Source organism: Hemiscyllium ocellatum, chromosome 4, assembly GCF_020745735.1.
Source record: "Hemiscyllium ocellatum isolate sHemOce1 chromosome 4, sHemOce1.pat.X.cur, whole genome shotgun sequence".
NCBI classification, from domain to species: domain Eukaryota; kingdom Metazoa; phylum Chordata; class Chondrichthyes; order Orectolobiformes; family Hemiscylliidae; genus Hemiscyllium; species Hemiscyllium ocellatum.
The window spans coordinates 121,746,531-121,818,619 of NC_083404.1; positions in this window are offsets into that span (position 1 = coordinate 121,746,531).

Sequence of the window (72,089 nt, forward strand, 5' to 3'; positions counted from 1 at the left end):
AAGCTCAAGAAAAGGGGTCAGTGGAGCAAAGTATTCAAACCATAGCGATTGGTATCACAACATATATAATTCCACACCAAGCAAAGGAGCTGGGTGATGTCTCTGTGGAAAGTTGATATCCACATTGATAAAGAGAAGTGGAAACTGGGTTCAAAACAACATCTGGCTTATGGGAAATGCAGATAGCACTTAATGGTAGGACCCTGGGGAGAGTTACCCGAACAAAGAGACCTTGAGGTGCAGGTTCCTAGTTCCTTAAAGTTGCAGTCCCAGGTAGACAGGGTAGTGAAGAAAGCTGAAAACAACCAATGCTGGAGATCACAGTGGTTAGACAGCATCCATAGAGAGAGCAAGCTAACATTTCAAGTCTAGATGGCATTTTTTTGAAATGTTAAATGCTGTAAGCACCAACATTTGTTGTTATCAGCACAGATTTCAATATCTGCAGTAATTTGCTCCTACATATTGGTGAGGCCACTTTTGGAATGATACATTCATTTCTGGTCTCCTTGCTACAGGAAAGATTTTGTTAAACTTGACAGGGTTCAGAAAAGATTTACAAGGATGTGGCCAGGATTGGATGTTTTGTGCTATTTGGAGAGGATGAATAAGCTGGAGTTATTTTCCCTGGAGCATCTGAGGCTGAAAAGTGACCTTATAGAGGTTTATAAAATCATGAGAGGCATGGATAGGATAACTAACAAGTTCTTTTTTCCCAGGGTTGGGGAATTCAAAACTGGAGGACATAGGTTTAAATTGAGAGGGGAAGAGGTTTAAAAGAGATCTAAGGGGCAACATTTTCACACAGAGAGTGGTGAGTGTGTGGAATGAGCTGTCAGAGGAAGTGGTGGAGGCTGATACAATTACAACATTTAAAAGGCTTCTGGATGGGTCTAAGAATAGGGAGGGTTTAGAGGGATTTGGTCCAAATGCTGATAAATAAGAGCAGATTCATTTAGGATATCTGGTTGGCATGGACAAATCTGTTTCCACACTGTACTTCTCTATCAAGCCTAATTTTAGATTAGATTCCCTACACTGTGGAAACAGGCCCTTTGGCTCTACAAGTCAACACTGACCCCGCAAAGAGCAACTCACCTCCCTCTGAATAATGCAACTAACACTGCGGGCAATTTAGCACAACCACTTCATCTGGCTTGTACATCTTTAGACTATGGGAGGAAACCAGGCACCTGGAGAAAATCCACAGACACAGGGAGAACGTGAAAACTCTACACAGAGAACTCTACACTTGCCCGAGGCTGGAATCAAACCTAGGCCCCTGACACTGTAAGGCAGTAGTACTGACCACTGAGCTACCATGCCATCCCTTTATTTTATCACTCAAACCCTCCATTCCTGGCAACATTCTGATAAAACCTTTTTGAACCGTCTCCAAATTACGAACATCCTACATTTAGCAACTCTATGATTCTTTGAAATTTACCTTCCTGCTTATAACATCACTCAGCCACATCAAATATGAATTTTATCTGAAAATTGGGAAATGCATCAACATAACTGCAGCACTTAAGAAGCAAATGCTCTGCCTTTAATGCTCATATTGTGCTCTTGGAAAGGTATAAATCTGTCACTTAAAACCTGACTGTAGTGCACTTTTTCTGGTGAATGTTAGGTTTACCTGCAGTTTAATTCACAAAATGCCAATGTTGAATTGCATTTCTAGTGGAAGTAATTGTTTGTTGTACACCATGGTCTAGATTTTGCCACCTTAAAAGAGACCCGGTTTTGGGATTTCTGTTTCTAGCCGTTTTTACAAGCGCAAGATAAAGGTGTAGGATGGCCTGCTTACTCACAGTGCTCCTGCCTGTGTCAGCTCAACTGCGGGAGTTGGAAATCTAATATACACTCCCACCTCTCCCACAGTTTTTTTCTGAGGACAGGTCAGAAGATTGACAACTTGAGGAAATTACATCTTTCATAACTTATTTTTTGATATGGTGACAGCTCTGAATGATTAATAGAATGTGTATTTTAATGTGCATTTGGAAGACACCCTGAGGTCTACTCAGAGTAGATGCTGTGTGACTGGCTATGGAGGATTAAAGGTTGGGCTGTTGAAGAGCGGATGGGAGGGGTCATGGAGGAAACACAGGGGCATGAACAAACATGCAGGAGTGTGAGGATATGGGGGGGGGGGCCATGGGGAGTAAGAAAGTGAATGGAGTGGAATGAAGGGGATAAAGGCTGAAGGCTTGATGATCTGACATTTATGAGATTAGATTAGATTCCTTACAATGTGGAAGCAGGCCCTTCCACCCAACAAATCTACACTGACCCTCTGAAGAGCAATCCACCCAGAGCCATTCCCCTACATTCACCCCTGACTAATGCACCTAACACTATGGGCAATTTAGCATGGCCAATTCACCTAACCTGTACATCTTTGAACTGTGGGAAGAAAGCCACGCAGACATGGGGAGAACGTACAAATTCCACAGAGACAGTTGCCCAAGGCAGGAATTGAACCCGGGTCCCTGGCGCTGTGAGGCAGCAGTGCTAACCACTGCACTACCATGAGTCAAAAAGGCAGCTCACAATTGTTATATAAGGTAGTTAGAATCTGAATGATTCACTGGTACCGTGCAATTAGACTTACTGCATCATGATATAAGCAGGTCTTGCTGGGAGAAGCTTATCAGAGTTTTTAGAGAGCTGTGCGAGCTCTGTGCTTGTGAGAATGTTTTGTTAGCTACAATCTGAATTAATACTCTTAAGCTGAGCCTGATATCTCATGAGAGTCAATCACGCATCTTAGATGTGATGGAGCTAGCTATTAAGTAATTTGTAACAAACCTATTAACTATTCAAGATTGAGCCTAACTTCTACCTAAGGCATTGTGTGGGAATCCTTCCCCACTTGGTATCAGTAGCCTTGATAAATACTAACAAGAAGGATTGTTGGTAGCGCATATACCCAATGCTTTTGTCAGAAACCAATATAAATGAAAACCAAAACCAGAAATTGCGGGAGAAACTCAGCAGGTCTGGAAACATCGGTGGAGGGAAAACAGGGTTAGATTTGAGTCCAGTGACCCTTCACGAACAGGCCTGTTGACTTTCTCCAGCAATTTCTAGCTTTGTTTCCGATTTCAAACAGATGCAGTTCTTTAAGTTATTTTTGTATATGAGAGCCACCTTTCCACAGGCAATTAGGAATGGACAGCAGAACGTGACCATACCAGCAGAACCAGCATGTCAAGTTTTTCTTAAAATATTCATATCACAGAATCATGAAGAACTGAAGAAAGTGAATTGGTGCATTATGCGTGTGTTGGTCTTACAAACCATCTGGTGGTCATCCATTATCATGAAGTATCTCAGTCGCTTGGTCCAAAAGTGATGAGGCCCCACTGCGCTACCTGTTCAAAAGAAGGACCGCTGTATATTCCTCTGATAGATGCAAACACTGAGCCTTCCTCTGAAATAAGGTCCCATGAGTGGAAGTTACACCCAACCAGTCAGAGGCTGGCAGCTCTTGCACTTGTTAATGTCATGGACAAGGTCACAGCTTCTGTGTCAGGATGTAGGAGTGATTGTGAGAGGAGCATCAGAATTAAGGTGAGGAAGTTAACTATCTGGCATTATTTTCATGGCTTCAATTGTGTAAATGTTAGTGCTGATCCAGGACAACCAACTCCTTAACTGACAAGCAGCCCACTCTGGCTTACCAGTCAGGTGGAGTGCATTTTATTTGTCTCACTGGGAGCTGAGATGATTGAATACCAAGGCCCTTAAGTGTTTTTTTTAACTTGCTGTAAGATCACCCATGGCACTAATAGAACAGGACAGCCCAAAAGGGACAGTGCTGGACCATAAAGTGTTACCCAGAATTGTCACAGGTTGATCAAAATTGACTACTCAAGGGCCTCAATTGGTGGCAGGGCAAGAAGGTCACGTTTGGGTTTCCCACCAAAAACTTAATTCCCCAGTGGAGGTAGAAAGATAGTAGGATTCTTGAAGACAATCATCTAGCCTGATTAAGCTGACACTAACAATTAAATGAAGACATTACTATGATTGTCTTTGTTCATGGTTTGGAATCCATAAGAATAGACATTAGAAACTTTTTTAAAAAGTTCTGAACCATAAAACAAACCAAACATTAAAATGATTGTACACTCGTTATGCTTAATTTGTTTAACAAATTGTTGCTATCTGCCTGCAGATATCTGTTAGAGCTGATATAAGGCCATGGTGTAGATTAGTACAGCTCTGAATTAGATTAAGCTAAACAATACGTCAGTGCTCAGGAAACAGCATGATAAAAGAATGCAATTCTCTGAATGCATTGATCATTAAAATCTTCCCAGTGCAGTTGCTGTAACAGGCAGCCAACTATTCCATTTATACTTCCAGCATTTTGAGTTTATAATGATTGCTGCAACAGAGTCAGAACAAACACAGAGAAATATTAAAAGGTTCCATTTTGTTGCATTCATTGACTTCTGCTTTTAGTTGGCAGATTTTTAATCTATACTGAATATTCTTCTGCATACATTTGACAGCTTAATTGAACTTTAATGGATAATTTAAAACTGCAGAGCTTTGTGTTTAATCACAATTCTCTGGTGAAGTATTCAAAATGATCTAATTGTTGTGCAATTTTTTCATGAATGGAATGATTATTGTCTCTCTCCAATAGTGCTTTTTGGGAATTATAATTTCATTACACACACTGTGCCTTTAATAATAAATGCTAATTTTGTTGGAAATTACATTGCTTGAGATATTTAAGGAATAAATGATTCAAAACGTCAGTTTCTTGTCAAAACACGCTAATTTCCTTTGAAAATGAAAGCCAAAAGTTAAATGCTTCTTAACCTCGAGGTCATAAGCAAAGACAATTCTCCATTTCTCATTGGTTTAGGAGCTTTGGCATTCTCATCCTTTCGTGATGATATTTAAATAGCAGTGGAAGTCAAGAAACAAGAAGGAAAACATCAGTATTCTGTAAAAGAAATCTCAAAATTCTGAAAAAAGCTAGAAAACATTAGCAAACAAGTTATATTAATAAGTGTGCTATTAACCAACTGAAGCAAGATAACCTCCAGAATTCTGAATAAATCTATTTTAAATGAATGAGCTGAGAAATCATAGAAACTTATTGAACAGAAGGAGGCCATTCAACCTTCAACATTCCCATGCTATCCAATGGAAGATTGCAGAATCAGCCAGAGACAGGAAAGTTTACATGGGGACCTGATGATGTTGAATCCTTATGTATTCAAATTAAATAAATCTATGTAATTTTCCAGTGACAAAATGGAAATGCATGTTCGGGACCCAAAATCATCTAATCTACAGACACTGCCGTAAGGTTTGTAAAAGTTGAACTTCTAAGTACAATAGATGATATCAGTGTTATAATGAGTTAATGTTCTAGTCATTTGGCATTGTTTACTGCTTTGTACTTGCATGAATCAATATTATTTGGCATAAAATGTTAAAGTAGATAAGGCAGGAATTTAGTAAGCTATTACCAGAGAATCATAGAGTTTGAACATTATATTGACATGTTCTTTTGATATTGAGGCTATAGAGCTTCCATATAGCTCTTCCCAATTTCCCATGATAATTTCTGTAAAAGGTTGATATAAATCCCAGTTAAAAAAGGTGTAGGTGGCAGAAGCTGAGCTTGGTGTAATAGTAGTGACATGGTACACAACAAGGAACAGGCGTACCAGCCCATCTATCTTGGCAGATTGACATCTATGATATGGCCCGAGCCAGAAAATTTTGGCAGCTATGATTTGGTTCCTTACCTATTTTTCTAATCAACCCATTCAGAGGTGTTATTTGCATACCTCTTGTGCTGGTGGAACGTAACCTGGGCCTCTTCGTCCAGGATTTGGGACATTGCCACTGCACAACAAGGCTTAGATGGCAATTCTATTAACTTGCTTGTTCATAGAGTATCTCCTGCAAACTCTCCACCTGATATAGGTAGTTGACATAGAAGCATTCCTCCTCCCTTTTCCACCACCCTGAATTTAATGTTGTTGTTGCCTTTCAATGTTATGCAACAACAATGTTTTTAATGCATTTCAAATGTAGTTGTGAGGAGCTTGTCTAGGATTTATTGTCCTTCTCCAGCTTCCCTTGAGAAAATAGTGTGTTTTAATGCAATGGAATGGCTTGCTAAACCAATTCAGGTTTGATTGCATTTGTCTGGGACTGAGTCACATATAAATCAAAGTAGGTAAGGATAGATTCCTTAAAGCATTAGTGAATGTGATGATCCCACAGTTTCTTGCTCACCTCTGCTCACAGCAGCATTTCAACATGAATTCAAGTCTTAAGATTACGATGGCGAAGTTTAATTTCAATTTCCCTCAATTTCTAAGTGAGTAGCGTAAACGTGATGCGATCCTGTTCATACATCTTCCCCCAATAATACTAACTTTGACAGCAATAGTGTCAGAATTCATTGGCACTATTTGCTGCCCTTTTCACCAAGTGCAAAGCTCTGCAGCCTTCATTCCGTCTCTTTATAATGTCTTTAATTTTTAAAAGGCTTTCATTGGAATGTCCTTGGACTCAAGTTTTCACAGCAATGTCATACCCAGATTTCATTCTCATGCCTTTTTTCCCCTCTCTAACACAGTCAATTTTCTGATTGTTTATGACTCCATTTGTGGCTTTCTCGTTACCCTCAAATGTTGAGGATTTGTACAGAAACAACTGACTGTGATCAAGGTGGCTTTACTCAAAATGAATTATCTGACATCTGACCCGTATTATCATGCATCACTGCCTGCATCTCCAACACTGGTAAGCAGCAGCACTGTTATCTCAAATAGTCTTAAACATGTTTTATTAATAACAGAGTCATTCACATGGCATAAATAAGATGCATAACTCAGGAGTGGAGGTTTATCTGAAAAAGGATGTAGGTATTTCCACATTAAAGAGCCAGCTATTAAAATGCAATGTTATCCAAGGACATCTTTTGACTGTACACTGCTCTGCAGGTCCCTGAAAAGACCTTGATACAACTCTAGTACAGGCACACTGCCACTCTTTCTCTCTCAACTTGTGACATTTTTATAAATGTTAACTCACCTTAACTCTGCAGTGAAAGTATAACTGAAGAGCACATTGTGATTTTGTGTCAAGAAATAATTCTGTAACCTCACTCCGAAGCATATTAATGGGAATTAACTTTTCACCATGGCCCTGGAAAGGGCTTCTGCGACAGGAAAACCTGAAATTGCCTCTCATTATGGAAACAGGTCGACGACAAGTTACAGACCTGCAAATATAAACTCCACCGTAGAGAAAGCAAATCTGTGGAGGATTCTAATAAAGAAGCTAGGGAGATGATTGGGAGACTCATTTTAACCAATCTAGGACTGAAGTGGTCAAATAAGCCCACACTTCCATTAGATAGATTCCCTGATTTTGCTTTCTAGTAATTTTAATGGAAAATAAACTTGCAAATTCTGATTGTGGCCAGTGGATTAGATTAAAGTGATCCTTGAATGCTACCACGTTGTATATATTGGCACTCTTGCCTCTTGCGCTCCACCTAGTTACTGCAGTCGTCTCTGCTGGGAAAGCTTGAATACATTTATCATACTGAGACTTCTAACATCTGATGGAACCATTCAAATCAAAGAGTCTTTAAACTAGGAGAGAATGTTAAGATAGCCCATCATTTGTCACATAAGGCTAACCCCAAAGATTTGTCTATTAGAAGAGCAACACAAAGACGCATAGAATCTATTTTTGACTGGTAAATGCAAGCATCAGCAGTAGAGAATTTCACTGAATACATTGCAAGATGATATTCCGATGGAGTCAAAAGACCTGGTCTAAACAGATAGAAGTGAAAGAAATTGCTGCCATTAGACTCGAAACAACTAAATATTTTATGAGGACCCATATTCTCAGTTAGTCTGGGATTTAAGGGAGTAGGTGAGAACATCCGATCACCCTAACTATTATCCACCGGATTTCTCTGGATTCCTCAAACATTCATTTCGGTTGAGAAATTGTGTATTACGCTTTATTATTTCAGAAATCTGAGACAGAAATGAATATAGACCAATCAATCTAACATCTACTGCCAGGAACATACTAGAGGTTATCAATAAAGATTGGATGACTTTACAAATATTCAACTGATTAGAGACAGCCTGTGTAGATTTGCAGATGGTTTATTTTTATGTGGTTTCTTATTATCTTCATGCAAACTCAACAGACTTCCAGGTATCTTTTAATCAGTGTTTATTAACAATATATACACATGACAATAATGCAGCAGATCTCATTATATTGAGCTTCACTAGTTCCAACCTTTCAGCCGAGTCCTATCACGTAACTCCTGAGTTTGGAGTTACATCACGGCACACCTCAGAGATGCATCTACATATTCATTCAACTCTATCTATCAATGTAGGGCATATCTGATTGAATAAGTTATAACTAGTAATATTTAAGGAATTGATTTATCAAATATCTTCCGGTACATAGAACATAGAACATAGAAGGATACAGCGCAGTACAGGCCCTTCGGCCCTCGATGTTGCGCCGACCGAATCCTACCTAACCTATACTAGCCCAATAACTTCCAAATGCCTATCCAATGCCCGCTTAAATGACCATAAAGAAGGAGAGTTCACCACTGATACGGGCAGGGCATTCCATGAACTCACAACCCGCTGTGTGAAGAATCTACCCCTAACATCTGTCCTATACCTACCACCCCTTAATTTAAAGCTATGTCCCCTAGTAACACCTGACTCCATTAGCGGTAAAAGGTTCTTAGTATCTACCCTATCTAAACCCCTAATCATCTTATACACTTCTATCAGATCTCCCCTAAACCTTCTCTTCTCCAATGAGAACAGCCCCAAGTGCCTCAGCCTTTCCTCATAAGATTTTCCTACCATTCCAGGCAACATCCTGGTAAACCTCCTCTGCACTCGTTCTAAAGCTTCCACATCCTTCCTATAGTATGGCGACCAAAACTGCACACAATACCCCAGATGAGGCCTCACCAGAGTCTTATACAACTGCAACATGACCTCAGGACTCCGGAACTCAATTCCTCTGCCAATAAAGCCCAGTACACCATATGCCTTCCTCACAGCACTATTTACCTGGGTGGCAACTTTCAGAGATCTGTGTACATGGACACCAAGATCCCTCTGCTCATCCACACTACCAAGTAGCCTACCATTAGCCCAGTAATCCATCATCTTGTTATTCCTACCAAAGTGAACGACTTCGCACTTAGCTACATTGAATTCCATTTGCCACATTTCCGCCCAGCTCTGCAACTTATCTATATCCCGCTGTAACCTACCACTTCCTTCCTCACTATCCACAACTCCACCGACTTTTGTGTCATCCGCAAACTTGCTTACCCAGCTTTCAAGTCCTTCCTCTAGATCATTTATAAAGATAACAAAAAGCAATGGTCCCAAAACAGATCCTTGTGGTACACCGCTAGTAACTGCGCTCAAAGATGAACATAATCCATCAACTACTACCCTCTGTCTCCTTCCAGCCAGCCAATTCCTAATCCAAACCTCTAATGTATCCTCAATGCCATACCTCCGAAGTTTTAGCATTAGCCTACCATGGGGAACCTTATCGAACGCCTTACTAAAATCCATATACACAACATCTACTGCTTTACCCTCATCCACTTCCTTGGTCACCTTCTCAAAGAACTCAATAAGGTTTGTGAGGCACGACCTGCCCTTCACAAAACCATGCTGGCTATCCCTGATCACGTTATTCCTACCCAGATGTTCATAAATCTTATCCCTTACCATTCTCTCTAAGACTTTGCCCACCACTGAAGTCAGACTCACTGGCCTATAGTTACTAGGGCTATCCCTACTCCCTTTCTTGAACAATGGGACCACATTCGCTATCCTCCAGTCCTCTGGTACTATTCCCGTTGACAACGACGACATAAAAATCCAGGCCAATGGCTCTGCTATCTCCTCCCTAGCTTCCCATAGGATCCTGGGGTAAATGCCATCAGGCCCAGGAGACTTATCTATATTCATCCTTTCCAATATTCCCAAAACCTCTTCCCTGCATATTTCCAGGGCATCCATTCTAATTATTTGTGATTCCATATTCACATCAGCAACAGTGTCCTGTTCCTGAGTCTACATAAAATCCCTTATTAGATACTTACAGGTGAAAATCAACTAGGAGAAAGTGAGAACTGCAGATGCTGGAGATCAGAGCTGAAAAATGTGTTGCTGGAAAAGATCAGCAGGTCAGGCAGCATCCAAGGAGCAGGAGAATCGACATTTCGGGTGTAAGCCCTTCTTCAGGAATGAGGAAGGTGTGCCAAGCAGGCTAAAATAAAAGGTAGGGAGAAGGGACTTGGGGGAGGGGCGTTGGGAATGCGATAGGTGGAAGGAGGTTAAGGTGAGGGTGATAGGCCGGAGTGGGGTGGGGCAGAGAGGTCAGGAAGAAGATTGCAGGTCAAGAAGGCGGTGCTGAGGCCGAAGGTTGGGACTGAGATAAGGTGGGGGTAGGGGAAATGAGGAAGCTGGAGAAATCTGCATTCATCCCTTGTGGTTGGAGGGATCCTGCGGGAAGATGAGGGGCTCTTCCTCCAGGCGTCGTGTTGCCATAGTCTGGTGATGGAGGAGGCCAAGGACCTGCTTGTCCTTGGTGGAGTGGGAGGGGGAGTTAAAGTGTTCAGCCACAGGGCGGTTGAGTTTGTTGGTGCAGGTGCCCCAGAGGTGTTCTCTGAAACGCTCCGCAAGTAGGCAGCTTGTCTCCCCAAACTAGGCTTATTCAATTCTCCTGCTCCTGGGAAGCTGCCTGCCTGCTGTGCTTTTCCAGCAACACATGTTACACCTACAGATGAAATCAAAGTCATGGAGTTGAAGGAAAACTCTGGATCTGGTTAGGAAATTGATTGACTAGTGGGAGTCACGGACTAGGAATAATGGGCAGTTACTCTAATTGGCAGATGTGACTCACAGTGTATAACAGTCATTAAATGACAGAATAATTTCAGTAAAAAAGGAACAAACTTCAATATGAGCTAAACTGTACTTGGCACTGAAAATCCTAAAGAAACCTGGTAATGAAGAATGATTAGGAATGCACCAAGTAAATAGAAATAACAAATTCAATCATATACAATTATAACATATCCTAAACTCACATCTATGTCTATTGATACAGTGACTTCATGTTCCATATTTGTGCTTAAAGGATTGTGGAAACCCAGACTTATTAAAGAGGTCAATGAAAAGGCAAAGTCCATTTTATTTAACAGGGTATTTCATGGTAGTCACATACCTTGTGATAACTCTGTTTGCTACGCACCACTGCCTGGGTTTACAACTGTCAGGTTGTAGCTTCTACTTCGGTGATTGCTTGGGTTTTCCGGCTGGTGGCCAGCTCAGAGAAAAAAAAGGGCTTCCTAACCCAGCTCTCCTGTTTCTGAAAACACTCTCGCAGCAGGTCCAGTCTGAACCCTGTTTGTACTCTTTAAGGCATCTAAAAGGATTGTGTATTGTATCCAAGCTACAGTGGCAAAGATTTCACAGGTACATTTTTATTCATTCATAAGATGAAGGCATCTCTTGCTAGGTCAGCCCATCTCAGAAGGCAGCTAAGAGTGAACCAAATTGATGTGTGTCTGACCAGTTAATGATGGCAGTTTCATTCCTTAAAGGGTATTAGTGAAACAAATGGTTCAAAGGTCATCAATAGACTCTTAATTTTAGTATTTTATTGAATTCAAATTTCACTGTCTGCTATGGCAGGATTTGAAGCCAGATTCCCAGAACATTACCCAAATCAGTGGACTAACAGTTCATCAATAATATCACAGAGCCTACTTTTGAGTATCACGCACTCTGCTGTGATCTGAAGGTTAGACAGGGCAAGATTAGTATATTTCACTCCTGATGTACATTAATGAACCAATTTTTATCATAACCAGATGCAGCTGTCATTAGACTAGCTTTGATACCTGACTTATTACTTGAATTCACATTTTACTAGATGCCAGAATGGAATTTAAACACATGTATCCAAAGTATTAAACTTCACCTCTGGATTATTCATTCTTTGATATTGCCACTAGGCTGCTGTTTCTTTACTGACATTGATTTTTGTGTATCAGAATGTCAGACCCACAGCCATTTGAATATTCTACACTGCATCTATTTTGCTTTCTTCAAGACCAGGAGTTTTTTTTTGGCTAAAGCTTTTTTTTCTTTCCCTAGCATGGAACTTTGCAAAGAGAAATCAATGTTTTCCCATTACACGGCAGGTGTGTTTATTTTTATGTGTGCTTCACATTATTTAAAGGATAAATATCTATGTTATCATATAACAAAGTTTTGCAATGTTATTGAATACATTTTGTTTTGTAAACAAAAAGCTATTACTTTATCACACAAAAGAAACTCAGTTGATAGAGAATCCAAAACTAAAGGGCATAGGCTTAAACTGAGAGGGGAGAGATTTAAAAGGGACCTAAGGAGGGTGGTGCATGTCTGGAATGAGCTGCCACAGGACGTGGTGGAAGCTGGTACAATTACAACAGTTAATGATGGTTACATGAATAGGAAAGGTGTAGAAGGCTATGGGCCAAATGCTGGCAAATGAGATTAGATCAATATAGGATATCTGGTCAATGCAGACAAGTTGGACTGAAAGCTCTGTTTCCGCGATATATCTCTCTATGACTCTGTGATAGAGTTTTAAATTTCTTAATATATAGAGAAAGCTACAATTGGTCATATCAGGACCAGATAAAATGCTTGCATTTATGTTGTGATGCATAGAGTGATGGACTAGAAAGAGGCAGTGTACTCCTCAGTCATAGCATTAGACACAATGTGTATTTCAGGTATATTCTAATATATTAAAAGTTCTGATAATTATTACAGAGTAATGTTACGTTGCTGTTCAGCAAAAAAAAATCCATTTTGTATTCAAAAACTTGGCAATGCACCTTATTCAATACAAAGCATTAGTCTTTTCCTCTGGTTGAATTCTGGTTGTGATTGAAATGAAATGAATCAAATAAGTTGAACAAGGTAACTTTCTAGTGAGCAAACTGTTTGAAACGAATTGCATGAAACATCAAAAGTAAAACATTTCTGAAAAGGATTTCTCAAATATGTCTATGAATATATGAGGTGATTTTTCAGAATACTTCAATGCATAAAGGCAGACACAATCGCTTGGAGAGGCATTATCTTCATGTATATTTAGTTGGCAACTATGATATTGTTTGTACTAAAGAGCTAGAGTCAGCATGAATAATTTTCACTGGGAAATGCTGAAATTAGGACACCCTGGAGATTTTTGATTATATAATAAAGTGCAACGAAAAGATGACACCTCAGATCCAATTGTCTGTATTAATAAAATTATGAAATGGTTACAGTGTGAAGGAAGTAATTCAGCCCATCACATCGATGCTAGCTTTCTGGAAGAACAATGCAGCTACTTACATTCCCATTCACTTTCCCAACAATCTCTTTCTCCTCAGGTGCTTGTCCGAATCTCTTTTGACAGCCACGTTTCAATCTGCCTCCACTACACTCTCATGCAGTGCATTCCAAGTTGTAGTTACTCACTGGGTAAAATGGTTTATCCTCATGTCGTTATTTCGGTATCCTTTAGTGCACATATTCTGTAAAGAGGAGCACTTTCTGTCTGGTGTATGCAACATCGTAGAATTGTTACCGTGCAGAAAGAGGCCATTCAGCCCATCATGCCTGCACCGGCTTCAATATCTAGTTGGCCTGTATTATCTCGTGTCAATCACCTGTCTTTTCCCCCTATTGCTGCACAGCATTATTGTCACAAAAAATCTATCCAATGGCTTTTTGAATGCCTCAACTGAACTTGGCTCCATCACATGATGTTTTGCACAACTCTATCAAATCTCCTTTCAACTTTATTTTTACTTTACTTTATCAACTTTACTCTTTAATCTGTTGCTGTAACTGAAATTCCTAACTCCTGAAACCATTCTTGGAAATTTTTTCTGCCTCCTGTTTAAAGTGTTCACTGTCCAGGACTTGACACAGTACTCCACTTAAATCCAAAAAAGGCTGACAAATGCCGACCAAATCTTTCTTGCTTTTCTGACTCCCCTCATCATCTCCATCATCTACAAGGCACAAGTTAGGTGAGTGATGGTGTACCCTCCACTTGCCTAGATGAGTGCAGTGCCAACCACACTCAAAAGACTCAATGCTATCCAGGTAAAAGCATCTTGCCTGATTGTGAAACCATCCAGTATCATCAGCATTCACTCATTCACCACTGATGTGCAGTGACAGAAATGTGTAGCATCTATAAAATGAACTTTTCTTCATTTATAAAAGTGATTTGGACGTGAATATAAGAGGCATGGTTGGTAAGTTTGCAGATGATGCCAAAATAAGTGACGTAGTGGACAGCCAAGAAGGTCATCTCAGAGAACAATGGGATCTTGATCAGGTGAGCCAAGTGACCAAGGAGTGGCAGATGGAACTTAATTTAGATAAATGCAGGGTGTTTCATTTTGGTACGGCAAACCAAAGCAGGACTTATACACTTAATGTTAGGGCCCTAGGGATCTCCGCCAAACAAAGGGACCAAGGGGTGCAGGTTCATAGTTTCTTGAAAGTGGAGTACAGATAGACAGGATGGTGAAGAAGGCTTTGGCATGCTTGCCTGCACTGGTCAGTGCTTTGAGTATAGGAGTTGGGAGGTCATGTTGTGGCTGCACAGGACATTGGTTAGGCCACTTCTAGAATAATGCATTCAATTCTGGTCTCCCAGCTATAGCAAAGATAATGTTAAACTTGAAAGGATTCAGAAAAGATTTGCAAGAATGATGCCAGGGTGGGCAGTTTCAAGTTGCAGGAAGAGGCTGAATAGGCTGGGGCTATTTTCCCTGGAGAATTGGAAACTCAGAGGTGACCCTATAGAGGTTTATAAAATCATGAGGGGCATGGATAACGTGAATCACCAAGGTCTTTTTCCCAATGTAGGGAATCTGAAATGAGAGGGCATAAGTTTAAGGTGAATGGGGGAAACTTTAAAAGGGACCTGGGGGATAATTTTTTCATGCAGAGGGTGATGCATATATGGAATAAGCTGCCAGAAAAGATGGTGAAAGCTGGTACAAATTACAACATTTAAGAGTTTATATATCTTTTAAATGTTTATATATCCATCTGGATGGATATATAAACATTTAAAAGATATATAAACTTTTATAAATAGGGAAGATTTAAAGGGAAATGGGCCAGATGCTGGAAAATGGGATTAGATCAGTTTAGGCTGTCTGGTTGGTATGGACGAGTTGGACTGAAGTGTTTGTTTCCATGCTGTCTAACTCTATGATTCTATAACTGCACTAAGGGTCTTTGATAGCACTGTCTAAAGTTGAGGCTTGTCTCACCTAGAAGAACAATAGAATCAATAGGCTGCAAATATCCCTTTCCTTCCTACCTGGCATCATTCTTGTAAATCTTTTCTGAACTCTTTCAAGTTTAGCAACATTTTTCTTTTAGCAGGGAGACCGGAATTGAATGTACTATGCTAAAAGTGGCCTAACCAATGTCCCATATAGCCACAGCCTGACCTCCCAACTCCTATGCTCAATGCACTGAGCAATAATGGTAAGCATGCCAAAAGCCTTATTCACCCTTCTGTCTACCTGTGCTCCACTTTAAAGAACCCCATCTCTGAGAAAGGGTCACTCGACTTGAAACGTTAACTCTGATTTCTCTCCACAAATGCTGCCAGACCTGCTGAGCTTTTCCAGCAATTTCTAGTTTTGTATCAGATTTACAGTACCTGCAGTTCTTTCTTTTTTTATTTCATATTGGTCTTTTTCCACAGTTCTAAAATAAAAAACAATTTTGGATCTCAAAAGGTTAAGGAATTCTCCACAATCCAGAGAGCTGTGGAAGCTTGGATTATTGGTTGTTGAGGGAATCGAGGGAAATGGAGATAGTTTGGGAACATGGAGTTAAGGTAGTTCAGTCATGATCTTAGCTGATCAGACATCACAGGCTGGATAGTCTTGTCGACTTGTTTGTAATCCTACGGTCTTTCAGTTCTGATGTAATTGATGTCTTAAAGGTTGAGCAATTCTAATTCACTCAAGTTTCCTGGATCATCTCAGATGCATCATTAGATGCAAATTTTGCTGCAGGCCAAATGATTTATAAGATGGTCCCAGGGATAGGGAAATTGTGAATTACAGGATAGATGTTACTACACAGCAAAGGGAAACTGGGAGGAAGTTGGAACATTTTGTGTGAAAGAGAACTTGATTAGAAGTTGAGATTAACCCATCAAGTCTATTATTGGAAGCTCTGCAGATTGTATGAAGAGAAGAAACCAATTATAAGCATCAGATACAGCCATCAGCTTAGAACTGGAGAAATTGAACTTTTATTTCGGAAAAGGTAGAAGCATGTACAAATGTAGTTATTGTGGGGCTCCAATTTACGAAGGACAGGCCAGAAAATCAATAGGTGGTGCAATTAGAGTGAAAATGTAAGCTTGGACATGCTCCTGGATGGGAACAATTGAAGTGCATCTATGCTGTTGGCCGTGATATTAAGAAACCGCTCTGGAGAGGTCAGAGTCAGTGAACAGTTTGTGGAGCTTTCAATGTTGGGCTTCAAATTGCTACATTTTGGGAGTGACATTTGGGTATGTACAGCTGCACACACTGGGTCCTGAATATTCCCATCCCCAGCAACTCAGCCCCAAACTCATGGTAAACACATACCCCACATTTGCCCCACATCACCACCCCCCCTCCCCAAAACTAAGACTCATCTCCTGGGCTGGCCTGGGTTCAGACTCGCCTCCCACACTGCGGTCCGGCCTGTGACTCAGCTCCAGAATCCACATCCCAGGCCAGCCTGGACTCGGACTCACTTCCTCCATTCTCCATTCCCTCTGGGTAAGCTTAAGAAATTAGAAGTTTGGGGGGGGTTGGGGGTTGGATTGGCTGGGGGAGGGGGGGGCAGTGGAGGGGCAGTGGAGGAGCGATTGATGAAGATATCGCTACCTTGAACACTGAGCAAAAAGTGACCTTGCAGCAATGAAAAACTCAGTGGAGGACAAAGAGCTGGGCTCATCAGGACACTATTTAAGTGAGCCACAACACACTGCAGCAACCAAGAACTACGGGAAGCTGAGGTGAGACATCTATACAATGTATTCAGGAACAATGGTTACCCAATAAGCACAGTACATCGATTCCTGCACAACGGGCTGAAGCAGGAAGGCACGACACACCCACAGACTCCAGTCACCCTATCATACATCAAAGACATTTCAGAGATGAACACTAGACTACTCTGGCTAAAACAGTTAAAAATCACACAACACCAGGTTACAGTCCAACAGGTTTAAATGGAAGCACACTAACTTTCGAAGCGACACTCCTTCATCCTTCACCTGATGAAGGAGTGTCGCTCCCAAAGCTAGTGTATTTCCAATTAAACCTGTTGGACTATAACCTGGTGTTGTGTGATTTTTAACTGTGTACACCCCAGTCCAACACCGGCATCTCCAAATCCTGGTTAAAACAAGTGCTGACGAATTTAAAGAATCCCATACCCACAGTGAGCAGAGTGAGCATAATATACAAAATACTCTGCAAGAACTGCAACAAACATTACAATACACAAACCAGCAGGAAATAGCTACCAGGATACATGAGCACCAACTAGCCACCAAAAGGCATGAGCAACTATCACTGGTATCCATACTCACAAATGAAGAGGGAAACCAGTTCAACTGGGACAATGCATCCTGGGAAGGCCAAACAAAGATACATGTGGGAATTCCCAGAGGCCTGGCATTCAAACATTCTATTAACAAACATATCAATTTGGACCCCATTTACCAACCTCACAGAAACAGAACCGGAAATGATATCACCTACCACAACAGACCAAGACACATGAATAGCAAGAGAGACAGAACACCAACACTTCACCACAAACTCACGGATGGTGTTAATTAGCATGATGATGAAACATCTGGGAACAAATCCACCAGCTCAGTGAGCAAACCGACAACCTGACATTATTAGTGTGTCAGCTCCTAACAATGCAAATGGTTTCTCTCTTATTTCCCGTTGGAACGTAGTGTGGGCATGGCAATGTCACCTATAGTGGCCCAGAGACGAATGTTCAAATCCCACCAATAGCAGCTCTTAGAAATTCCAATCAATTCAATTCATAAATTGCATCCAGACAAGGGATCAAAGTCCCAGGATACAGGGTAGGCTATTTAGGACAGAGTTGAGCAAATGTTCCCTCACTCAGAGGGTGGTCAACATGTACAAAGTGCTGCCACAGAATGCATTGAATATATTTAAGAAAGGACTGATACATTTTGAATAAGAATTTCATTAAGGGACATGGGAAGAAAGCAGGAGGACTGTATTGGGATAGAGGATCAGCCATGATCATATTGAATGGCAAAGCAAGCTCAAGATCCGAATGGTCTACTCCTGCTCCTAGTTTTTATAAGTCTATGTTCCCATTAACCTGGATTTGAAAGCTAATCTCAAAAATGGTGACCATGACATCTACCACCAATTGTTATTAAAAGTCATTTGTTTCAGTGATATCCTTTAGGGAAGGACATCTAGTCTACCTACAACTCTAGATCCACAGAGTTGTATTTAACTCTTACCCGCCCTCTGGTACAGCATGCCATTCGCTTCAAGGGCAATTGGGGATAGGCAATAAATGCAAATGTGTTGCTGGTCAAAGCACAGCAGGCCAGGCAGCATCTCAGGAATAGAGAATTCGACGTTTCGAGCATAAGCCCTTCATCAGGAATAAGAGAGAGAGCCAAGCAGGCTAAGATAAAAGGTAGGGAGGAGGGACTGGGGGAGGGGCGATGGAGGTGGGATAGGTGGAAGGAGGTCAAGGTGAGGGTGATAGGCCGGAGTGGGGTGGGGGCGGAGAGGTCAGGAAGAGGATTGCAGGTTAGGAGGGCGGTGCTGAGTTGAGGGAACCGACTGAGACAAGGTGGGGGGAGGGGAAATGAGGAAACTGGAGAAATCTGAATTCATACCTTGTGGTTGAAGGGTTCCCAGGCGGAAGATGAGGCGCTCCTCCTCCAGCCGTCGTGTTGTTGTGTTCTGCCGGTGGAGGAGTCCAAGGACCTGCATGTCCTCAGTGGAGTGGGAGGGAGAGTTAAAGTGTTGAGCCACGGGGTGATTGGGTTGGTTGGTTCGGGCGGCCCGGAGGTGTTCTCTAAAGCGTTCCGCAAGTAAGCGGCCTGTCTCACCAATATAGAGGAGGCCACATCGGGTGCAGCGGATGCAATAGATGATGTGTGTGGAGGTACAGGTGAACTTGTGGCGGATATGGAAGGATCCCTTGGGGCCTTGGAGGGAAGTGAGTGTGGAGGTGTGGGCGCAAGTTTTACATTTCCTGCGGTTGCAGGGGAAGGTGCCGGGGCTGGAGGTTGGGTTGGTGGGGGGTGTGGATCTGACGAGGGAGTCACGAAGGGAGTGGTCCTTGCGGAACGCTGATAGGGGAGGGGAGGGAAATATATCCTTGGTGGTGGGGTCCGTTTGGAGGTGGCGGAAATGGCGGCGGATGATACGTTGTATGCGGAGGTTGATGGGGTGGTAGGTGAGAACCAGTGGGGTTCTGTCTTGGTGGCGGTTGGAGGAGCGGGGCTCAAGGGCAGAGGAGCGGGAAGTGGAGGAGATGCGGTGGAGGGCATCGTCGATCACGTCTGGGGGGAATCTGCAGTCCTTGAAGAAGGAGGCCATCTGGGCTGTGCGGTGTTGGAATTGGTCCTCCTGGGAGCAGATGCGGCGGAGACGAAGGAATTGGGAATATGGGATGGCGTTTTTACAGGGGGCAGGGTGGGAGGAGGTGTAGTCCAGGTAGCTGTGGGAGTCAATCGGTTTATAATAGATGTCTGTGTTGAGTCGGTCGCCCGAGATAGAAATGGAAAGGTCTAGGAAGGGGAGGGAGGAGTCTGAGACAGTCCAGGTGAATTTCAGGTCGGGATGGAAGGTGTTAGTAAAGTTGATGAACTGTTCAACCTCCTCGTGGGAGCACGAGGCAGCGCCGATACAGTCATCGATGTAGCGGAGGAAAAGGTGGGGGGTGGTGCCAGTGTAGTTGCGGAAGATGGACTGTTCCACATATCCTACGAAGAGGTAGGCATAGCTAGGGCCCATGCGGGTGCCCATGGCAACTCCCCTTCCTAGACCTTTCCATTTCCATCTCGGGCCCCTCCCCTTCCTAGACCTTTCCATTTCTATCTCGGGCCCCTCCCCTTCCTAGACCTTTCCATTTCTATCTCGGGCCCCTCCCCTTCCTAGACCTTTCCATTTCTATCTCGGGCCCCTCCCCTTCCTAGACCACCCCCCACCTTTTCCTCCGCTACATCGATGACTGTATCGGCGCTGCCTCGTGCTCCCACGAGGAGGTTGAACAGTTCATCAACTTTACTAATACCTTCCATCCCGACCTGAAATTCACCTGGACTGTCTCAGACTCCTCCCTCCCCTTCCTAGACCTTTCCATTTCTATCTCGGGCGACCGACTCAACACAGACATCTATTATAAACCGACTGACTCCCACAGCTACCTGGACTACACCTCCTCCCACCCTGCCCCCTGTAAAAACGCCATCCCATATTCCCAATTCCTTCGTCTCCGCCGCATCTGCTCCCAGGAGGACCAATTCCAACACCGCACAGCCCAGATGGCCTCCTTCTTCAAGGACCGCAGATTCCCCCCAGACGTGATCGACGATGCCCTCCACCGCATCTCCTCCACTTCCCGCTCCTCCGCCCTTGAGCCCCGCTCCTCCAACTGCCACCAAGACAGAACCCCACTGGTTCTCACCTACCACCCCATCAACCTCCGCATACAACGTATCATCTGCCGCCATTTCCGCCACCTCCAAACGGACCCCACCACCAAGGATATATTTCCCTCCCCTCCCCTATCAGCGTTCCGCAAGGACCACTCCCTTCGTGACTCCCTCGTCAGATCCACACCCCCCACCAACCCAACCTCCAGCCCCGGCACCTTCCCCTGCAACCGCAGGAAATGTAAAACTTGCGCCCACACCTCCACACTCACTTCCCTCCAAGGCCCCAAGGGATCCTTCCATATCCGCCACAAGTTCACCTGTACCTCCACACACATCATCTATTGCATCCGCTGCACCCGATGTGGCCTCCTCTATATTGGTGAGACAGGCCGCTTACTTGCGGAACGCTTTAGAGAACACCTCCGGGCCGCCCGAACCAACCAACCCAATCACCCCGTGGCTCAACACTTTAACTCCCCCTCCCACTCCACCGAGGACATGCAGGTCCTTGGACTCCTCCACCGGCAGAACACAACAACACGACGGCTGGAGGAGGAGCGCCTCATCTTCCGCCTGGGAACCCTCCAACCACAAGGTATGAATTCAGATTTCTCCAGTTTCCTCATTTCCCCTCCCCCCACCTTGTCTCAGTCAGTTCCCTCAACTCAGCACCGCCCTCCTAACCTGCAATCCTCTTCCTGACCTCTCCGCCCCCACCCCACTCCGGCCTATCACCCTCACCTTGACCTCCTTCCACCTATCCCACCTCCATCGCCCCTCCCCCTAGTCCCTCCTCCCTACCTTTTATCTTAGCCTGCTTGGCTCTCTCTCTTATTCCTGATGAAGGGCTTATGCTCGAAACGTCGAATTCTCTATTCCTGAGATGCTGCCTGGTCTGCTGTGCTTTGACCAGCAACACATTTGCAGCTGTGATCTCCAGCATCTGCAGACCTCATTTTTTACTCGATAGGCAATAAATGCTGACCTCACCAGCAATGCCTATCTCCTGAAAGAATCTATTTATTTTTCAACTTTCACAAAGGGCTGTGATGGCTCAGTGGTTAGCACTGCTGCCTCACAGTGCCAGGGACCTGGGTTTGATTCCAGCCACAGGTGACTGCCTGTGTGGAGCTTGCACATTCTCCCTGTCTCTGTGTGGTATGGTCTGGTTTCCTCCTGTAGGTTAGGTGGATTGGCTGTGCTGAATTGCCCATAGTGTATAGGCTATGTGGATTGGCCATGGGATATTTAGGGGTGGGGTGGGATGCTCTTCAGGGGGTTGGAGTGGACTTGATGGGCCAAATGGCCTGCTTTCACACTGTAGGGATTCTGCAATCTATTTTGAATCTTTAAATCTCCTCTTATCTTCTTAACACTAAAATGAATAGTCCCAGATCCTCTCATCCCTCTGCATAACTGGAATAAATTTATCTCATGCAGAACAACAAGGCAATTTACTATAAATGAAACTTTTACAACTAAGAGACAGCTAGCTTCCATTCCATCGATCTAAGTTAGGTATGAACCCAGTCTCCAAGATAAAAATCCAGTTTTCAGCTCATTCCATTACTTGCCAGAAGATTTTCTGTGTTTCTAATATAATTTCAACTACCAGAGAAGCACTGATTAGATTCTGAAAGAAATGTTTGCATTGTGACAATTGGCTCATTCTCTAGGATATAAACATCCCAATAGGTATCCAAATGGAAGAGCTAGATTGGAGGTTAAGAAAATAATAAATCAAATTGTGGATTTTAACATGTTTCTAAGACCTCAAAAGAATCATTTTGGTTACTTTCACACTTCTACTGGGGTTGGGTGGGGGGAATGAGATTATAAGAGAGTGGAGTTAATGATTCCCTTTAGAAGGAAGATCTACAGAAAGCAAACCGTATAATTTCTGCTGCGATAACTAAATCAGAGACTCTGCCAGAGAGATTTTTTGTTCTCAATGCCCTAATGGAAATAAACTTGCCTTATTAGAATAATATGAAGAACTGTGAAATCAACTCCATTTTTAAAAATATTTTAGAAGAGTTCATTTTGAACATTAGTTTTGAGAAATCACATTTGTCTGCATTTCAAACATTGCCATGAGACAGTATCAAACAATTAAGAATAATTTAAGGTATTAACCAATGTATTTAATTACACAACACGTGGGGGCTCATTAGATGCTTACGCTACAGAATGTGGAAGTCAAAATCTGAAATGTAATCCTAAAGGATTGGCAGTATAACTATAAAAACATTTGAGTAGCAGGATAAACTATTCAGCAATGCCATGCCTAGCCTAACAAGTAAGACAGTATTCCCTCTGTCAGCACCTGAAGTAAGTGCTCATTTTCTTCTTGGCATTTGAGGCAGAGTGGTATAACCATGATTTTTGCTCTAAAATTTGACAGTAATTACAACATTGACCTATTTACTGTCAGACTGTGTTGTTCACTATGTACTAAACATCAGCAGTAATTCTGACTGCCAGTCTAATTGACAACCCCTTGAGACCTTGATGAGAGGACATTATGGTATTAAATATGTCATCCACATAGCATTCCATTATTAATTTCAGTTACGATTCCTGGTGGTTTTCAGAATGAGCTGAAGCTCATTTAAAATATACCAAAGTGCATAATGAACACAGGAAGAGGAGAAAGTGCCAGCCAAACTGCACGTGCAGAGCCAATGTTAATTATCGCGCTATTGCTCGGTGTTTTAAATTTAGCAGAGAAGTGATTAACAGTTGATCCAAAAATCTCATTCCCTTATTGCTAAAGCTTTACCAGTAGCAGATGACTTCTGCCATTAGCATTAGCTCATTCCCAGCTCCAAGACCCTTTGTTAGTTGCATTGCTGGTACTCTGCAGTTTCCACTTCATTACTGAACTGAATACAGACTAGCTGCGCCATTCCCTGCAATTATGACTTAATTGCTCTTGCTATTATTCTTTTTGCTACTCCAGAACATTATTCATTCAGTTTGCTTTGGTGCGGTAAGCCTCTTCATTTGCTTACTTTTAGATTTATCTTGTCTTATTATTTTTGACATTGCTATAATGATTTTGTTAATTCCACTTGCATATAAAATGACAACATAGATACAATCAATAGAACCATCTTTCCAAAACTGCTTTTATGATTTCAATGCAGAAGTAGGTCTAGATCAGCATTTATAGCTTAAATTCTACAACATTATAATTCATGATGCAGCATGTGAGAAAGTCAAGAGTATTGAGGTTGGAGTCCCTACTTTGAGGCCATATTGTACTTTATGCATGGATTCTTATAGTAAAAGCAGGAATTATGTGGGAAATCATTTCAACCTATTGTCTGAACTTGGAGACTTTATAGAGTAGTCCATGAGATAGAACTGTATGAATTCTGTCATTCTTAGGTCTCCATTAGTAACCATGTGCATGCATGCTGTGATCTTGGATGATGTCACGATTAGGGAGAAGAAAATGAGGACTGCAGATACTGGAGATCAGAGTCAAAAAGTGTGCCGCTAGCAAAGCACAGCTGGTCAGGCAGCATCCAAGGAGCAGGAGAGTCAACTTTCCAACTGGTACGTGTGTGGAATGAGCTGCCAGAGGAAGTGGTGGAGGCTAGTACAATTGCAACATTTAAAAGGCATCTGAATAGTATATGAATAGGAAGGGTTTGGAGGGATATGGGCTGAGTGCTGAAAGGTGGGACTACATTGGGTTGGGATATTTGGTCGGCATGGACAAGTTGGACTGAAGGGTCTGTTTCCGTGCTGTACATCTCTATGACTCTTAGACCTTATACTTGAAACACCGATTCTCCTGCTCCTGGGATGCTGCCTGGCTGGCTGTGCTTTTCCAGCACTACACTTCTTGACTCTAATGTCACTATCACTCAAACCAGGAGGCAGAACCTACACTTGGTTCCATAGGCACTCCAAGATGCACTGATTCAATAAGTATGATTGTAGTCAGACGAATAACAGAATTAAACTTGCTCCTAATGGCGTGTGGCACAGTATGTGTGAGATAAAACGTTATGTGAGCAGAATCTTCTGAGGAACTGAAGATGAGCATTATTGAGAAAGTTAGGGAAATCACAGGAGGTAAGCAGTGAGGAGGTTATCCATATTGAGAGAAAAAGGCCCCATTTTCCAACCAAGTATTCAACAGCAATGTAAGATCCTCATAACTGCTTGGTCTATTAGCTTGCATTAATATCCTCATTATTAGTTAATCTCAATTAACATGCAGTTTCTCATTCTCCCAACCATCAGATAAAACTTAGACAGCAAGTATTCTTGGCATGGAAATCGGAATGGTATCTTGGTGACTCCAGCTCATTGCTTGCTTCTTCCGCCCTCCTTCTTAGACACCAGGTACTAACATCGCAGGGAACACTTCCTGGGAAATGACAGAATGCTAACCCACATCTGTGGGCGTTGGCATGGAACATGTACCAGCCTCACTGAACCCTCGTGGCGCATCTCTGAATAGAAAGAAATAGAATAGAACAGTCAATTATTGTCACTTGTATTTTCACAAAAAAGCATACAGTGTAAAGTGTTTAAGCCGCCATATCACTGCGCCTGTATTAATAACAGAAGGCATAGAAAATTTTAAAAAAGAAAAATTAAGACACGATCCATTTTACTTCAATCCATGGCTCCTGGGTTCAGGAAAAGACAGTACCACTGCAAGTCTGCCATGCCAGGCTGCTGGAATGCCAAGCCGTTAGACTCCAAAAAGGGCTGCTTCAAGATCAAATCTTATCGCCAAAGATCAACCATCGATCCCTCTCACCCATCCGATGGAATCCTGCACCATGTCTCTGAAGATTCCAAAGCAAACCCCCATGCAACATGGTCTCAATGGCCACGAGGAACTGCCATCGGCACCATGGAAGCTGCCCGGAACATCCCTCCTCCTCCTCCTCCTCCTCCTCCTTGATGCTGACGCCAAGGTCCTGCTCCAGGCTCATCCACTGCCGCCATGCTCCGTAACCCAGACAAAGCCACCTTACTACCGCCTTCCACCAAAATCAAACGAGAAAATAAGAGAAAAAGAAAGAAGAAAAGCAAAGCAGAGAGAGTGGAGAAGCCCCAGACACAGGAACCAGAGTGCTACCCTCTCTGCCAACTCCATCTTGACTGAGGACTAATCCAATTGTAAAAAGTTTCTAAATGTCCACACTGCATTTTAGAGCCCACTGGCACCTATAGATGGAACATTGCTACCAGGAAATTTCACGCACAGGGATAGGGACCCATGGATCCCTAAAAGGTGGCAGAACAGGTTAATAAGGGAGTTAAGAAGGCATATGGGCACCTGCATATATCAATCTTACGCTGGATCTTACAGAACTGTGTGCAGTTCTGTTCAATGTGTTATAGGAAGGATTAGATTATATGGGAGGGGGTGCAGAGGAGATTCACCAGGATGTTGGCTGGGATGGAGCATTTCAGTTCTGAAAAGGCGCTGGATAAGCTCAGGTTGTTTACTATGAGGCAGAGAAGATTGAGAGGGTGTTGAAATGGGGTGGGGAGGAGACATTATAGAGGGGTATATGACAAGGTGAATAGAAACCAGTTGTTACCATTGGTTGAAGGCTTTAAAACAAGGTACTCACTGTTAAGGTGAAAGGCAGGAGATTTAGAGGGGAATCGAGAAACTGTTGGTGGGGGGTGTAGGGTCTGGAATGCACTGCTTGAGAGGTTAGTAGAAGCAGGAATCCTCGCAACTTTTAAGAAGACCTTGAATGAGCACTAAGCATTCAAGGCTATGAATCAAGATCTGAAAAGTTTCATTAGTGTATACTTAGAGTAGTTTTGTCAGTATAGATTTGATGGGCCAAAGTGCCTCTTCCAAACTGGATCATTCACTGTGCAAAACGTAGTCTGCAATGTCTTCAATGCTCATGTGTATTGTAAATATGCAATGGAAATGGAAAATTGCTGAGACCACACCCAAAGTGGACGGTGTAAGTGCCCTTTCTTTTCCTGTCTGAGTATACAAACTCTACTTGTGAGTGAAATAAAGCACCTCAAGGGACAACTGCGTTAATCAAATATATTCATGGGACCAGTTGAAGTTGTCTGTAATCATAGCATCCTGCATACGAAATGCAGTGACCAATTTTATGGGATGTCATTGGTCACTGTAAATTGTAGATAGCCATCTCTGAGAAACAGAGTGACATTAGGGGGATCAAGGGTTATGAGGAGAAAGCAGGAGAATGGGCTTCAGGTACATGTCTTCTATGATCGAATGGCAGAGCGAACTTGATGGTCCAAATGACCTAATTCTGTTCCTATATCTTATGGTCTTATGTTTGGTACTTCTTCCTTTTCCCAATCTGCATATTTCAAGGCTTCCAAGCTGGATTACACAAATTATCGATGGAACAAATACATTGACCATTCCCAACAATACTTTTCATGAACTGACCCAAGCATCTCTGTTGGGATCCACAGTTGAGTTGGTAGAAGGCCAGCCGTACGGTATCTCTGGTAGCAGACCTTGGATACTGGAGCTCAAATTATAATTAACAAAGTCCAGTTGATACAGTTTCTGTCTGGGTTTTCCAAATTGTAAGCAATATCTCAAAAGCTGAATATGAAAATTAAAATAACTGTAAAGGTTCCATAAGTTGTGTTTTAAAAGATCCAAGATAGAAGCCTTGATAAGATAATATGATATTGAAGCAGAATTAGGCCATTCATCCCATCAAGTCTGCTATGCCATTTGATCATGATTGGTATGTTTCTCAACCCCATTCTCCTGCCTTCTTCCCATAACCATTGACCTTTTACCAAATAAGAAACATATCTAGCTCTACATCTTAAGAAGGCTGAATGATTTGACCTCCACAGCCCTCTGTGGCAATGGGTTCCACAGATTCACAACCTTCTGGCTGAAGAATTCCTCCTCATCTCAGTTCTAAATGGTCTCTCTTCACTCTGAAGCTGTACCCTCAGGTCCTAGTCTCTCCTGCCCGTGGAAACATCTTCATGCTGCACTCCTCGCAAAAGCAGAAGAAATCGTATTCGACAGCAATAGAACTTGCTGCACTGGTAAATCGTAAGTTGATCTTAATTCAGAAATCTAGTTGGTGAGGGATAGAAATGGAGCAAATCTTTATATATTTTATAAGTCCTCTAAACTTTATGGCCATGCACCAAATGCCAGTTATCACTGTGTCACTCTGCATCAATTTATTTAACATAAACTCTATGTCACAAGACCCAACACCATTCTACCACCGCGCTCCCCCCCCCCCCCCCGCCCCCCCGCAACACACTGAGTAATTTTTTGTTTTATAAAGCTGAAATCCCCAGTTGATATTAGCACCTCCAAGCAGTTAGCCACAATTAAGGCACAATTAAAAGCAAAGTAAGGTGCAGTTTCTTTTACAATAAATAATGTTACGAGACCAAATAGCCCTTTTAAGATGAGCAACATTATGAAGGATAAGGAGATGGCTTCTATTTTAAATGAGTCACTGATGTCCTCAGTATAAAACATTGAACAGGCCAGATCTGTACTGAATGCAGAAAAGATGGCATTTAAATTAAAAGTAACATTACACTTTCAAAAGCATACTGCTAGCATGAGACTTGGGCACACAATCACTTGTGACACAATTTTCGCAGCACAACTGAGATTTCCAGATATGTGTTCACACCAGGCAATGTTGTAAAGTTTATACAACTTTGTCTACAAATGACAGAGATGTCAAAGTTATAGATAATATTGCCCAGAACTGGGATTTCAAGGATTTAGCGATATCATCATCATTGTCTTACTGGGCCATTCTCTCATTAGAGAGACAGAGAGAGAGGGAGACAACTGCTGGTGGCCTAATCTGAGAGTCACCACACCTCAGGCAATGGAGAGATTGAGAAGGAGAGTCCTTCTTGGCAACCTCAGGTGATGTGAGAATTGAATGTATGCTGTTAGCATGACTCTGCATTGTAAACCTGCTCCCTAGCTAACTGCACTAACCAGCCCTCCCTTAACTGAAAAACAAAATAGATAAAACTCTTTTATGGTCTGCAACAGGTAAAACTCATAAGATCACAATACCAACCCAGCAATTAATCCATTGTTATAAGAACTGGAGGTACTTATCAAATCTAGCAGCATCTGTAGTGTGATAAATTTCAACATATTTTTTTCTCTCTGCATTTGCTCAAGACGTGCTGAGAATTGCCAGCATTTTCTGTTTTCCGTTTGCATCTCCAATGCCCACGGTACATTGCTCCTAAATCAATCTAGTGAATGAGTTGGCACCCTTGCTAAAATAAAAATGCATTAATTCTTTGCAAATATATTAACTCGAACACTGCGAAATAGCACACTGAGGAGTTTCAATCCCCTGAAGATAGTGGTTGTTAATTAATATTCAGCAAAAAGCAAGAGATACAAATCATAAAATTAGAGGTTGCATTTAAATTAAACTCATGCCATTAGTGAGAAATGGTCCCACTTCCCACTGGCTTTGCAGAGCACAGAATAATGAGAAATCAGTGCAGAAGGAAGCCATTCAGTCTCTTGAGCCTCCTCCATCACTATATTACTGCTGATCGTCCACCTCAAGACAGAATTCCTGCCTGATCTCCATATTCCTTGATTCCCTTAATATCGAAACTTTTATCAATTCCAATCTTGAAGATGCTCCAAAGCAGATGATTCACAGTTCTTTGGGGTTGAGAATCCAGAAGCAGTTATATATTTATTTCATATTATCCACCAGGACTCAGACTTCTAGGTGCTAGAAAAACAGCCTTGTCTGTCCAACTGAAAGCCTCACAGGGTTATTGGATCTCTGCTCCACCTTCTGTGCCTCTGTAATTCTCTTTACATATATTTACCTCCGAATTCACCCAATACATTTCCCTCAAACTCATTCCCTAAATTCTTTCAGGTGAAGGATTATGGTCAACGGTGAAACTTTGAACTTGGCTCACTTTGTGAAGAAAAAATAGGAAGAGGAAAGGTAAGTGTCCTTAAAACAATGTCTTCAACAATGCAAGATACTTAACATGTTGCAGAATTCATCAGCAAATGGACTTTAGAGGGGTGGAACGATAAAGCTAATGTGAGAAAAGGTATATTTGGAAAATAATATTTGAGCTATGATATCATCAAATCATCTCATGGCCTCTCTGATAACAACATTAGAATGAATTATTCAAATTGTAAGAGTTATCATAACTGGTTCCTGATCTGTTGTCTCCCTGTGATTGCCTGTGTTTGTGATCTGTGAATATTAACCCTACCTGAGCATTCCATCAGCTATTAAAATCCAGGCATAGCAAATTATAGGAGATAAAGCTTTAAACTGCTGTGTATAGGATTCACTTAGAATCATAGAGTTATAGAGAAACAGACCTTTCAGTTCAACACGGCCATGTACACCAGACATCCCAACCCATTCTAGTCCCTTTTACCAGCACTTGGCCCATATCCTTGTAAACAGCTCATTCTATACATGCACCATCGTCTGTGTGAAAATGTTGCCCCTTAGGCCCGTTTTATATCTTTCCCCTCTCACACTAAACCTATGTCCTCTAGTTGTGGACTCCCAGAATCCAGGGAAAAGACTTTGCCTATTTACCCTATCCATGCCCCTCATAATTTTATAAACCTCTATAAGGTCACCCCTCAGCCTCCGATGCATCAGAGAAAACAGCCCCAGCCTATTCAACCTCTCCTTATACCTCAAATCCTCCAACCCTGGCAACATCCTTGTAATTTTTTCTGAAACCTTTCAAATTTCACAACATCCTTCCGTTAGGAGGGAGACCAGAATTGCCTACAATATTCCAAAAATGGCCTAACCGATGTCCTGTACAGGCGCAACATGACCTCCCAACTCCCATACTCAATGCTCTAACCAAGAAAGGAAAGCATACCATACGCCTTCTTCACTACCCTATCTACCTGCAACTCTACTTTTAATGAACTATGAACCTCCACTCCAAAGTCTTTTTGTTCAACAACACTCCCCAGGACCTTATCATTAAGTGTATCAGTCCTGCTCTGATTTGCTTTCCCAAAATGCAGCACCTTGCATTTATCTAAATTGAACTCCATCAGTCACTCCTCAGCCCACTGGCCCATCTGATCAAGATCCCGTTGTAACCTTCTTTGCTGTCCACTACACCTCTAATTATGGTGTCATCTACAAACTTACTAACTATACCTCCTATGTTCACATCCAAATCATTTATATAAATGATGAAAACCAGAGCACCCAGCACCGATCTTTGTGGCACTCCACTGGTCACAGGTCTCCAGTCTGGTAAGCAACCCTCCACCACTACCCCCTGTCTTCTTCCTTTGTGCCAATTCTAAATCCAAATGGCTAGCTGTCACTCTATTTCATGAGATCTAACCTTGTTAACCATTCTCTCATGGGGAACCTTGTCGAATGTTTTTCTGAAGTCCATATAGATCACATCTGGCCTCATCACTCCTATTTGTTACTTCTTCAACAAACTCAATCAAGTTTGTGAGACATGATTTCCCATGCACAAAGCCATGTTGACTATCCCTAATCAGTCCTTCCCTTTCCAAATACTTGTAAATCCTATTCCTCAAGATTCCCCCCAACAACTTGCCCACCACCAATGTTAGGCTCACAGTCTGTAGTTCCCTGACTTTTCCTTATCACTTCTCTTAAATGGTGGCACCATGTTTGCGAACCTTCAGTCTTCCAGCATCATACCTGCGACTATCGATGATACAAATACCTCAGCAAGGGGTGCAGCAATCACTTCCCTACCTTCCCACAGAGTTCTAGGGTATACCTGATCAGCTCCTGGGGACTTATTTGCCTTTATATCTCTACCCCATTGCCATTCTATTTTTTTGGAAACTGATAGGAAACCTTGACATACTATTTTCCCAAAGAAGAAAACACTTTTAATAGAACAAATTTTCGATGGGTGAAAAGCAAACTTATATGCAAAGGAAAATTCAATTAATTTGGCATTTCTTGAAATGTTGGCTCACGTCTTCCCATGTTACACCACCCCCACTCCTCCCCCCAACCCAGAAATGCAAAAGGTATTGATCATTCAAATATCTTGCTCATTCACCTTTGGTAATTTAACTGTAACAGACGGAGCTTTTTTTCTCAGATGTAAACTTTTGCGAATTTGTGCAGTACAATGAACAAAATATTCATCCATTAATTATTTTGTCTCCTAGATTTATCCTGTTCTTGCATGAACACTTCTTCCTACAGGGAGAACTAGCCATTTGGATATAGAACTGGTTCAAAGGTAATATACAGAGGATGGTGGTGGAGGGTTGCTTTTCAGACTGGAGGCCTGTGACCAGTGGAGTGCCACAAGGATCAGTGCTGGGTCCACTAGTTTTCATCATTTATATAAATAATTTGGATATGAGCATAAGAAATATAGTTAGTAAATTTGCACATGACACAAAAATTGGAGGTGTAGTGGACAGCGAAGAAGGTCACCTCATATTAGAATGGGATCTTGATCATATGGGTCAATGGGCTGAGGCTTGGCAGATTGATTTTAATTTAGATAAATGCGAAGTGCTGCATTTTGGGAAAGCAAATCTTAGCAGGACTTATACACTTAATTGTAAGATCCTGAGGAGTGTTGTGTAACAAAGGAGTGTAGGTTCATAGCTCATTGAAAGTGAAGCCACAGGTACATTGGATAGTGAAGAAGGTGTTTGGTATGCTTTCCTTTATTGGTCAGAGCATTGATATTGGAGTTTGGAAGTCATGTTGTGGCTGTAGAGGACATTGGTTAGGCCGCTTTTGGAATATTGCATGAAATTCTGATCTCATTTTTATTGGAAGGAAGTTGTGAAACTTGAAAGGGTTCAGAAATGATTTACAAGAATGTTGTCAGGGTTGGCAGAATTGAGCTATAGGGAGAGGTTGAATAGGCTGGGGCTGTTTTCCCTGGAGCATCGGAGGCTGAGGGGTGACCTTAAAGAGGTTTATAAGGTCATGGGGGGCATGGATAGAATAAAAAGACAAAGTATTTTCCCTGGGGTGGGGGAGTCCAGAACTAGAAAGCATTGTTTTAGGGTGAGAGTTGACAGATATAAAAGACTTAAGAGGCAACGTTTTCATGCAGAGGGTGGTATGTGTGTGGAATGATCTGCCAGAAGAAGTGGTGTAGACTATTAAAATTACAACATTTAAAAGGCATCTGGATGGGTATATGAATAGAAAGGGTTTGGAGGGATATGGGTGGGGTGCTAGCAAGTGGAACGAGATTAGGTTGGGATATCTAGTCAGCATGGATGAGTTGGACTGAAGGGTTTGTTTCTGTGGTGTACATGTCTATGACTCTATGACCCTATTCACCTTATCTGTGCCACTCATGATTTTATAAACCTCTACAAGGTCATGCCTCAGCCTGAAAGGTCAATCCTGAAAGTTCTTTCCACTTGTCTCGAGAGGCTATTGGAAAATATCATAGTCTCAGGACAGCGAGTTCTTTCATTCAAGGCAATTGTTGCCATAGGACATTGTGATGCTGAGTGTATACAAGACTGAGATCACTAGTATCTCAGAACCTAATGGAATCATGGGATATGGGGATATGTCAAAAAAGTTGGAACAAAACTGAAAATTATTCATTATCTTAATGGCTCAAGAGGTGATATGATATTCTCCAGCACCTATTATCGCTTCCTAAACAACCTCAATTCAAGTTCTGAAATATACTCTAGAACCTATTTCATTCTTCTTCTATTTGTATATCTGTTTAGCGTATTGAAAAGTAATGGCTGTGGCATGTGCATCCTTAGAACTATCCAATCAGCCTTGAGGTACTGTCTCCAAAATAGATTAGCTACTCCGCTGAAATTTATAAATAGCTGGTGAAATTGTCTGTCAAATTAAACTGAGGACCAACTTTTGGTGCTAACTAAAAGGTGTTTTCGAATCTTTATGATAAATGGCTGATTATGACTGAACACAAAGTGCTGGGAATGGGCTAAATTTGGGAAGTCTCAATCTGTTCCAAAAATCTATTTTTTTTTATACTTCACTTTCAGAATTTAATTTACATTTATTTGTTAATTATAAATTTTATCTAGACTTAAACAATGATATTGAAGATCTTTACCAAAGTGCAGTTGAAGTGAGTTAATTAAATTTAAACTTTAATTCGACAACTGATACATATAAATATAGTCACCATTGTGTGACTAGGCACTGAGTGTGACTTTCATCTGAGAGCTGGGAGTTCGATAACCAAGTGAGTTCGGGGAAGAACCTAGCTGTGTGATGGGTATCTGTAAAGTGGTTAAGGTCTATTCTATTCCTAACGTTCAAAATGGTCAGGTTAATAAAATATATCTGTAAATGGAAAGGATGGTCTGCTAGTATTATTGGTAAGTTATTAATCTCAACAGTTCAAGGAAGCTTCAGGTTGTGTTCTTTCTCAGTCTAACCTCCTCCTCCAAGGTGTCAGTGTCTGAGCTGGTGGGGGATGGGGGGAGCAGCCTTGCTGATGCTCACTCTGAGGCCTCTGTGTCGTCATCCTCAGGGGGTGAGAAGCTGGCTTCATGGGGAGCTAGCTGTTGCACTGGGATGGTGATGGAGATACTGATGTAACATGCAATGTAAAGAAAAGAGAGAGAGAGAGCATGAGAGAAAAGATATTAAGGCGAATGGCTCACTGTGGGGAATGTCACAGAGAGGTACAGTGCAATGTGGCTGGTACTTGGTTGGCAAGTGTTGGATGGTATCCCCAAGAGCAGTCACAGTCTTCTCCTGCAGGGGTCTCCTCAAGGGAGGTGGAGAGCCTAATGCCAGGGCCCCTCCACCTGTACAGATTCCCTCAGCCCTATCAAGGGGTTGTTGTCTCCTGGAATGAGAGAAGCAAAGGGGTTAAGTGAGGTAAAAGTATGAGGCCTACTTATTAATGCCAATGCAGGGGGTCAAATAATGAGGTGTCTCAGACATGTGAGGAGGCAGCATGGAGGTTTAATCGCGGGGGGGTGGTGCAGTTTGAGGGGGAGGTTGCTTGGGTGGTGACAGTCGAGCGTGAGTCTTGGTGGCAGCAGGGATAGAGTGAGTATGAGGTGGCAGAGAGAAAGTGACAAGACTGTTGACCTTCTTATCACACTTCAGGCACCGAGGAAGTGGAACTGACTCAGGTGGTGATCTCAGAGCAGACTGGCAGAGTCCAGGGGGGTTGGTCTGCTCTGGCAATCTCCCGGGAAAAGGATTTCTGTGCTTTGCACCACCTCCATGAGTGGAATCTCCCGATGCCCTGCTGGAAAATAATCCCCTTCTCCGAGTTGTTCAGATTCCATCCGTCACCTGATTTCGGAATGCTATTGCCTGGTAATTAGCTAGAGGAGAGGCTTTCTAACAATCATACACTTTAAAATTTGGACCATTGTAACACAATGGTAGTGTCCTTATCTCTGAGCCAGGAGGCTTGGGTTAATGTGCAGAAGTGTGTGTCAAAATAACTGAAAAGGTTGATCAGAAAAATATCTGCAATGTAAAATGGACACCAACAAAGCAAGCTGCATACCCAACTTTGCAAACTAACCTTCCCGTATATTGAATACACAATGAGCTATTTCTTGCTTGTTTACTGGGTGTGGGTGTCACTTGCTAGGCCGGCATTAATTAACAATCCCGAAATGCACCCTGAAGGCAATTAAGTGTCAGCCAAGTTACTGTGGGTCTGCAGTGACACACAAGCCAGACCAGGTAAGAATGGCAGATTTCCTTCCCTAAAGGTCATTAGTGATCCAGACTGATTTTTGCGATCGTGTGTTGGGGTCACTATTAAAGAAATTAGCTTTCACTTCTTGATTTGAGTTTTGAAGTTAATTGAATTTAAATTCAGAGGAAGTGTCACTCGACCTGAAATGTTAACTCTGATTTCTGTCCACAGCTGTTGCCAGACCTGCTGAGTTCTTCCAGCAATGTCTGTTTTTGATTCTGAGTTAGATCATCCGCAGTTTGTTCAATGTCATCTCTCTATTGTTGCAATGCAATGTTCGTGTACCATTTGTATTACACTGAACAGAAGGCTCACTCTCATTACTTTTCTAAGGCACCTTTAGCCTTCTAATCTCACATTGCAAATGGTGGAATTTTAATTCAACTTTTTTTAATAATCTGGAATGATGACCATAAAGCCAATTGTCAGGAAAGCCCATCTGTCTGACGAATGTCCTTTAGGTAGGAAGATGCCATCCTCATGGTCTACATGTGATTTGAGATCCAAATATTTTAGAAAAAGTGCTGGATGAAAATAATTAAGTAGTTATTTAAAGCACAAGGATAGCAGGGCAATTAATGTGTCAAATTTGCAGAATGTGGCAGCTTCAATGTTTCAGTATGATCATCCATGGATGATACGACTGCAGTACATATTTCTGACTTAAGTAATTTGGACATAAATCTAGGATGAGTCAATGAGCTGGAAGCCAAAATGCAGGCTCTGCCACATCACACATGGGATTACATCATTGCTTTGTACCAGAAGGTGGTCACATTGTTAGGATAAGGACTTTGGATTTGGTCAGTGGTCAGGAACAGTGTAAGGGGAATGTGGAACTGCATTTGAAGCAATTTAGGGAAGCTAAGGACCAGAATTGCAGGGCCCTTTCCAATAGTCCGACAGGTTTAAGGTTCTTTCAGTATTTCTTGGATGAAAGTGGATTGCAGGCGGATGAACTGAGTGACTATGGCACTGTGGTCCAGGAAGCCATTCAACCTGGAAACCTAAAAACAATGTAGAAGTTTTAGGGTCAGTGGAGAAAGGGATTTCTCCTATGGAATAAAAAAGCAAGAGTCAAGAAGTCTGCATTGCCTGACCAGCGTTAGAATCAGAGACTTTTACTAAGGCAGGAGCTTGCAATGAGATGGGTAGGATCCAGTCATTGTAGTCCATATAGGTGACACTGACACAGGCAGGACCAAAAGAGAGGTGTGACACAGTCAAAATGAGGTGTAGGGATCAGATTAAGAAGCAGAACCCAAAATGTTATAATTTCTAGATCATTACCTGAGACATTTACAAATTGTCACAGGTTCACTGGTCAGATCCTAAAAGACATAGCTGCTACACTTGGTATACAGCAGTTGGTGAGGGAAACAACAAGAGGGAAAAACATACTCGACCTCATCCTAATCAATCCAATAGCTGCAGATGCGCCTGTCCATGACCTGTCCATCACTGTGCTAAATGGGACAGACTTTGAACAGATCGAGCAACTCAAATCTGGTCAAAGTCTATGAGGCATTGCGGGCCATCAACAGCAGCAAACACAATAATATACTCAAACACAATCTGCAACCCATGGCCTGGTATCTGAGGTCAGGCATCTTCAGCAGCTTCATTAATGACCTTCCCTCTATCATAGGAGTAGGGGATGTTTACCATCTAGGTCAAAGCAGCCCAATTGATTGGCACGATATTCACAAGCATCCACTCCTTCCATTGCTATCACTCAGTTGCAACAGTATACGCAAGATGCCCTGCAGAAATTCACCAAAGAATTTACATTCTAAACCCACAACCACAATTACCTCAAAGACAAGGGCTGCAGAATCTGCACCATCTGCAGATTCCCCTCCAAACCACTCACCAACCAGACTTGGAAATATATCAGCGTTCCTTCAGTGTCACTGAGTCAAAATCCTGGAATGCCTTCCCTAATAACGTTGTAGATTGCAGAGGCTCAAGAAAGCATCTCACCACCATCTTCTCAAGGGCATTTGGGGATGGACAATAAATGCTGGCCCAGTCAGTGATGCCCCAAGTCCCACAAATGAATACATTTAAAGTTTCTTCTTTGGAATGTATTAAAAAGGGAAGAGATGGCTCAGCTCAGTCATGAAAATTATTTTTTGAAGATAACAAGGCACATGCAACTGCTGGAATTTCTGAGCATTTTATCACAAAACGTAAGTTATTAACTTCAGTTTCAAATTAAGGAGGTAAACCAATAAGATATTGAGAGACATTGAAACAAGTCAGTCACTGATACTGGCTGCTAATGCTATTCATCCTCTATATTAACTGTAAATATTCATGGAGGTTATAAATCAGTATCATTCTACATGGTTGGACTAAATGACGATTCTGTAAATAGTTAGAAATATGGTATTGGATAGTTGAGCTCAAGAGTATTGGTTTCACCAAAGGTGGCGAAAGAACAATGCAGGTAAAAGAAACTTTAATTTTACAAAAATGACATCCCAGGTAGTATCTTCACTGTGTGGTGACAAGATCTGTGGCTCAAAACATGAGAGATCAACAAAAAAATAAGCCTATAAAGCAGAGAAATGATTTACACATTTAGACATTCAGTTATCAGATAAAACTTTTTGAGAATTTTCTTCAGAATGATGGTATGAAAATGAGGCTGACATATTTGGCTCATCTTCTTTAAGGGAAATGCCACAAACAGATTTACAGTTGAACACAGTTTATCAGCAACTGAATCAAAAACAATACCTGAGTGTAATTACTTGGAAAAAATAAGGCCTAAATGAGGAAATGGAGATGACCTCAACAATTAGCGAACAAGGCAGTGATCCAATAGCTGTTAGTTTTATCTGAGTATTGTATTGAAATTCTACAAGTGTCTCATGAAATTTCAATGACAGGCCAATTGGACATTAGGAAAATAAAGGCTAAAATATTAAGATATATTGATTGGCCAGGATTAAATAGAAGTGTAGCCATCCATGTCAGGTCATAGGGAAACATTAATCCTCAATTAAACCTGCATTGTTAACTCAAAGACCAGCTTTTGAAGAATCATTTAATCGAGTTTTAATAGATTTTGTAGCACCCCTGCCTAAAACAAGGAATGATTATGGGTCATATATGTTTTGAAAAGATTTCCTGAATCAATACCTTTCGGACGAATTACTGCAAAATAGGTGAACCATTCATTCCATTTTTCTAAGGTATGGAGTCTCCAAAGAAATACAATCAGATCATGGCTTCTATTTTGATTTGCACATATGTTCAAAAATGATGATTATTGTGGTAATTAAATATTTCAAGTGTATTGTATATCACCCAAAATCTCAAGGTACATTGAAAAGATGGCATCAAATTTTGGCGACTGTGATGAGAGCTTCTTGCTAGGAATGTCCTAGCAAGAGGGATTTATTTTGTTACTCTTTGCAATTAGGGAAGCTTATAATGACCCCACACAACTTAGTCCTAATTGTAACTAAGCAACAATAGTCTTGTATGTTGAACTAATATATAGGTATGTGAGATAAGAGGATCACTTAAATTAATTAAAGTTAATAAACCAAAACTCAGTCATAACACACCTCATATATGCTTCACATTTCCAAGAGAAACTGACTAAGACCTGAATTTGTTCAAAAAAACCTTTCAAGGAAACTCAACAAATAATGAAGACTCAACCAAGCAGAAGGCTTGAAATTTTCATCCAGGCAATAGGGTATTAGTGCTGTTACCTGTTTCTGGGGAAACATTAAAAGCAATTCATAAGATCGTAATGATTAAGAAGAGACTCAATTATGTGTATTATTTAGTGAGTGCTTCAGACAAGAGAAAGAGTCAGTGAATGTCTCATGTTAACATGTTACAATGATACAGATGATAGTCATGTTTACTCGAATCAAGCAAGGGACAAGAATTCTGAATGGAAAATTCTAAAGTTTATTTTCCTAAAATAAAATTTGAAAGTCCAAAGGTACTTAAAATTTGAAAGCATTATAACTTATCCTCCAGAAAACTTCTGAGGTGACTTGACAAAAAAAAATTGCATTAAATGAATTAGACACTTTATCATATAAAAACACCTTGCTGAAGGGGGAATGTTAAGTTCCTTTAACCAAAAGAGCAAAATAAACATCAGATCTTGTAACACCAGATGGACTATATCAGTGCAAAGTCATGCCATTTTAATTTAAAATTGATCTCGATGTGCCGGTGTTGGACTGTGGTAGACAAATTCAGAAATCACATGACACTGGATTATAGTCCAACAGGTTTATTAGAAATCACAAGCTTTCGGAGCACTTCCCTTTCACCAAGTGAAGTCACCTGATGAAGGGAAGAACATTTCCACCATTTCAAGGAGGTGCGTGAAGCTGATGTACTTCCACTTGTCAAGAAGGCTGGTAGGGAGAAACCAGGGAATTATGGACCAGTGACATCTGCGTGAGGGAAACTTGTAGAAAATTCTGAAAGAGTGACTCAATCTCCACTTGGGAGAGATAAGGTTTGAACAGCGATAGTCATCATGGCTTTGTCAGAGGGAGCTCATGCCTAACAAATTGAATGTTTGAGGCAGTGATCAGGTATGTAGCTGATGATAGTAAGTTGGTATCGTTTATATAGATTTCAGCAAAGCTCCCACATGGTAGACTGATAAAGAAGGTAAAAGCATATGGGATCGAGGATGACTAGGCAAGTTAGAAAATATGGAGGTTATGATAAGAAAGTTTGCAGATGAGTGTAGGTGATGCACTTTGGAAGGAGTAACAAGATGAGGGAGTTCTCAATAAATGACAGGGCGCTGAGAAGTTCAGAGGAACAGAAGGATCTCAGGTTGCTTGTTCACCCTGAAGGTGGCAGGTCAGGTTAGTAGGGTAGTTAAAGAAAGCATATGGTGATCACCAGGAAAGTGGTACCAATTAATTTGCTGGAGTTGAAGGCTAACAGATCCTTGGATCCTGTTGAACTTCACCCTAAGCTCTTAAAAGAAGTGGCTAGTGAGATAATTGTTGCATTTGTTTTAATTTTCCAAAGTTCCCTTGATTTGGGGAAGGTTCCATTTGATTGGAAAATAGCAAAGCTAACATTATAATTCATAAAGTGGCAAAGACAGAAAGCAGAAACTACAGGCCAGCTTGTTTTACATCTGTAGCAGCAAAGATTTTAGAGTCTGTTTTTAAAAAAATTACAATGCGACTATGATAAATAATTTAAGCTAAACGAACAGACTAATTATGCCTTTCTGAAGGGAACTAATATTTCTGAAAGGCAATTTATAAGATGCCACTTCAAAAGTTGTTGCCGAAGATATTAGCTCATGAGATCAGAAGTAATTCAGATTGGCATAGATAGAAGATTGGCCACCCAATAGAGTGGAGTCAAAGTGGGTCATTTTTTCATCAGCAAGGTACAATGGGTGATGTTCCACAGGGACCAATGTTGGGCCTCATCTTTTTACAACTTATATCAATGACCTCGATGAGGATACCCAAAATATGGTTGCTAAATTCACTGATGACACAAAAGTATATTGAACTGTAAGCTGTGAAAAAGACTTAAGGAGACTACAAATGATGACAGGTTAGTTAAGTGAATAGGCATAGATCCGGTGAATGGACTACAATATAGGAAAATATGAAACTGCCCATGTTGGAAGGAAGAATAAAAATGAAACATACGAAAATAATTTGAGAGCTTGCAGAGATCTGAGATACAATCAGTATGTCAGTATATTTTAAAGATACATTCTCAGTGTATCATTAGTGTACAATAGCATGTGATCTGAGGTATAAGTATCTCAGTCTCCCTCCCCAGATCACTGGAAACATTACACTCTAGTGGCAGCGTGTTGCAACCTAATAGCCTTAATGTTAGCTAAGACAGTTGTGTTGTTGAACAATGTAATGTTTGCACACAATAATTAGCTGTAATAAATGTCTGTTAGATTATTCAAAATCAAGATATTAACAGCCAATTTCTTATGTCATGGGATTTCTCTAATCTAAAAATTTTAACCAAAACAAAGCCGAATTTGTTGTAATAGTATAATATTGCTTTGAAAGGGTTAATGTCTGTGACAGTATCAATGACTTCTCCCACAATGATGATGTTAGAAAATGGATTAACAAGACAGGAAGAGAATTAGCAGTTTTGGACATACTTCTGTAAAGTTGTGTATAATTCCTTAATATGCAACAAATTTGTTTAAATCTACAAAAGACTCAGTAATCTTTCCTGAGCTGCCTCTACCAACAGACAATATTGCCCATTTAAAAAAAAGACCTTGAGGGCCAACTCCAGCCTGTAGAAGCTGAATTGTTCTTTTCTGGGAACAGCACAGGCTGGTTTGTGCCTGAGGTGTTTGAAAGTGGTTCCACACACATAATTTGTGTAGTTAATCAGTATTCAATGCATCGCTGTCCATACAATCTTAGAATCCCAAAGTGTGGAAACAGGTTCTTTGGCCCAACAAGTCCACATCAATTCTTCGAAGAGTATCCCTCCTAAACTCATTCCCCATTATTTACCACGGACTAATGCACCTAACCATACATCCCTGAACACTATGGGCAATTTTGCTTGGCCAATTCATCTAACCGGCACATGTTTTGGATTGTTGGAGGAAACCAGAGCACCTGGAGGAAGCCCATGCAGACACAGAGGAAATGTGTGGACTCTGCACAATCACCTGAGGTGGGAATTGAACTCAGGTCCCTGGTGCTGTGAGGCAGCAGTTCTAACCACTGAGACACCACATCACCCTGTATACTGTGTAATGTTGCCATCCAGCTTTAAAAAAAATCCCATTACCAAAGAGCATATCAGTGACAGGTCTGTAAGAGAGTTTTCACATTACTTTCTTTCTTGCTGTCTTATGCACAGCAATATGCAAGGAAGTATGTGGGTGAAATGTTCAGCACCATCAATTCTGTGATGCTCAGACCACCATCCCTTATTTACTTTTAATATTTGCGTCTGTCTGTTTATATGAGTTATGTACCTTATTTGAAGCCGCTCAGCTTCATTGTACCTTGAATAATATTCCATCGCCAATGGTTTTGTGCATTTCAATGCTATTTAATAATTCATAGTCTACTTGGTTTTATGAATAGCTTATTGACATGATAGATAACAGCACAGGGAAATGGGTTATTTTTCTACTTTGAAGCAAGCGAAATCAAATCAGTCAAAGGTGAGATTGTAGCAAGATTTAAATGAAATGCAAAACTTTCAGTGACTTATTGGTGTGTCATGACCACACATACACCAGTGATCTCTCACTGTCCCCTTGCTTCCTTACGTTCTTTCTTCCATTTACTTTATTTCCACACTGTCTTCCTTTCCTTTCTTGCACCACCATCTTAGTTTTCCCTTTCCATTTACGCAGATCATTTTGTTGAGTTTACAGTTTCCTTTCTCCAATATGATTTATTTGCTGTCCTTGTGGACTTGTTATTCTTAGCGCAAAAAAAAACTCACTCGCCCCTTTCAAAGAGAAAGAGAAAGTGGAATTCAGTAAGGCAGCACTAGTCACAATGTGAACAGCACTTGTTAAAGCAATGGCATTGATTTTGCTCACGAGCTGTGGTATTCAAGGAGTTAGATGAGGAGCATCATGAAGCAAACACTTCCAGCTTGTAGCACAACATATTTATTTGTGGCAAATGGCTGCTGCTCCACAGTTGTCATGGAAAATGCATGAGCTATTTATGCAATGATGAAAAAGCTCATTGCAGGTTGGTGTCTCCAGTAAGAAGTCTGTCACAGCATGTATATTTTGTTCCGTTATGTGAAGATGACAAAGTGATATATTGAGCTGGGGCGTGCATAGATTGCCTCAATGGTTTTAATTTAAATATCAGTGTCTAAGTAGAGATATAACACATGAATTATGGCTAGTAGCTTGCATTGATATACCAGGTGTTTGGTGAATCCCTGCAGACATCTGGTGGGGAGACATTAACAGCTGGCATATTGTCGACACATTGCTTCAGCTGCTGTTAAAGGCAGTCTGGGCTCCTTTGAATTGAATTGATCCTTTCTTCGAAATTCTTAAATTTGACAAAGTAAATGCCAATGTTTGAAAGGTACAAGGGTATGATGGAGATGGCATATTTAGTTTTATTGCTGGGTAACTATCGGATGGCATTACAGTGATGGTGGTGAGCTGTTTAAGATGATTAAAGAATAAAATTAAAAACTATTTCATCTGGAGTTCAGAACAGCCTTAAAATTGGGCTTGGCGGATTCAGAGCAGATATCAGGAAGCGCTTGGAATCACTTGGATCATGGAAAGGAACGGAGCTGCATCCACCATCAAAGTTGACGGCTTACCTATTGACCTGAATTCTGCGAGCCGCGATGTAACTAATTCTCGAATTGTATCAGGAATGCTGCCACTGAAAAACACAATTTCAGCTGGGTGGGAGGAAGTGGCATGCTACACTTATTGTACGTTTAGAGTCAAAGACTCATAAAGTCATATGGAAACAGACCCTTCGGTCCAATCAGTCCATGCTGACTACAATCCCAAACTAAATTATTTCACTTATCCATTTCCCAACAAACATTTCCAACGCATGTACTTATCCAAATGTCTTTTAAATGTTGTAACTTGTTCCTCTGGGCGTTCATTCCACACATGAACCAATCTGTGTACAAAAGTAGCCCATTATGTCTTTTTAAAATCTTTCTCCTCTCACCTTAAAAATATACCCCCTAGTCTTGAAACCCCCCACCTTAGGGATAAGACACCTGCCAATCACCTTATCTATGCCCCTCATGATTTTATAAACCCCCAGCAGGTCACCCCTCAACCTCCTACACTCCAGTGAAAAAAGTCTCCCTATCCAGCCTCTCCTTATAACTCAAACCCTCTATTCCCATCAATACCCTTGTAATTTTTTTTTTCTGAACACTCTCCAACTTAATAATATCCTTCACAAAATAGGGAGATCAAAATTGGATGCAGTAGTCCAGAAGAGGCCTCCCCAAAGTCTGGTACAACCTCAACATGACATCCCAATTCCAAAGTCTAACCTTTAACCTCTGGAGTCACAGAACCACTTACATCACAGAAGGAGGCTCTGTGGCCCATCAAGCCCATGCTGGCTCTACGCATAGCACACCTTCATACTGCTTCATACAAACTATAGCAAAAGTCTAAAGCTAAATCTCCAAAAACATTAATCTTAGAGTGGTATGAACAGAGGGACTGGTGGCAGAATCAGACAAGATGTGCAGCGAAGCCAATCTCCGAATCAGGAACATATGCTCCACCTTAAATATTTTTGATCAGCCAATGGGCCGAGGGATGAGGAGTGGCCAATGGAGTTCAATTTAGATAAATGTGAGGTGATACATTTTGAGAAGGAAAATTAAGACAGGACTTATACACTTAATGCTAAGGTCTTGGGGAGTGTCACTGGACAAAAAGATCTTGGAGTGCAGGTTCATAATTCCTTAAAAGCAGATTTGCAGGTAGATAAGATAGTGAAGAAGGCATTTGGTATGCTTGCCTTTATTGGTCAGATCATTGAATATATTCAGAAGTCATGTTGCAGCTGTATATCACATTAGTTAGGCCAATTTTGGAACACTGCATTCAGTTCTGGTCTCCCTGCTATGATGGTGTGAAATTTGAAAGGGTTCAGAAAAGATTGACAAGGATGTTGCCAGAGTTGGAGGATTGAGCTATAGAGAGAGGCTGAATAAGCTGGGGCTGTTTTCCTTGGAGCATCGGAGGCTGAGGGGTGAACTTTTAGAGGTTTACAAAATCATGAGGGGCACGAATAGGGTAAATAGCTTCGGGGAGTCCAAAACTTGAGGGCATAGGTTTAAAATGAGAGAGGAAGGATTTAAAAGGACCTAAGGGACAACATTTCCATGCACAGGGTAGTGCATGTATGGAACAAGCTGACAGAGGAAATAGTGGAGGCAGGTATAATTGCAACATTTAAAAGGCATCTTAATGGGTATATGAATAGGAAGGGTTTACTGTTAAATGGGCCAAATTCTAGCAAATCGGCCTAGATTAATTGAGGATATCTGGTTGGCATGGACAAGTTGGACTAAAGGGTCTGTTTCCATGCTGTACAGCTCAATGGCTCTAAAATGAGCAGCAAACTAAATTTCTCACTTGGCAGCAACAAGTGTCAATTTTTTTTATTCTTTCATGAAATGTGGCCTTGCAGGCTGGTCAGCATTGCTTTCCATTCTCTGGTTACCCAGGGACGTGACATGACTTCTGATGTAGGTAAACCCATAGTACAAAATCAGGGGACATTAAAAATCTCCAGAGCTGTGTTTTCCTCTCCTCTTTAAGTGATAGTTTATGAAAACCTGATAAAGTTGCTAAATATCAATATTTCTAACTACTTTGTAAACCCCGAAGACTTAAACTGTGGCAATTTACAAAGCCTTAGATCCAGTTTTGTTTCAATTAATGCTGAAAATCTCTCCATAACTGTCAGCAACTCAATTTTGTCAACATGAAACCCAATGGACCATGCAAAGATTTCAAATTCTATCTTTCGTTTTCTGACCCTTGTTTAACAAGGGTGTTTTCTTTTCCTTTTTGTTTTGAAAATCCCACTGTCATCTTTCTGAAGTTCTGATGTTTTACAGTTTTGAAGAAGGATCATACTGGAATCCAAACTTTAACTCGACATCTCTCTCCCAGGTGCTGCCAGACCTGTTGAGTTTTTCTAGTATTTTCTGTATTTGTCATAGAACAGAACAGTAGATATCCTGAATATCTTCTTTTCATAGAATCCCTACAGTGTGGAAACAGGTCATTTGGCCAAAAAGTTCACACTGACCCTCCAAAGAGTATCCCACTTTGACTCATTTCCCTATTCCATTACTTTACATTTCCTCTGACTAATGCACCTAACCTACACAATCCTGAACACTGGGGGTAATTTAGCATGGCCAATTCACCTAACTGTCTTGTTGGGTTGTGCTGGCTGTGTTTTGTATTAGAGATATAGTTGTAATTCTGGTTAATTGTGAGATTTTAACCGACATTTACAAATTGTTTGAGAATAAGAATTTGTGTTATATTAAACAGTTATTTTTAGTTCATTAAATAACACCATCGAAAGTCTCTTTTGCTCTGAAGTGTAGTACAACAGAAAAAGAAATTGACCTTTTGGTGATTCAATTAATACATTTATATTCATGATGCCACTGTTGGAATGGCCTGGCTTGGTTACCTTGGGAGATCAAACACTCCATTAACTTTTATTCATAACTTTTCTGGTTTTCAGATATCTCCAGGTTTTCCATGGACAGATTTGATGCATTCTTACTGCTTCCAGGAAAATGTATAATCTGGCTGCAAAGCTATTAAAATAATAAAAGAAAATAATGATCGTAACTGATTCTTTACCTTCGAGGAGAGACAGATCAGATTCTGCAGACACAGCTAAATGTTTTCAGATTCTGGCTTGCTTGATTGAGTTTATAGAAGTTAAAGGGAGTTAAAATCATTGCTGATTTAGAATTGGTTGAATAGGACCAAGGAGTGAAATACATGGCCTTTTTTTTAACTTATTGAGTTGGTTCAGATCTCCATGTTGGGGTACAATTTTCCTGTTTTCTACTCACTCAGTTAAACTGTCAGATTGAATTGTAATCTGTTTGCTCCACAGAAAACCTTAAGAGGTATGATTTTTTCTCTGTATTTAGGACCACCATCTGTGCACCACAGATAAAAATTGTAATAGTGTTCTGTGCTCTAAAGAGATATGTGATACCCTGTGAAAGGACTTTGCTCTAAAATACAGCTTACACAAAGCAGTCTGCTGCTCAGAAGCCTCTCCTTCAAAAAAGCACCTTTTTCACCTTTAACCTCTCTCAGGTTTCACGTCTTTTGCAGGGTTAAGGGGCCAACTATTTAAAAAATATGTGCTAAAATGAGCAGGAACACAGCAGGAAGCTGACAATATGATGATTTGTTTTTAACCTTGCCCAATTAATGCTTCTCTAAGCTTGACATGGTATAGAATCTGCTGGGATCTCAGACCGTGCCATCGCTAACAACAGATGACAAATTACAAGATATATTTTGAGAAAAAAAATCCCTATTGTCATATTAAACTTTAACAACATTAATGAGCTTAGTAAATTGGAATAGAAATTAACTCAAAACATTGAGGTAATCTTCATAAGTGTTGGTTCCCATTGGTAATTTTAACCCCTGAAGGTAGAAAAATATGGAAGCATTCAGGTAATATTTTTCACTGTACTTTCACTACAAATTTAAGCTTTCATTGCTATGGAGTTGATGAGGTTTCATTGCATTACTAAGACATGAACTGTCTCCAAAATGATACCTGAGTAACAAGCTCTCCCCAGCAGGTCTTAGTTTGTTTCACTCTGTGTTTTACCCTTTGTGGAAATACTGGTACCTGTACGTTGACATACCGGCCTGGAGTGTTTTTGGCTGTGGGTTTCTGCAAATACTTTGCTCTTGTGGCTGGTTATTCCTTATTGCAACTTAAGGTTGTCCAACTCCCTATGTACTGCAACACTCTTTATTTATATCTTCATAGTAGATTATCAAACACAGTTCTCTAATATACTATCTAAGACCTCTCTCTTCACATTTTCATTGAGTGTCAGATTGCTTCCTGTTTGTCAAGAGTCATGTCATATGGCCATTCCTAAAAGCAGGTAGAGATACCAGATTGGACATGGTGTAAAGACTACATGCATTTTTTGTTCATATAAACTGAGAAAAATGGAAGCTTGGACACTGGTGTGTTGCAGAGAATATACAAGGTATGTGAATATTTGAAACTCTGAAGACAAAAGTGGAACAGTGTAGCATTCACTTATTGGTTACACAAAGTCATATAAGTTTTGAAGAAGCTGGATTTGATATTTTCATAAGACAAGCTGACATCAGGTATTTTGAGGTTAAAAGCTTTATGCTGATTTCAACCCTTGCAGGAACCCACATTGCCGGTACTGCCAGCCAACTGTCCTAACTGACCCCTAACGTATCAGCTCAATTGACTGAACTAGCCTAGTCTGAAAGGATATTGATGATAGAACGGATCTGTGATAGGTAGTGAGAGAACCAGCAGGAGGCAAAAACCTACTTGACATCATCCTCATCAACTTACCTGCTGTAGATACATCTGACCCTAACACTGTTGATCGATTGATTGATTGATTATCATATGTATCCAAGTATAATGAAAAGCTTTGTTTACAAGCAGTATAGGCAGACCATAGTAAACAAGGACATATAGATCATAGGGTGAAAAATAGAGCTAGACAGAGGCATACAGGTTACAGGCATGTGCTAGGCAAGACCAACATTAGCTAGATCAGCATTATTTGAAGTTAGAGAGTCCAGAGGAAGTGCCCAGAACACAGTCCTTTGGGAGGGAGTTATCCCCCCATCACATTAGCAACTGACTTCTGTGGCAGAACCATTATATAATTGGGATAGATGTTGAAAATATCAAGCACTGAAACACTTTACCATTCTTGAATTTGGGGGCCGCAGCATCAGCAGAACTGTATTCTACCAGAATCTGGAACCTCAAGGGCTAACATGTACCCCATTACTATGACCAAAAGCCGAGGGGATAAAAATGAGGGACCAACCTGGTGAGGATATAACGCAGGACCACTTGGATGTAAAACCCAGAAGGGATATGTAATAGAAAGAAGTAAGGAATCCCACAATGAATAAATCAGATCTGAGCTCTGCAGGGCTGCCACAATGAATGGTGTTGAGCAGCTAAACAATTCATTGGAGAAGAAACATCCACAATCATCCCCATTGGCAGTGATGGGGAAAGCCAACACATCAGCACATAATAGAATGTCAGAGAACGTGCATCAATCTTTAGCCAGAAGTATCGTGAGGATGATCCAATGCAGCCTCCTCCTTTGGTCCCAGCAAGAAATACTGGTCTTCAGCCAATTCAATTCAATCTGCAGGATGGAGAGAAATGGCTGAAGACACTAGCTGCTCAAAGGCTGTTGGCCCTGACAATAATCTGGCAATAGCAAAAAAAGACTTCTTTTCCATATGTAATTGTGCCCCTACCGAGAAGGAACAGTCAGTTGAAACCAGTAGAAGATATAACTGTGTCTATCTGTTTTCTTACCAAAGTTACTGGTGTCTACATACGAGAAAAGGGGAAACCAGTAAATGTAATCCAAAATAACGTTGTGACTGACTATATGTACTTACCTTGGCTGTGCCCAATTTTGATTTACTGGTAACAAGTAATGAATAATATGGACTGAGCTTACAGTTCACTGTCACTGCGCCTGTCACATCACACACTCAGACATCACTCGTCCTCACTCCATCAATTAACCCTACTCACTCAGTGACTCATTGTCATTCAGGCACTCACACTCACTCAATAACACAACCTCATTCATTCACCCTCATACAGACACTTGCACTCACTTAAGCAGTTGCATTCCCTCACTCTCTCAGTCACCCTCACTCATTGACACTCATTCAGTCAGCTACTGTCACTCACTTTCGATAACAATGAACCAGGGGATAGGTGCCAAAACTAGATAAGGTTTTGGGGAGTTTGAGGGAGGTGGTGGACAGTCAGGCAGCAGCCTCGAAGTTGGGAGACTGGAGAAGCTAGGAAGAAAGGCTGGAGAATGGAGGATGACAGAATCCAGCAGAGCAGCTGATTGAGGACAACAGTAATTGGAAAAACTGGAGAAATGATATGTGGAACGAGCTACCAGAGGAAGCAGTGCAGGTGGATGCAATTACAATAATTATAAGGCATCTGGATGGATATATGAATACAAAGGGTTTAGAGGGATATGGGTCAAATGCTGGCAAATGGGGCTAGATCAGTTTAGGATATCTAGGTGGTGCAGACAAGTTGGACTGAAGGATCTATATAACTCTATCACTCTATAAAAGAACAAATGGAACACCTGGAGTTAAATCAATTGACAAAAAAGAAAGAGAGAAATGGGAGCAAATTTTTTTTTAAAATTTGGCCTGTTACCAACATTTATGGTCAGAACCTGTTCAGACTTGTTTTTTTACTTTATTGTATTTCCATTGTAGGCTGGGCCATGGAAAGTTGCTCTATAACAGCTTTGGAAAGGTGGACATCTGGCAAGCCATGCAAGGTTGGCCTTTGGTAAGCTGAGAGAGGTAGCCAACTAAACTAGGGCTAGAGAAGTTAAGATACAACAAATCAGCTAATTATCTTCTCAGTTCTCATGGCTGAGTATCAGTCTAAGCTATACAAAAGAAAAGAAGAAACGCAGTCTGCTAACCCACTATTGTCGCATATTTCTAATTACAAACAGCATTAGATTCTATGAACAAAATCTCAGAAGAGAATGAACACTTTAAACTCCATGCTCAACAAATCTCAGATTTGTACTTAATTTCCTCAGCAGCACTCACTTAACACCAATTTGTCAAGGATAATTTGGGATTAGTAATAAATTTTAGTCTAGACAGTGATATTTATCACACAAAAAAATAAAATTTTAAAACACCCAAACAGAAGAAAATCACACCCATTTACTAGACAGGAACTAAAATACCATGTTTGCAGTTTTGTTGGCTAAAATATCTCTAAGTCACCAAACCCTGGGAATTATGATTTAACTGGTTTCACTTAATGGTCAAAAGCTGAAGGCAGGGTCATTGCCCCTCAGGGACAGGATATCTAACCTCTCAGAGCTATGAGCCAATCATAGAGTAGCTTCGTAGTTCTTGAAGTGCCACCTGGGAGAGGTGGCGACTGATGGGATTACCAGCAGTCCACAATGGCTAGAGTCTGGTACCAAGCTAAATGGGGTAAAGCTGGCAATCTCCAACAAACAGGCTGAAGGAGGTGGTGGGACCCTCAAAGGATATCCCCTCTACTTGGCTAATACCAACCCACAAAACTAAATCAGCTAGCACTCCCCAATGCAAAGGGTCTTCACAGTGGCATGACATGGACCTGCAATGTGTACAAAGTTGAGTTTCTGGTATCCCTGTCATATTTCATACAGGTCTGGGATGGGTGATTTGGTAACTGAAAGGTAATATAGTGGATTTTACATATTCTGCATTTTCAAACCCATCAGCAGGGAAGTGTGAAAGCCAGGACATTGCTTATCTAACTTTGCCTTGAATATGTCTATGTTATTTCATCTTAACTACTCTACATTCTACATTCTACAATCTAATCACTTTCTACAGAAAAATATGTTAAAGCATCTCTGGGTACCGGAGTAAATTAATTTTACAATAAAATATTCTTGTTCAGCTCTGTTAACATGACCATATCCTGACCCAAAATAACAAAATGGTCAGAATTCTCAGAGCTCCTTAAAATCAATCATTGAAGGACATTGTTACATTAGCCAATGTCTCAGTGTACAGTAAGAATTGACTTGCAGATGTGAATGAGTTGCGGGCTCTGACAACGTGTATAAAACACACTAAATTTACCACAGCTTGAAACATTCCTGGATGCACAACTGTCACTCAGGCCATCTCAAAGATAAGGTGCAACTTTCTCAAGCTGATACCCTCTTGCTGAGGGGAATCCATACATTTTGTGCAATTAATTCTTTGATATTATAACATCAAAATAGCTTCATGAATTGCTGTTCATCAATGTCTGGCTCCATTTCTATTACACAGTGCTGGTACATGTTGTGGTATGCCCACCAGAACCATCTGAAATGCTAGTCTTATTATTATAGCTGTGGGTATGTTTACCAAGCGGGGAAGTTGATTTACAGATGTTTTCATCTCTTGTCTTGGTGACATCTTCAGTGCTTTGGAGCCCCCTGTGAAATACTGCTGTACTGTGTATTCTGGAATTTATTTGATTTCATTCCTGTTGCTTCTGGTTGTTGGTTTTCATTGTTTGTTATAGTGGCTGATATATTGGGACGAGATCTATGTGTTTGTTGATGGAGTCTGCAAACAGATAGACCCTAGGCCCAATATACCAGACACTACAATAAACAACTAGAACCAGCAACCAGCAGAAGCCGGAATGGAACCAAATAAATTCCAGAAGACACAGTACGGCAGCGCCTCACAGCAGGCTCCAAAGCACTGAAGGTGTCACTGAGACAGGGGAGAAATCATCTGCAAATCAACTTCTCAGCTTGGCGAACATACCCACAACAACAACAACTGGCACCTAAGCTACAAATCTTTCAGTAAGTCTTGAATTCATCTTAGTGGCAACACTGTCCAGTTTAATACCCTATCTGAGAACTGTCCGAGAAATATCTGGGAACTTAAATCTCCTTAAATCTATCATTGTTGTATTTAACATTTGATTTTTGATTATCTTACTTTAAATGTTGTTCTTGAAAGTTGTAAGCTTTTTATAACAAAAAAAATGTAGATTGAACTGGTTTTGTGAGTATTCAGTGTTTTTAAGTACTTGCCCACTTCAATTTCATTAAATATCGCTTTTTCTTCAGCAAGCTTTTAACAATTTTGGTAATTATCTTTTAATTAATGGATAATGAAGACAAATTGCGAGTAAAGCTTTCTCATTAAGAAGTTTTGTTGTTTAAATGGAAAGGTTTTACTTCTGTATTCCTGTTCTCCTGTGCAGAAATTTTCTTTCATTTGTCCTAATTAAAGTTAAAAAAGGTTTCAAAATTATTTCTGATTTTACTGAAAAAGACTATTTAAAGTATGTTGGAATGCTTCCAAAAGAAGAAACATGGTATTTTTGTTTTCTGAGGTAGAGGAGAAGACTATAAATATGCAACATTTTCCATTTTTTCTTATTGGATATTATACCATTTTTATCAACACTGATGACTACAGCCAGAAAAAGTCTTTGATTAAGAGCCCAGTGCAGGACAGTAAACACCAACAAGACAGTGAATGGGACTTAGCTCATAACTGCATATTCAAACTTTTGGATTGATGAATCACAACAGGGATGTTTGTAAATGGGAGATGCCAGTGTGGTACATATAAACATGTAAGTTAGGTGCGGGACAGGCCAGTGAGACCATTAACCAGATATTCAATACCATGCTCACAGGGAATAAATTTACAAGAGAGGAGGAAATTAACAAGCAACTCCCATTCTTAGATGTGATGGTAGAATGAATGCAAAATGGAGAATGCAAAAAAAAAGTGTACAGAAAAGCTACACACACGGACCAGATCCTGAATCATAACAACAACCACTCATACGCACACTAGAGAAGCCGCATTAGGGCATTGTTCAAAAGACTACAACACATTGCAGCACTCCTGATCTGCAGGAACGGATATCCCTGCAACTTCTTCCACAGATGCCTGGCAGACAAACAACGCAACGACAACATGCCATCACCCAACACACTAATTACTCTGTCTTATGTAAAAACATCTCAAAACTGATAGCTAGACTCCTCCGACCACTCAGATTTATAACAGCACATAAAACTACAGCCATGCTCAGCCAACAATTCATCAAAACAAAAGATTCAATGCCTATCATGTGCAGGACAAACGTGGTGTACAAGATTCCTTGCAGAGACTGCATGAAACACTATATAAGACACAAAGGCAGACAACTTGCGATCCACATTCAAGAACATCAACTAGCCACTAAATGCTAACCTTAGCATCTATACATACAGATGACAAGGACTACAAATTCAACTGAGACAACTCAAGAACAATAGGATGAGCCAAACAGAGGACAGCCAGCGAACCTCTAGAAGCATGGCACTCATCCACAGACACCATCAATAAATACATTGATCTAGACCCGATATACTGACCACTGCAATGAAGAACCGGAAGCAGCAGGAATGAAACCAAATAGATTCCAATCGACAACAGTACAGCAGTGTTTCACAGGAGGCTCCACAGCACTGAGGATGTCTCCTAGAAAAGGGGCAAAACATCTGCAGACCAAATTCCCAGCTTGGCGAACATCCCCACAACAACTGCAACAGGCACCTGAGCTACAAATCTTTACACAAACCTTGAAGCACACTCATGGTTTCTGGCCCACAATTTGATAAGTTATTGGCTTACCTGACTATAGCCTGAAATTTTCCTCGACTCCCTGATACCAATTGATTGCAAAGTCAAGAATGTATCTAACGGAGCCTGAAGAATAATCAATCACTCTCCCATTCCCACTCTCTGGGTCTTTACTTTGAGGATTCCCTGTATAGTGTTGTGTGCGAACATTTTGAACAGATCTCACAACTAAAAACCAGATACCCATGAGGTGTTGTGAATGAATAGCAGCAAAATTTGTATTCAAGCCCAACCTGTAATTTCATAGCCTAGCATATTATCCACTCTATCAGTACAAGCCAGAGGATAACACTGGTTTAATATAATTTGTGGAGGATATCTCAAAAGCAGCAATAGGCAAGCCTAAAAATGCAAAGTCAACCTGATGAAGCTGCAACACAGGACTATTTGGATGCCAAGTGGTGGAACGTTCATACAATGGAAAGAGCTAAGCAATTCAACATCCCTCATGAAAGGTGAAAAGTTAAACAATTAACCAAGGAGGAGGCTCCACACATAACACCAACTTCATTGTTAGAAGAGGCTATCGCGGCATTGTAAAAGGCAAGGGTGAAACATGTGCAGCAATCTTCAACCAAAAATGCCAAGTGGATGATCCATCTTAACCTCCTTCTTAAATCCCCAGCATCCTCATAGGTGCCAGTCTTCAGCCAAACCAATTCACTCCAAGTGACACAAAGAAATAGTTAGAGGCACTGGATATTTCCAAGGCTATGGGACCTGCCAACATTCTGACAATTGTACTGAAGACATACACTGCAGAACTACCTGTACCCCTATCCAAACACTTTCAGTATATTGACAATACTGGTATCTACCTTCCAATGTAGAAAAGTAGTTAGGTATGTCCTATACGCAATTTCAGAACAGATTCAATCCAGATATTTGTTGCCCTGACAGTTTTCCTCTGAAATATCAATGATGTGATGAGAGGTTACATGAACAATGCTATTAAGTGGCATTGGCTGTAGATCAGCTAACTTGCTCATTGATGCTCAGTTTGGAAATGGTAAGGGCCATTCCTGACCTCCTGACCTTGTTCCAATCATGGAAAACAATGAACTCCAAAGCTGCGGTGAGAGTGAATGCCTTTGACAACAAGGCATCATTAAACAAGGTAAAGTAATAAAGAGCTCTAGTAAGACAATGTCAATTGGTATCAGGGAGAAATTAACCATAGGTTAGATCATACTATGTCCAAGGCAAAATGATTGAGATTGTGGGACATCCATCATCTCAGCTCCAGAATGTCTGTGCAGGCGTTCCTCAGGGTAAACCCAATCACCTTCATCTACTTCATCAATTACCTTCCCTCCATCATAAGGTCAGACATAGGGATGTGTGCTAATGATTACACAATATTCAGCAATATTTGTGACTCCTCAGAAACTAAAGCAAATTGTTTCAACATGCCCATTTCCAGTTTCAAAGGAGGTAACTGTCAGGTGTGCAAGTCAATCTACAGAAAAACTTAAAGAGGCTCCATGCTTCAATTTTGACTAATGTTTCCATTTTATCTTCTGCAAGGAAATAATTTCCTCGACCTTGGGAAACCTGATGGGTGAAAAGGGAAGGAGGGGCAAGTTCCATAAGGTAAGCACTTTCATAGCATTGCTAGTGGGCCAGGGGCAGCATGAGTATCTGACGTGTTTCACCCTCTCCCAGTTAATGCACGAAGATTAGCATTTGAGCACCCCATGGTCACCCGACAGCCAAGCCTACCCCAAAGCATGGTCACTGATTCTCCCTCAGCAATGTCTGATTTAATTGCATGGTGGTGGTTTTGGCAGACAGATGGAAAGCCTATAAATGTGACTGGCAGCCTGGCAAAGAATAAATTGCATCACTTAAAACAGGTCTTGCCATTAAATGCAGCAGGGTTTGTTGGAAATCTTTACTTTCAGGCATTGTGCCCTCGTATCCTTCCTCCCACTTTTTCCCTTGCTACAAATGACTATCAGGTCGAGCACGCTTTTCATTCTATGTAATCTGTCTTAAGCCTTCAGAGCGAAGGTGACATATTTTTGGACTGTGTGCTCCTTTTTGAATGATATTTATTTGGGAAGCTCAGAAGCTGTCAGTTAAAAACTTCTCCACAAGCCCTCTGGACAACGAGCAGGTTCACTGTACATAACCGCTTCTCATCCGGTATCAGAAGAGACAGCTCTTATCTTTTCAGTTGTTATGGCAACTAACAGAGTGATACTTGGCTCTTCGGAAAACACTGCTTTAACGTTTAATAGACATGTCATAGAAAATTAACTGGGATTCACTCCAAATTCTCAGCACTTTTGCTATCAATGCGAAGCACATAATACATGAACTAATTGTCGGACATATACGCTTTGATATCATTAAAGGCTCTTTTCTTTAAAAAGAAACTCCATGGTCATTGAGGATAGAGACATCAGTATTTTGGAACAGAGCATGTCTTGTATACACTATATTGGATCAGCTTGTATATTTCCATGAGAAATATTGGAGTAAATCTTTCTTTTGCTCTGAATAATGCGTCTTAACCTCAACTCCATGCCCCAGCCTATTGTCCACACAGCTGATACTCTGCCCTCTCATGGTGAAATAAAGAGTATATTGTATATAGAATCAGGTAGATCACAAACAGTCCTAGACTTTCTGTGTGGAATCCTTGAGGATGTTAGAGAAGGAAAGCTTTGATTTATACTTGTGGAGTACCCATCTAAAATGGTTCTATTATTTTAGAGGCTAAAAATTGGGTTAACTCTGTATGGTTATAATCTGTATGCAGACTGGGGAAACATAATGGGCATGAATGCTGAGGTGGATGGCTTTCTGCAATGTGTTAGGGATGGTTTTCTAGAGCAATGAGAAAAAGCTATGTTAGAGATACCATTATGTAATGAAAAAGAGCTAAACTATAATCTTATTATAAAAGAACCCTTAAGGGTGAGTGAAGAGCATTGAACAGCAAAGTAGATGGGTTGAATGGCCTGCTCCTAATCCTATATTCTTACAAACATTTCTATAAACATTCAGTAGCTTGAATCAATCATTTATCCATAAGCATCCCAATTTGCAACCCAAAATATAAAGCCAAAGTAAGGCAGCTGAAAAACAGTATGGAAATAATGCTCTGACAGTCATCCTTACATGCTGTTGTAACAATGACATTTCTTTGTGCAATATTCCTGTAAATCAAAATGCTCACTAGCCATCTTTCCCAACCTTTGCTGCCTAATTTCTGTGTAGGCTTTATTATTGTATGTGTGTGTCTTATTTGAAATGTGTTCTTATCTGAAATGTGTCCCAAGATTGCTGAGGGGACACAGTGAGATTACAAAATAAGCAGATTGTTGTAATGGTTTAGCAAGTTTTCAAAATTGACATGCCTTTACGTGCTGGGCTCAGGTTTTCCTTCCCATCTGACAACTGATGGATGAATCAGCTGTATGCTGTTTGTATCGGATGAGTGGGATCACTCAGCTAATTATTGTCGCAAGGGCGAAAGTGAGCACTGCAGATGCTGGAGATTAGAGTCGAGACTGTGGTGCTGGAAAAGCACAGCAGGTCAGGCAGCATCCGAGGAGCAGGAGAATCGATATTTCGGTCAAAAGCCCTTCATCAGGACTTTTCAGCTGAAGAAACTGTAATTCCTGCTTGTTTCATGTCGATTATATTGTGAAACTAATCATTGCCATGTAATATTTGTGATCATGCTGCAATTGAAATGATGTGCAGTCCTACTTGTGGGGAGCTACTACAAGCTACAAAGTTACAACAAATGGAAGATGGAACTCAATTAACCTGTGATATGGATCTCATGACCAATGCTATCAAGAGTATCTGCTGATATGATTAAACTCTACAAGCTTTGGGGAGGTGATGGTCTGGTAATTCAAAGATCCAGGTAATGTTCTAGGGACCTAGGCTCAAAACCTGCTACAGTGGAATTTGAACTCAATTAAAAAAAACTAGAATTAAGAGTCTCATGATGACAGCAAATCTATTGTCAATCGTTGGAAGTATGTATTGGGTTAACGAATGTCTGTTAGGGGGAGGAAACTGCTATCCTTACTTGGTCTGGCCAATGATGTTGACTTTTACCTGCCCTCCCGCCACTCCCTCTTTCCTGTGAACTCATTTTGAAAACCGGTAGATAGAAACTTTTCAATTAATCATTTAAACATCATTAGCATATGCCCTGTTAATATTAATGTCAGAGGGTATAACAAAACCAATGTCGGCTTAAAAAGGAGATCACACAGCCCATATGATACAGTCAGGGTAGGAGTGATATCATCAATCATAAGGAAGCACAAAGAAATAGGATAATATGGAATGACAGGGGCCGATAAAGGCTACTCTCGTACAATGTTATTTGTGATCACAATAAGGAGTTAATGTTTCAAATCCAGTATAACCCTTCTTCAGAACTGGAACCTACTCTTCTGAAGAAGAGTTACATCAAATTCGAACATTGATGCTGTTTCTCTCGTCACAAATGCTACCAGACCTACTGAGTTTCTTCATTATTCTCTGTATTTGTTTCAGATTTCCAGCCTCTGCAATACTTTGCATATCATTAAATCTGATCTCAGCCATCCAGATTAGCTTAAAGCTCTGAACGCATCCTAAAATTTTGACTTTCAAAAAAATGGAAACATTGAGAACACTAATTTGGCAAAAATGCAAAGGACGCCACATGGGTATTCAGTGGTAATAGATGGGTGACACAGTGGCACAGTGGTTAGCACTGCTGCCTCACAGCGCCAGAGACCCAGGTTCAATTCCCACCTCGGGCAACTGTCTGTGTGGATTTCCTCTGGATGCTCTGGTTTCCTCCCACAGTTCAAAAATGTGCAGGTTAGGTGAAATGGCCATGCTAAATTGCCCGTAGTGTTAGGTGAAGGGGTAAACAGAGGGGAATGGGTTTGGGTGGTTGCTCTTCAGAGAGCCATTGTGGACTTGTTGGGCTGAAGGGTTTGTTTCCACACTGTCAGTGATCTAATTGCTGAGACACTCAATGAATGAATTTTCCAACTGGTATAAGAAATAAAATTATAAGTAAAAGCTCTATGTAAGTATATCACTTAAAGAAAAAAATTGCACTGGATTATTTCCTCTGCCATTAAGCAGTGAGTCATATTTGCGGGTCAAATTGGTAGAGAAATGGGAAACTGATGGATTTCGATCTACACCGACATAGCAAAGACGGAAGTGCATATCATGTCTGGAAAATTTCCACATTGTACTTTGGTCCATTAAAAATAAAGTGGTAAAGGTGCAGTTAGCTTTCAAACAATTGATGAAAGTTATATTCCTGTTAAGTAATAAAGTCTGTCAGATGCCACCACAATTTATGTTCCTCTAAGAAAAATAGCTACAGTGAATTCAGGCATTCACCTGTTTCACAAGGCTACAGTTTATCATGTGAAAATGCTACAGTTTAAAGAGGTATAGCTTGTCCTTTTTTTGTTGAAGGGTGGTTTTAAGGCAGAAGTGTTGAGCAGTCTATTCAGTGCTACTCAAGTAAGTGGTTGGTGAGGCCTTGGTTGGTTGTTTTAAAAGTTGGAACAATAGAAGCAGCCTGAATGTGTGGGGGTCAGGCTCCCACAGAACCAGGAATTTTAGTTTTTAGTTTTCAGAAGAAATTGTTGCTGATCTGGAAGCTGGGTAGAAGCTGCAGTACATCTCTCCCTACTACGTTCTCTCAGAGTTTTCTCTTGATGGTTTTCCTATTGCTGCTAGAATTACATGTGAGACTATCTGTTTTTTCTGAACTTGCCTTTCACCAAGGGTATGTTTATGGAATGTTACTATCCTGGAACAGTTCCTATTTAGTAGTTAAATAATCTATTATTCTGTTTGACAATAGAATTAGGCTAATTAAATTTCTTCTTTCCTTGTTATATTTTACTATTGTGTATGAATAAAGTATGTTTTGCTTAACGTCAAGTAGTTTGACCAAACGAATCATCTCTGGAATGCAACACCTGACTCTTACCTTTAAAATAAGGAAAAGTTAAAATCTAGACTATCTTCTGAATATGTTTTGACGGGGTTTGGTCTGGTCCATAATAATTACGTGCATACATATCTGCTATGTATATAAGCTATGATGGAAATCAAGAGTGGCATGGTGGCTCAGTTGTCAGCACCGTTATCTCACAGCACCAGGGACCTGGGTTCGATTCTAGTCTCGGGTGATTGTCTGTGTGGAGTTTGCACATTCTCCCCGTATCTGTGTGGGTTTCCCCTGGGTGCTCTGGTTTCCTCCCACAGTCCAAAGATGTGCAGGTTAGGTGAATTGGTCATGCCAGATTGCCCATAGTGTTCAGGGATGTATAGGTTAGGAGTATTAATCAGGGGATAATGCAGAGTAATTGGGTAGGTGAATGGGTCTATTTGGGTTACTATGCGGAGTGTTGGTGTGGACCTGTTGGGCTGAAGGGCCTGTTTCCACACTATAGAGACTCTATACAAAAAGTGTTCAACAAATCAATAGCATAATTGCCTTGCATTTCAAACCTAGCTATACAGTGGAACAAGCTCTGCAGATTGTGAGGTCAATGATTAAATCACCCACTGGAGGAGGATGGTGCACAAATATCCCCATCCCAGTTGATGGAGGACAGCATCAGTGCAAACAATAAGGCTGAAGCATTTACAACAATCTTCAGCGTCAAGTGTCAAGTGGATGATCCACCTAGGCCTCATCCAATGCTCCCCAGCGTCACAGAAGCCAGCTTTGAGTGAATTTCATTCACTCTGCATGATATTAAGAAAAGGTTGGAGGCAATGGATACAACAAAGGGTGTGGGTCCAACCCAAAATCTGGGAAAATTTCCCAGTTATACCCTGTACACAAAAGAAAGATAAATTCAATCTGGATAATCACCAATCAATTATTCAATGCATTAACATTGATAAAGTGATAGAAGGTGTCATCAACAGTGCTCTCAAGCAGCATGTGCTCAGCAACAACCTCTTCACTGATGCTCAGTTTGGATTCCACTGGGGCCATTCAGCTCCTACCCTCGTTACAGCCTTAGTCCAACCATGGATAAAAGAGCTGAACTGCAGAGGAGAGGTAAGAGTGACAGCCCTTGATATCAAGGCTGCACTTGACCGAGGGTAGCATCAGGGAGCTCTTGCAAAATGAGAATCAATGGGAATCAAAGGGAAAATTCTCTAGTGGCTAAAGCCATATCTGAGACAAAGCAAAATGATTTCCATTGACTACGATACAGCCAATCTTTGTAAAGAATTCTCTGTAAAGACAGCTAACAGGGAAAGCTAGAGCACCAAATAACATTTCCGTTTAAAAGTTTTACAGAGAAAAGTACAGATTGTGAAGAACAGATGTGGTGAATGCAGAGAACAAATATTCATAAAATAAAACTTTGTAAATTGTTTAGAAATTTAGTTTAAAATGTATTCATAATAGAGACACATAAACCACCACAAATTTCACATGGATCATGCTGTGTGAATTCCATTAAATCCAAAATTGTCCAGTGTGGGTTAGGGTATCCACCTTCCTTGTCTAACTAGAAGATGCTTGTTGAGTAACCAATATGCAGATCATTGCATTTCTGCAACTATTCGCAGGTCACACAAATGCGACCTACATTACAATGAAGACTGTTAGAATCCCCAGCAACAAGCTCCTTCTCTGCTCTGATCAAATCCCCATGAAAGCATTACAGTAAGTGTTGTTCACTACAAGTAAACAAGCCTGATCAAGTATAAACCCTTACAAAACAATTCTGCTGTAGATATTCCTCACATCCCTGTTAGAATTTACTGTTACCCCCACTGAGAAATGTGTAACATCACACAGTGCTTTTCTCAGAGATATGAGAGGGGAAAAGGGGGCGTTCTTGCCACCTGCAGTAATTTCACTGATTGCTTGCTCTTAGGATGATGTGTGCAATGCAGTTTGTGATGAAGCACCTAGTGACAGACGTCAACATCAGGAACTCTACATTAATCTGCATGTGCACTAAATCCTGCCTTTGCAGCCAGTTTCAGGTGAGTAATGTAATTTTGCCAACACATTGCATCTCAACCCCTGCAGCATCCAATCCTGCTCGATTTCCATCTAATTTGTTTCTTTTCTGTGCAGCTCTGACTTCCAGCTCACTATACAAGACCAGGGGTAGCTCCTCACCCAGTCCCTGAGCTATCTTGAAACTTGCTGCTGTCTTTCAGTGAGCATGCCTTCAGTAGAAGGCCGTGCTTTCAGGCTGCATATACAGCTCAAACAAAATTGCATACAATTAGTAATTGAGCTGCTGTTTGGTTCAATTCTTGTGCATACTTAAACCCTAAAAGTCTTCGATTAGCCCAAAATTTGCATGTCCGAAACCGACTTTCAACCTACTGTTTAGAACTAGCTTTTACTGGTTTGGCAAAACAACTTTTGCTGAGCTGTTCCAACAACTTAAGTTCCTGACATCAACTATCTATTAGTAGGGAGACCTTTCAGCACGCATGATATTGGAACAATTATGGGACATGCAAATCTGTGTACATGATCATGCACATGTGTGCATTCATTTAATCTGAGATGTACCAGATGGGTGAATTAGCCATGGTAAACACGGGTTTACAGGGATAAGGTGGGGAGCTGGGACTGCATGGGTTATCCTTCAGAGAGTCAGTGCAGACTCAATGGGCTTAATGGCCTCTTTTTGCACTGTTAGGATTCTGTGAGAAACATACAATGAAAGGTGTTTGCAATGTTCGGCATTTTCATTATATGTCTTCTTCCTACCAAGCAAAGCCTTTTATCTTGCCCTGGGCGGGCTGCCCCCATGCTGTTTACTTCAACTATTATGCTTCTACTCTATCCACCCCTTCCATCTCCTCAGCAGTAAATTCGTTATGGTTCTCATGGCCTTTCTGGAAGTTCCTTGCTGTTCTCAGCCTTTCTGATGCACAAGGTTAGTTTCACCGTGAGCATAGAAATCCTGAATTAGCTATTGTGGTCTATTTACCTTATAAACCACCTCCTTCTGATAACCTTCCATCCCCCTGGCTTGCCAAGCATCTATCCACACAAGCTGTAAAAATATAAAGCATCTGCTGACACTCCTCTTCGTTATTCTATGTTTATTCGGGTTTTGAGTTATCCTTTATCCATAGATTTTATATCATTTCCAGCTAACCAATCCTGGTATTTACTGATTGTAATGACTATGTTATTATTATTTTAGTGTTTTTACAATTGTGGGTTGCAATGGGGAAGACCAGTGTTTTAAATAAGTGCTGTAATACCTATGGCAAGCATCATGTAAATAGCTGTTTAAACAAACAGTAATTGAAGTCTGTATTTTATATGAACTGGAGTTCAGACAATGTTACAGATGCAGTCTGGACAGCAGCAATACGTTGATTGGTCTAGTGACCAGTTATCAATGACAAAGGCCTTTTCACCTGCCAGTCAACTGTTTGCACAAACAGAAACTGAAGTTTTTGTTGAGGATGTTTAGAGCCAAGAGGGTGCACAGATGCAAACTTTGTTGGCTACAGAAACTAGATACCAGTTATCAAGGACAAAGTCCATTTTGCCTGCCAATAACTGTAATTGGTTCTCAGGTAACTTAGCATGAAGCTTGGAACTAGTCTCAGAAAAAGAGAGAAGTGTTGGGTCTTTCCCAGCTCAGGAATATTTTAACCAGTCTCTGCAGTCAAAACTCACTGTAGACCTGAAGAAACTAGGAGAAAGTGAGGACTGCAGATGCTGGAGATCAGAGCTGAAAAATGTTTCGCGGAAAAGTGCAGCAGGTCAGGCAACATCAAAGGAGCAGGAGAAGTTGCCTGAAGAAGGACTTATGCCCGAAATGTCGATTCTCCCGCTCTTTTGATGCTGCCTGACCTGCTGCGCTTTTCCAGCAACACATTTTTCAGCGTAGACCTGAAGAAAACCAATTTTCCCCGCAACAGTAGGCTGATACATCAGAGACTTTTCAAAAATGGAACCAATCACCACGCGTCACCTCAACCAACATGTTGCCACACAACAGACTTCTGAGAAAAGTTATGGTTAAAGTTTTAGTTATCATAGTTAAAAAAGGTAAAGTAGCAATGCGGATACGTAATTGGCTGAATGATAGGAAACAGAGAATGATGATTAATGAATACTTTTCATGCTGGAGGAAGGATTGTGGCAGTACTTACAGGGGATGGTATTTGGACCCTTGCTTTTCCTGATATATATTTATATCTGGATCTTGATGTGCAGGGGACAATTTCAAAGCTTGCAGATGACACAAAACTTGAAAGAATTGTAAAATATGAAGAGGGCAGTGTGGAACTCCAAAAGGAACTTGACAAGTTGATGGAGTGGGCGGATCGGTAGCAGATGAAGATGAAGCATGTCCGAAATTCAGCGCCTCACATTGCTTTGGCGATGGTGCTGCTGCTATTTGCTGGTCTTTCATAAATTTGTTATCATCACATTTCAAAGACAGTTTCTAGGAAACTTTTCAAGAGTCATTTTCGCATTTGGCCTTTCTGGCAGCAAGCAAAAATCAAAATGAATTGAGATTCTCGACAATGCAGTATATTGTCAGGATGAAGGCAATTCGAAACATCAAAAGGAAAAGCTGACATGCCTGGAGCCAGGGTGTCATGGACAAGTGCTTTCAAATCAGCCTCGGAAAATGTGCACCTGTTCTACACAGCAGGCGCAGTAGAAAGATCCACACTCTTTATTGACATATCTCATTATGCTTGCTCAGTTGAATCCAGTTAGCTGGCAGCCCCCATAGTGTATCATTATCATTTTCTGTCCCTCACTAGTGATGGCTGGTCCTGCCGGCTATCTCTGCCACTGCTGACAGGCCCAACATGCTTTCGTGGAGTCTGTTCCACATGCACAGCCTGTTATATTATATTGAATTGCCTGGAACTTACAGCAGAGAAAAGCACTATTCGGCTAAACTTTCCACATCAGTATTTTTTAAAATTTGTTTGTGGGATGTGGGTATTGCTGGCTGGCCAGCATTTATTGCCGTCCCTAGGTGCCCTTGAGAAGATGGTGGTGAGCTGCTTTCATGAACTGATGCAGTCCACTTGGTGTCCACAATGCCCTTAAGGATGGAATGCTTTCTGCCAGATTCTATGACTCAAACTTTGTAATTGTCAATTCAAAATCCAACGACCCAGGTTCGATTCCAGCCTTGAATGACTGTTTAAGCAGGCCTCACATGTTCTCGCCGTGTCTTCGTTTATGCTCCACACTTACTTGGTTAGCATTTTTCAAAAATGGCTTGTTGGTTAAAATTAATGAGAAAAAGGTCTGCCTATATCGTTGTCACACTACATTACTGTTACAGGGGTCCCTCCATAATGCTTTGACATTACTCCATAATGCTTCCTCTCTGTGCTCTGTAAACGAAAACACACCCTAAATCAATATAAACTCCACCTGCTCCCATATTATTGCTGAGCAACAGTGCATTACCATCCAGTGTACATGAACCATGATTAAACAAATCATCTTCAGGCAGGAATAGTGCTAATGTTGTAACCATGGTCACACATGCATGCATACATTTGATCATGTCTTGCTACAGCACAATGAGCAGGAATGTAATGAAGGCAGACATTGTATCTATTGCATTTGAGCATGAATTGTATGAATAAAAGTGTTGATGCAAAATTTACAGAATAAATTTACAAACTTGTATGTAAATGCGAGATGAGTATCTATTTTCAGAGAGCAACTAATCAAATTAAAATAAGTGAAATTGGAAATGAAGGTGAACTAAATTTCAGTTCAGCAAGCTAAATTTCACAGTACAGTTAAAAAGCCATTTTTATCCAACTCCAACTTCATTTTGACTTCTTTTAAAGTTTAGCTAGATTTTAGCTTGAATTCCCTTGTATGCTACTCTAAGTATACTTGGAAACACATTTGAATCCATTTTTGTTCTATTCATTTGTGGGATGTGAGCATCATAGGCTGGCCAGCATTTATTGCCTGTCCCTAGTTTCCCTTCAGAAGATGGTGGTAAGCTGCTTTTTTGAACCGCTGCAGTCCATGTGCCGTGGTTACCCCACAATGCTGTTCAGGAGGGAATTCCAGGATTTTGGCCCAGCAACAGTGAAGGAACAGTGATATATTTTCAAATCAGAATTGCGAGTAGCTTGGAAGGGAATTTGAAGGTGGTGGTGTTTCCTTGCATCTGCAGCCCTTGCCAATCTAGATGGACATGGTTGTACGTTTGGAAGGTACTGTCTCAGGATCATTGGTGAATTTATGCATGCATCTTGTAGATGGTAAACACTGCTGCTACTGACCGTCAGAGGTGGAGGATATGGATATTTGTGAACGTGGTGCCAATCAAGTGGGCTGGTTTGTCCTGGATGGTGTCAAGCTTCTTAAGTGTTGTTGGAGAACACCTAACCAGGCAAGTGGGGAGTATTCCATGACATATCGGAACTGTGCCTTCTAGATTGTAGACAGGCTTTGGTGAGTAAGGAGACAAGTTACTCATTGCAGTATTCCAAGTCTCTGACTTGTTTATGTGTTGAGTCCAGATGAGTTTCTGGTCAATGATATCTCCAGGATGTTGATAATGAGGGTAACAGCAATGGTAGCACCATTGAATGTCAAAAGGCTTCGGTTATATTCTTTCTTATTGTAGATTTAGCATTGCCTGGCATTTGTGTGGTGTGAATGTTACTTGCCACTTGTCAGCCCAAGCCTGGATATCATCCAGATCTATTTTATTTAAACATGGACTTCTTCAGTATCTGAGGACTCTTTAACAGTGCTGAACATTGTGCAAACATCAGTGAACATCCTCACTTCTGACCTTGTGATGGAGGGAAGGTCATTGATGAAGCAGCAGAAGATGGTTGGGCCTCAGGCACTACCCTGAGTAACTCATGTAGAGATGTCCTGGAGCTGCGATGACTGACCTCCAATGACCATAAACATCTTTCCATGTGCCAGGTATGACTCCAACTAGCAGAGGGTTTGCCATCTGATACCATAGCTTTCAGTTTTGCTAGGGCTCCTTAATGTTGTACTCAATCGAATGTGGCCTTGATATCAAGGGGTTTCACTCCCACCTCTGGAATTCAGCTCTTTGTCCCTGTTTGAACCAAGGCTATACTGAGGTCAGGAGCTGAGTGCCATGGTGGAACTCAAACTGAGCATCATTGAGCAGGTTAGTGCTGAGCAGGTGCTGCTTGATAGCATTGTTGATGATACCTTCCATCACCTTACTGATGTTCGAGAGTAGACTGATGGGGCGGTAATTGGCTATGTTGGATTTGTTGAATTTTTGTGTGCAGGACATACCTGGGCAATTTTCCACATTCTTGAGTAGATGATAATGTTGTAACTGTCTGGAAGAACTTGGTTTGGGGAAAGGCAAGTTATGGAGATCAAGTCTTTAGTTATTGCCAGAATGTTGTCATGGACCATAGCCTTTGCAGTATCTAGTGCCACCAAACATTCCTTGCTATCATGTGGACTAAATCGAATTGGCTGAAGACTGGCATAAGTGAAGATCGGTACCAGTGGAGAATGCCAAGATGGATCATCCAATTGGCATTTCTGACTAGAGATTGCTGTGAATGCTTCTGCCTTATCTTTTGCACTGGCATGCTAGGCTCTTCCAGCATTGAGGGTGGTCTCCTCCTTCAGTGAGTTGCTTAACTGTCAACTGGATGTAGAGCTTAGATCTGATCTGTTGGTTGTGGAATTACTTAGTTCTGTTTATCACTTCTTTCTGATGATGTTTGGTATACAAGTAGTCCTGTTTGGTCTTGTTTGACATCTCATTTTGAGGTAAGCCTGGTGCTCCTGACAAGCTTTCCTGTACTCTGGAACCAGGTTGATTCTCTGGCTTCATGGTAATGGTAGATGTGCGTCATGGCTATGGTAGAGTGTGCTCCATGGTAATGGCAGAGTGTGCTTCATAGTAATGGTAGATGTGCTTCATGGTAATGGTAGAGTATGCTTCATGGTAATGATAGAGTGTGGGTTATCCCAGGCCACGAGGTTGCAAGTTGTGTTGGAGTACAATTCCATTGCTGTTGAGTGTTCACAGTGTCTCTTGGGAAGCCCTGTCATGAGTTTCTAGATCTGCCCCATTGTCTGATTGTATACCACTATGTCTCCATCTCTGCTGGGTGTCTCCAGATGGTGGGACAGGACATATCAAGGATGGTGATGGTGGTGGTGGCGCCTGGGGCATTGTCTTTAAGATATGATTCCATGAGTATGACTATGTCAGGCTGTTGCTTGATTAGCCTGTGAGACAGCTCTCCCAATTTTGGCACTAGCCCCCAGATGTTAGTAAAGATGACTTTGCAGTGTCAAGAGGACTGTTTCTCCTGTTGTCCTTTCCAGTGCCTAGGTCAATGGTAGGTGGTCCATCCAGTTTCATTTCTATGTTGATTTTTTGTAGTAATTAATACAATTGAGTAGCTTGCTAGACCTTTTTGGAAGGCAGTTGAGAGTCAACCGCATTGCTATGGGTCTGGAGTTAAATATAGGCCACACCAGGAAAAAGATTGCAGATATCCTTCCCTGAAGTGAGCCAGATGGGTCTTTGTGATAATTGAAAATGGCTTCATGGTTATCAGTAGATTTTTAATTCCATGCAAGATGATCAGGAGATTAGATAGGGTGGGCAGTGAGAGCCTTTTTCCTGGGATGGTGAGAGCTAGCATGAGGGGACATGGATATAAATTGAGGGGTGATAGATATAGGACAGATGTCAGAGGTATTTTCTTTACTCAGAGATAAAAGGGTCAGAGTAAGGGTATGGAACACATTCCCTGCAACAGTAGTAGACTCGCCAATTTTAAGGGCATTTTAATGGTCATTGGATAAACATATGGATGATTATGGAATACTGTAGGTTAGATGGGCTTCAGATTGGTTTCACAGGTCAGTGGAACATCACGGGCCAAAGGACCTGTACTACTCGATAATGTTCTATGTTCTAAGATAGGTAGAGGGTATGACCTGGTTGGTCAATGGGAGGAATGAATTTGGTTGGTGTCAGGGAGGATTGGAAGGGAGAGGGGAGGGCTGGGAAGTGAGTCAGGGGAATGAGAAGGGAGGTTATTTGCAATTGGAGAGCTCAATGTAGAGTCCTCCAGTCTGTAGGTCCGGTATGTGCCCTAACTCTTCCGCCATTACATCGATAACTGCATCGGTGCAGCGTCCTGCACCCAGGCTGAACTGAAGCAGTCCATTGACTTTTCCTACAGCTTCCACACCAACTTCAAGTTCCATTGGTCCATCTCAGATACCTCCGTCCCCTTTCTTGACCTCTCCATTTCCATCTCTGGCCACAGTCTCCAGATGAATGTTTATTACAAACCCACAGACTGCCATAACTACCTGGCCTACACCTCCTCCCACCCAGTATCATGCAAGAACTCCATCCCATTTTCCTAATTCCTCCGCCTCCACCGCATCTAATCAGACGAGGAGACATTCCACTCCCAAGCATCCCAGATGTCCACCTGTTTCGAACAATGTGCTCTTTCACCCTCTGTCATCCAGACAGCCCTCCATCACACCACCTGCATTCCCCATTCCACTGCTCTAAACCCCCCTCAAAACGCAATAAAGACAGAGTTCCCCTTGTCCTCACCTACCGCCCCATACATCTCCGCATCCAATGCATCATCATTTAACACTTCCACCAACTCCAACCAGACCCCAACACAAAGAACATCTTCTCCTCCCCACCCCTCTCTACCTTCCACAAGGACTATTCCCTTCAACAGTCCTTGGTTAGCATCACTCTCCTCACAAACGTCTCCGAACTCCAAAACACCTTCCCCTCCAACCAGAAAAGATACAAAATCTGCTGGTTCACCACACCCCTCACCTCCATCCAGGGCTTCAAACAATCCTTCCAGGTGTGACAGAAGTTCACTTGCCTCTCTTCCACTCTAGCCTACTGCATCAGGTGCTCTACATCAGGGAGACCAAACGTAAACTTGTGGAACAGTTTGCCAAATACTTCAGCCAGGCCCACAGGGGCTGACCAGACCTCCTAGTCACCGCCCATGTCAATTCCCTTTCCCACTCCCTTTCTGACATGACCATCCTTGGCCTCCTCCATGGCCACAATAAACCAAACTGCAAATTGGAGGAATAACGTTTCATTTTTCGCCTGGGCAGCCTCCAGCCCAGAGGACTTAACATTGAGTTCTCCAATTTCATATAACTTCCCTTCCCAACCCCCAACTCCCTTTCCAGCCCCTCCCATTTCCTTCCACTCCTCCCAGCCACCTACCAGATTCATTCCTCTCATTGACCAACCAGGTCATACCCTCTACATGTCTTCACCTACCCCCACTTCACCACCCTGCCCCTGCCAGCCCCTTTATCTGCACCTCCCCCTGGTTTACACCTAAAATGTTGACTTCTCCACCTCCTGATGCTGCCTGGCCTGCTGTGTTCTTCCAGCCTCCTGCCTATGTACACTAACATTTGGCTAATTTATGATTTGTTCATTAGTAACACTCATTCTTTAATTGTTACTAAGGTGAACTGTTTCAGTAATGCTGATTCTAATACTTTTATAGATATCAATAGGTTCAAAAATTATTTTACTGTCAATCGAATGTTCAGGCAGTTTCTTAAATTCCTGTTGGCATCTGCTATCCAAATAAAAATAGCAATTCATAAAAATGGACCAACTAACTTCAACTCAGGAGCAGAATAAAACCTCTTGAAAATGCATCTTCTTTCCTCCTGCTATTTCTCCATCCACACCTGAAACTATGCTGTAGTCTTCCTTGAATAGCAATTATTCTCATTTGAGCCTGAGAGCGACAGAACATTCATTTATGAGGATAGTATCTGATCTGATCCTTACCCAACATCTACATGAGTATAGTGCTGTTTTGAGTTAGTGATAAGTCACTTTACACAGACAGTCAATGATTTGTAGCAGTTTTTTGACATTTATTGCATGTGTGAAGAAGCAGCAGATCAAGTATGATAGTTCATTAGACAAATGATGTATAAAACCATAACATTTGAGAATGGTTCACTGATACCAGCGGACAAACTATTGCCAGTAGGGGAATCAAGAGTCATGTAAAAGTACAGGATGTGGATGCAAGGTATCTTGGATTTGTCCTGATCCTATTGAATGGCAGATTAGATTCGAGGGGCCTAATAATCTCCTACATTTCCCATGGTCTTCTAGTAACAGGCTGTTGGCATCAAATGTATTAGTCTCATTAAGGTGTTGGGGGTTGCATCATGCTGTCTAGTCAAGATATTAAGGAACTAATTTCTTGTTTTTTTTCTCTCCTCTCCTTCTGATCTGTCTCCCATTTGGAGAAGACAGCTCTCTCGGGACAGCCCGACCAGAACTCCCCTCTGCCCCGAGCATGTACTTTTATATTATATGGGAAAGTAACTGAGACTGTGTCAACGAATTGTCTGAGTGTTTTGGTCAATGGCCATGGGATAACTGCTCATGACACC